General features: G+C 48.1%; 2 protein-coding genes across 3 annotated transcripts in view; both read right to left on the bottom strand.

The window, feature by feature from the left end:
* Positions 1-3,565, bottom strand: part of LOC112613614 (leukocyte immunoglobulin-like receptor subfamily A member 6) — a 17,613-nt gene extending 14,048 nt beyond the window's left edge. Inside the window, exons 1-8 of one of the 2 annotated variants that reach the window (XM_025369319.1) lie at positions 3,458-3,491; positions 3,285-3,320; positions 2,860-3,144; positions 2,411-2,710; positions 1,671-1,967; positions 1,130-1,432; positions 1,007-1,054; positions 661-857 (exon numbers count right to left, since the gene is read on the bottom strand). In XM_025369319.1, the coding sequence (XP_025225104.1) occupies positions 661-857; positions 1,007-1,054; positions 1,130-1,432; positions 1,671-1,967; positions 2,411-2,710; positions 2,860-3,144; positions 3,285-3,320; positions 3,458-3,491 (1,500 nt within the window). Of the gene's footprint in view, positions 1-660; positions 858-1,006; positions 1,055-1,129; positions 1,433-1,670; positions 1,968-2,410; positions 2,714-2,859; positions 3,145-3,284; positions 3,321-3,457 lie in introns of those variants that run through there. The other variant, XM_025369318.1, reaches the window with a different exon arrangement.
* A 21,728-nt stretch (positions 3,566-25,293) lies between these two features.
* Positions 25,294-62,111, bottom strand: LOC112611934 (leukocyte immunoglobulin-like receptor subfamily B member 2). The gene is given in 27 exon segments (XM_025365889.1): positions 25,294-25,827; positions 25,907-25,956; positions 25,959-26,064; positions 26,948-27,000; positions 27,261-27,298; positions 27,381-27,456; positions 27,763-27,879; positions 28,507-28,557; positions 28,837-28,887; positions 29,202-29,501; positions 29,649-29,933; positions 30,113-30,148; positions 30,304-30,439; positions 55,743-55,868; positions 56,988-57,040; positions 57,326-57,363; positions 57,439-57,514; positions 57,829-57,951; positions 58,559-58,606; positions 58,900-58,950; positions 59,272-59,574; positions 59,828-60,124; positions 60,350-60,652; positions 60,798-61,082; positions 61,268-61,318; positions 61,466-61,547; positions 61,965-62,111. Coding segments are annotated over 26 exon segments (3,234 nt in total). The 5' UTR covers positions 61,500-61,547; positions 61,965-62,111; the 3' UTR covers positions 25,294-25,680.
* Positions 62,112-71,288: the final 9,177 nt, after the last annotated feature.

Raw genomic sequence — 71,288 nt, 5'->3', positions numbered from 1 at the left:
AAACTCCTGACTTCAAGGGATCCACCTACCTTGGCCTCCCAAAGTGCTGGGATTACAGGCATGAGCCACTGCGCCCGGTCTAAAAAATGTGTTTTTCAGAATTAGCACACCTTTGGGTTGTGACTTAAAATGCCAGTGTGATGATTCCAAGTGGTGATATTTCAGGAGAAACTACACAGATAGCATCTGATAAGGAGGGAAGGGCTCATAGGGTCCACATAGGAGGTGAGGGCATCATGGTGCATTTATCTTTTCCTGGTGGGAATCTGATCTTCTCCCATTGAATTAGCTCCTAAACCAGGTGTGGAACTCTGAACGGAAGACATGAAGACCCAATAAAGTACACCAGGAAGTGTCGCAATGAGAAATGAAGAGGACTGTGTGACATGCCATGGACCAGAGCACGCAGGTGTGCAGAGGTGTGGACCCAAGACTGCCGTGTGGGAGGGAGCCTCATGTCTAAGGATGGGAAAAGAAGCGGATCCAACCAAGGAAAGTTAACATTAACGGAGAGGAAAGGTATCACATTTTAATGGTTCTCCATGGATCACCCCAGAAAATGTCCCTGCACTCAAACATTGATTCCTTCCTCTAGAAACGACCAGCAGACAGTCCAGATAGCATTGGCCCTAGATTTTCTTCCAGAATCTCCTGGGATCATCAGATCTGTTCCTGAGGCTTCATGACTCCGAAAGGTCCATTATCCTCTCTGTTGTTCACCTCCCGGCTGCATCTTGGGAAGCTTCTCCAGCTATGCCGAGCCTCAAATAACAGAATCCCGAGGACCACCAGGATCAAGCCGGCCACACCCATGCGGATGAGATTCTCCACTGTGTAATCCTGGGGGTGCGAGGCTGGGGATGGTGGGCAAAGAAGTCACAGAGGTCAAGGTGGATCAGAATCAGCCTAGGATCCCTGGATGTCCACCCAGGTCACCCACCTCCCCTTCACAGGACCCAATCCTCTGTGCCAGCCCCATAACTGAGAGCATCTCCTCACACATCAGTCTCAGAGTCAGACTCGTTTTGTGATGGGCTGAGCATATCAGCAGCTCCTGAGAATCAAAACAGAGGGAAACAGGCCTGAGCTGAGCCTTTGAGCTCAGAGAGGACAGGGTCAGGGCCCTCACCTGAGACCACGAGCTCCAGTGGGTCACTGGGGGGAGACAGCAGATGGGGGTTGGAGCTGCGTGAGCCGTAGCACCTGTAGGTTCCCGCGTGGGCTGACGTCACAGGACTCATGGGGAATTCAGCCTGGTACATAGGAGCTTTGTGCTTTGATCTCAGATGCAGCGGGAGATGTGCTGCCCCCTCCTTGGTCAGAAGGAAAGTGTCCATCCACTCTTGTGATTGACACAGCAGGGTCACCTTCTCTCCTGAGACCACCGTGGGCCACAACTGCACCGAGAGGGAGGGTCTGGCACGGATCTGTCCTGGAGAGAAGACAGATGGATGAGGGGCTGCCCCACCTTGTTCTGAGCTGAGACCTCCCCAGGCCTCTCTCTGGGACCCTCAGTCTCTGTCTCTGTTTTTTCTGAGTGTCCCCCTCCCCCCCATCCCCTCTCTCTATCTATCTCTCCTTCCCCTCCATTCCGGCCATCACCACCTGGGCTCCCCCAGCAGGGCCTGTGCAGAGCCTGGGTCCCTGACTGAACCCGCTGGGCTCCTCACCTGCTATCAGGATGTCCAGGGGGTCACTGGGGGCCGACCACTCGGAGGAGAGGTTGTGTGCACCGTAGCATCTGTACTGGCCCCCGTGGGAGCCCCTCACAGGGCCCAGGGTGAAGTTGGCCTGGGAGAGCCCAGCCTGGGGCTGCTGACCAGGGCGCTGGAGAAAGGTACGTTGCCCCGCCTTGTGCAGAGTGAATCTGTTATAGTCCACATCAGAGCGACACTGGAGGGTCAGATTCTCTCCAGGGGCCACGACAGGGCCCTGCAGCATCAGGAGGGAGGGCTTCCTAGACACGCCTGGAGGGAAAGAGGAGCCGGGACTCAGAGGGCTGGTTCCTCCCACGCCTGTTCCTTCTCCCGTCCTGGCCCTGCAGGTCTCACTGTCTCTCACTCTGAGTCTCTGACCCCCGGGCCTCCTTCTCACCCGGGCTGTCTTGGAGTCATTTCCGAGGAGTGGGGTCTCCCTAGCCCTGGCCCCTGTGCCTGATCTTTCCTCCTCTCCCTGAGAGCCGGGACCTCACAGCAAACACACCGGTGCCTTCCTGAGTCCTCCCCTTCCAGGTGAGAGTGGCCGAGGCCTCCTCCTCCCATGTCAGAGCCTCCCCATGGGGTCTCCCTCACGCCTGCAGTCCGTCCGTCCACACATCACTCTGGGTCCTTTCCAGAGTCAGTCACCAGCCAAACTCCCCAAGCCTGTCAGCTGCCCCGAAAGTGGATTAGAGAAGGCCGTGGTCCCTCACCTGAGGCCAGAATCTCCAGGGGGTCACTGCGGTGGGACCACACCTGGGAGGTGTTGCTGTAGTATCCATAGCATCTGAACGTCCACCTGTGGCTGGTGGTCGCGGGGCCCACAGGGAACAGGGCCTGGTACCACCCACTGTGGAGCTGCTGTGAGTCCAGGGTCTGGGAGAGCCTGTGTTCTCCTTCCTCAATCAGAACAAAATGGTGATATCCCCGCTGTGAGACACATCGGAGGGTCACGTTCCCTCCTGAGGCCACCACAGGGCTGGGCAGGACTGAGAGGGTGGGTTTGCTGTAGGCTCCTAGGAGAGAAGGAGGCACCGTGTTTAATGGGCTCCCACCTCCCACATCATCCCCAGGGCTGGGCTGTGAGAGGGAGACGCCCCTGAGAGCCGACCCCCTTCCTGAGGGCAGAGCCTGGGGCTGGGACCCCTGAGTGTCCTCTCACCTGTCACCACCAGCTCCAGGGGGTCGCTGGGCTCTGACCAGCCTGTAGGGCTGTAATAGTAACAGTGAAATCTCCCTGCATGGTGCTCTGTCATGTATGGGATGGAGTATCTGGCCTTGTTCTTGGGATCCAGTGGGTTCTGTGTGTCCCAGGGCTCTGTGCCTCCCTCTTTATACAGACGGTACTCCTGGGCCTCCAGGGTCCCCCGACACCAGATGGTCACGGGGCTCCCCCGGATGATCACAGAGCCAGGCTCAGCCCAGAGGGTGGGTTTGGGGAGGGGCCCTGGAAGGATATCAAAGCCTGGATCCCAGGACCTTCCCCACCCGTCAGGTCATCCCAGCTCCCTGCCCAGATCTGCTGTCTCCATCCCCAGCTGTCCAGGGTGAGGAGGAGGGACTTGGGAGAGCTGGGGACAGACTCACCTGCCTGCACGTGGGTCCTGGGGCCCAGACTCAGCCCTGGAAGAGAGTTCTCTGTGAGAGATTTGCCCCTGAAGCCCGAGCAGGTCCTCCCCTGCCTGGGAGCTGCCTAAAGCCCTGGGATCTCTTGATAGGCCAGGGCCTGTGGGATTTCCTCTCTCCTCTTCAGATCTCACCAAAGCAGAGCAAGGCTGTGAGGGTGGGCGTCATGGCGTCTCCTCTGTCTCCTTTCAGCTCTGCAGATGGATGAGACCTCGGTGCTGGCAGGACAGAGAGACACACAGGGTGTGGCCCCTCAGAGGCTGGGTCCTTCTTATCGGGGGGTTGTCTCATCCTCAGCCCACAGGAACAGAAACTGCCCTCCCCCAGAGCCTGGCTCTCATTTCCCCAGGGCTGAGGTGGGGGCGGGCACCAGGCTCTCTGCAGACATTTCAGAGAGAAATGGGGTCTCCTTGTCCCTGGCCCACTGTCTGCCTGATTTATCTTTATCTCACTGAGGGCTGGGACACAGCAGCAAATAGACCCGGTGACTTCCTGAGTCAGCCCCTTTCAGGCGAGGGCGACCATGGGCTCCTCTTCCCTCTCAGAGCCTCCCCATGGGGTCTCCCTCCCTCCTTCAGCCCGTCCATCGGCTCAGCGTCACGGGTTCCTTACCATGGCAATCGTCTCTCCAGCCCTGGAGATGCTTCAGGGAAGATGCAGGTCCATGCTGCAGGCAGACCCAGGTCAGCAGAGACGCACCTGACACCGGGCTGTGCAGCCCAGGCTGAGCTGTGTGTGGCAGTGAGAACACAGGAGAAACGCAGGGAATAAAGATAATAAAACGTATGTTTTTCTGTCCCTGGAGTGTGTGTTTCTTTTCTCCCAAACAGTCCCTTTCTTTTCCCTTCAAGAACAATCCCTTCCTTTCTACCAAACTTCCCTTCTCTCTTTTTTTCCTTCCCTTCTTTCTTCCCTCCTTCCCTCCTTCCTTCCTTCCCTCCTTCCTTCCTTCCCTCCTTCCTTCCTTCCTTCCCTCCTTCCTTCCTTCCTTCCCTCCTTCCTTCCTTCCTTCCCTCCTTCCTTCCTTCCTTCCCTCCTTCCTTCCTTCCCTCCTTCCTTCCTTCTTTCCCTCCTTCCTTCCCTCCTTCCCTCCTTCCTTCCTTCCCTCCTTCCTTCCCTCCTTCCTTCCCTCCTTCCCTCCTTCCTTCCCTCCTTCCCTCCTTCCTTCCCTCCTTCCCTCCTTCCTTCCCTCCTTCCCTCCTTCCCTCCTTCCTTCCCTCCTTCCCTCCTTCCTTCCTTCCCTCCTTCCTTCCTTCCTTCCCTCCTTCCCTCCTTCCTTCCTTCCCTCCTTCCCTCCTTCCTTCCTTCCCTCCTTCCTTCCCTCCTTCCCTCCTTCCTTCCTTCCTCCCCTCTTTCCTTCCTTCCCTCCTTCCTTCCTTCTTCCTCTTCCTCTCTCCCTCCCTCTCTCCCTCCCCCCTCCCTCCCTCCTTCCCTCCTTCTTTCCTTCCTTTCTTTTTGCAGCAGCCTCCACCCCCACCCATCCCTGAGAACAAACCTCTAAGTCATTCCTGCCTCCTCAGTGCCCCTCACTTCCTGGGCCATCCTCTGTGCCTTAATCTACGTTTGAGGTTTTTGGAGCAATTACATTAGGTTTAAGCTCTGATTTCGGACGCTGGGTTGGGAGATGACTTTTATTTAGTTCCTGATTATCATCCCCTGCCTGTGTGACCTTGGGCAGTAATATCCCATCCTTGAGCCTCAGTTTCCTCGTTTGGAGCCTGTTGTCATGAACCCCACTCATCACAGTGGCCGTGGAGGGCAGCGGTGCCCAGGACAAGGGAGGGGCTCAGTCTCAGCCATGGTGAATTTCCAGACCAGTTAAGACAGGAGGGTTAGGATGGGAGAGGATCCTGATGTTGGGCTCCACCGTGGAGCATTGATGCTGCCATCAAGAGCCCACATTGGCTTTGAACACCGAGAAATCTATGTACGATATTTCCGAATCATGTAGTCACGGTCTTACGTAGAAAAAGTTAAATAACAAATTCCTGAAATGGACAGGGTGCCATAAGACAGATCATAGACCAGAGCTGAGGGACCACTGATGCCTGGGACCACCCAGGGCTCATTAGCGGGGGAGATTTCCACCTCTGTGTGGCACAGAAGAGGAACCCCAGGTCCTCACAGACACGAAGGAGTCAGGGCTCTGGGTGAGGCTGGAAACTGTGGTTCCTCCTCCCCTGTGTGCATGGACAGGCGCTGGAATATCTCTGCTCATTGACCTGGGTCCAGGGTCCACACTGGATCATCTCCCTTTTTTGTGTGAAACAGATTCACTGTAACATGGTCAGATATGGGTGTCTGTCCCACGTGTGAGTGTGAGGTTCACACTAGACCCTCCCGTGCTGGGCAAGACCCTAAGCAGATGACATGTTTGGAGAAGTAGAGGTCATGCAGCAGGGACAGCTGGAACAATCCCCTCTTTTTCAGTCTGACTCTCAGGAGAGCACTAAGAACTACCTTGCATGGACAGTTAGGTGTGTAAGAAATGAACCATTCAACAAACACGGACAGCAAAGAGTAACCCCCGTAATGATGAGAAGCACCACCAACGGCAACCTATTGACTCATTAAGGTTTATTATGTATTTTCAGATAGCTAGAAAAGAGGATTTTGAATGTTTTCAACACAAAGAAACGATAAATGTTTGAAATGGCGGATATGTTAATTACCCTTATATAACCATTACATTATATACATGTGTTGCAATATCAACTCTATACCCTACAAATATATACGATTATTATGTGTCAATTAAAAGTTATAATAAAAAGCCACACTTCATCCCAGCACTCTGGGAGGCCAAGGCAAGCGGATCACTTGAGCCCAGGAGTTCTAGCTATTTGAAAATGTACAATAAACTCAAAACCACGATGTGATACCATCTCATGCCAGTTAGAATGACGATCATTAAAAAGTCAGGAAACAACAGGTGCTGGAGAGGATGTGGAGAAATAGGAACAGTTTTACACTGTTGGTGGGAGTCTAAATTAGTTCAACCATTGTGGAAGACAGTGTGGCGATTCCTCAAGGATCTGGAACTAGAAATACCATTTGACCTAGCCATCCCATTCCTGGGTATATACCCAAAGGATTATAAATCATGCTGCTATAAAGACACATGCACATGTATGTTTATTGCGGCCCTATTCACAATAGCAAAGACTTGGAATCAACCCAAATGTCCATCAATGAAAGACTGGATTAGGAAAATATGGCACATACACACCATGGAATACTATGCAGCCATAAAAAAGGATAAGTTTATGTCCTTTGCAGGGACATGGATGAAGTTGGAAACCATAATTCTCAGCAAACTATCGCAAGGACAGGAAACCAAACACTGCATGTTCTCACTAATATGTGGGAGGTGAATCATGAGAACACTTGGACACAGGGTGGGGAACATCACACACCGGGGCCTGTCGGGGGTGGGGGGCTGGGGGAGAGATAGCGTTAGGAGAAATACCTAATGTAAATCACGAGTTGATGGGTGCAGCAAACCAACATGGCACATGCATACCTATGTAACAAACCTGCACGTTCTACACATGTACCCTAGAACTTAAAGTCTAATAAAAAATAAAGTTAAAAAAAGAAAATATACAATAAGCTATTGTTAATTATAGTCACCTTACAGTGCTATAGGATACAAGAACTTATTTCCTCCATCTAGCTGTAACTCTATATCCTTTAACCAGCCTTTCCCTCCCCCTCTCCCCACCGTTCCCAGCCTCTAGTTACCACAACTCTGCTCTCTGCTTCTGAGATCGACTGTTTTAACTCCCCCAGATGAGTAAGAACATGCTACCTTTGTTTTTCTATGCTTGGCTTGTCTTACTTAATAGAATGGTCCTCCAGGCTCATCCATGTTGCCACAAAGGACAGGATTTCATTCTTTTAAATGACTGGATAATATTCCATTGTGTAGATGTCCCACATTTTCCTTGTCCACTCATCTGTACATGGACACTTAGGTTGTTTCCAAATCTTGGTTATTGTGAATAGTGCTGCAATAAACACAGGGGTGAAGCTATCCTTTCAATATACTGACTTCCTTTCCTTTTGCTCTATACCCAGAACTGGGATGGCTGGGTCGTAGGGTGGTTCTCTTTTTAGTTTTATGAGGAACCTACGTACTGTTTCCTGTAATGACCACACTCCTTCTCGTTCCCTTCAACAGTGCACGAGAGTCCCCTTTTCTCTGCGTCCTAGCCACCACTGGTTATTTTTTGTCTTTTTGATAACGGCCATTCTAAGCGGTGATAAGGAAGTGCTGGGAAGGGAAGGGTGGAGTTCCTTTAAATCATACAGAAGGGGGAAGGGAAGTGCTGGTCAGAGGAGGGAGTGGTCCCTGACTAAGGCTCCACCCTCACAGACCTAGGTGAGGACGGGCATTTCCTGCCCAAATGTTGCATTTCCCAAGACCACCCTGGGCTGCCACGCCCCCATCCTGTGCCTAGAAAACCCTACCATGCAGACACACAGACGGCTGCACGTTGACAGGAGTACCTCGGTGGAGGAACACATGGGTGGCTGGACGTGGAGAGGAAGGTGCTGGCAGGCACCGGCACACCGTCAGGCCACTGACCAGCAGAATGACAGGAGTTTGGCCAGGGCAGTGGGAGGAGAGCCAGGGTAGTGGGAGGGGAGCCAGGGCAGTGGGAGGAGAGCCTGGGCAGTGGGAGGGGAGCCAGGGCAGTGGGAGGGGAGCCTGGGCTGCTGAACAGCCTGACTCCAGGGAAAACCATCTCCCTTCTGGCTCCCCCATCTGCTGAGAGCTTCTACCGCTCAGGAAAACCTTGCACTCGTTCTCCGAGCCCACATGTGATCTGATTCTAGTACACCAAGGCAAGCAGCCTGGGATACAGAAAGCCCTCTGTGCTTGCGATAAGGTGGGGGTCTGACTGAGCCGATTAACACAAGCTGTCTGCGGACAGCTGAACTAAAAGAGCACATGGTAACACTCACCCACTGGGGCTTCAGGAGCTGCGAACACTCAGCCCTAGACACTGCCGTGGGGTCAGAGCCTCACAGCCTGCCCTTCTGTGTGCTCCCCTGGAGGTTTGAGCAGCAGGGTACTGAAGGAGCCAGTTACACTCCCATTGCATGCCCTGTGAGGGGGACAAGGGACACAAGTTAAACCAGATGAGAGGCTCTGGCCCCCTAGTCGTTCGCAGGGCAATTTTCTGACCTAATCTGAGTAGGGAAACACTTCTGACCCTATAAGTGGGGTGGAGACACCAACACGTCCCAGCCCATGGTTGACTTGGGGCTCTCTTGATGTGGGTAAGTGTGTGCTCAAGTGCACGTGCCTCTGTGAGTGTGTGCAAATGTATGCATGTGTGAGTGTGTGTATGCGTGTAGATTACTGTGTGCACGTGTGTGCATGTGTTTGTAGGTGTGATAAGTGGAGTCAGCTCTCTGCCTTCACCCAGCCACACTTTTCCCAGTCATCTCCCTCATTTATCTCAGACACACACACTCCTTCAGAAAACACTGGCACCTGTCGGGAAGCTGCTCTGCCACCCGGGCCATAGAGTCCAGCGGATCTGATGGTGCTTAAAGTGTCGACAGCAGTTAGAGATCCTGTATGGTCCCTTTGGCAGAAACCTATAGGTGGATTGCAGCAGAGGCCCTTAGGATTTTGTAGCAAACCTCTATCATTCTTCAGAGATAACTAGTCTCTTTGGAAAAGCAGCTTTTCATCTGTTACTGAGCCTTGGTAGAGAGTGAACGCTTAAGCATGGGTCACCAAGTTACCATGCAACAAGAAATGGGTATTAACTGACCCACCAAACCATGAACTTGGATGTGCACAGTGACACTCAATTATCAGCTGTATCAGGTACTGTGAGAGCTTACCTGACTTTTGATTCTTATGAGGGTGCTTTATTCATGTAGATAGCTGCTACACTGCTGTCTGTGTATGTGTGTGGTGGAGTGGGGAATAAAAACATTCTTTTTTATGTATTCATTTATTTTTTGAGACAGGGTCTCGTTCTGTCACCCGGGTTGGAGTGCAGTGGCATGATCTCAGCTCACTGCAAGCTCCACCTCCCAGGTTCAAGTGATTCTCCCTCCTCAGCCTCCTAAGGCATGCACCACGATGCCTGGCTAATTTTTTGTATTTTTAGTAGAGATGGGGTTTCCCCATGTTGACCAGACTGGTCTTGAAGTACTAGCCTTAAGTGCTCCGCCCACCTCAGCCTTCCAAAGGGTTGGGATTACAGGCATAAGCCACCTGTTACATTTCTACCCCACCTGTTGTTTAGCCATTCATCCATCCATGGATATTTGGGCAGTTTCCACTTTTAATTATTGTAAATAATGATGATATGAACATGTGTCTGTGAATATCACTTCAAGTCCATGCTTTGATTTCCCTTTTTATACATACCCGGAAATTAAATCGAAGATCATATGGTAATTCTATGCTTCAATTTTTCAGAAACCATTATACATTTGGGCAATTATTTACGGCCTGTTCATTGTTTGGTAGTTTAATAAGCAATATGGGCCGGGCACAGTGGCTCATGCCTATAATCCCAGCACTTTGGGAGGCCGAGGCAGGCGGATCTCCTGAGGTCAGGAGTTCAAGACCAGCCTGGCCAACATGGTGAAACCCCATCTCTACTAAAAATACAAAAATTAGCCAGGCGTGGTGGTGTGCACCTGTAATCCCAGCTACTCGGGAGGCTGAGGCAGGAGAATCACTTGAACCCGGCAGTCAGAGGTTGCAGTGAGCTGAGATCACACCATTGCACTCCAGCCTGGGCAACAAGAGAGAGACCTCGTCTCAAAAGAAAACAACAAAAAAAAAGCAATATGAAGCCACTGTTATTATTATTATTTTTATTAAGTAATAAATCCCAAAGTCCTGTCACGCTGACTGGCATAATGCAAGAGGCTACATACATTGAGAGAGAAAGTGATTAAATAAATGATGCAATGTTCTGGAGGAAACTTAGAACCCAGATACCATATCTGGAGCCTTTGTCTTCCTCGTCCAGTAGGCAAAGCAGAACTGTGAGACTCGAGTGTCCGTGACAATGAACACAAAGGGGCTGAATGTCAGGAATCCTCCAGATAGCAGGAAAGAGATGCTCCTTAGCCAATGGCTTGGGTTCTGAATCTGGGTTATCAAATATGATAAAATAGAAGTGAGAGCATGAAAGGAGACAAACATACTCACCCAGATCAGAATAATGTCTGTGGCTCTAGTTTCTTGAGAAGTTCTGGGAAAGAGGCTGTGGCTGCGAATATGTTGGACTCTGCTTATACTGATACAGAGCAAAAATCACAGAGCAGCTGGTCCAGATCATGAAGGCCAAAGAAATACCATCCATGAAAGAGAAAATGACTGCAATTCCTGAGAATATAAATGTCCTTGAGGTGGGTGTGAAACAGTAGCTTTATATATTTTTCATACTTATGTTTTTGCTATTTGTTGGGACAGTTACATACTTTGCAATATTGATATTTAACACGAGGTGCAAGATCCAGCAGATAAAACAACCGAAAAGAATAAACTCTGGGGATCCAATTTGGAGTTCCACCTTCCCGGAGACACTGGGATGAAGCTTCATGGTCTGGAAGCCACTGACGAGGCAGGTGGTGCTGAGGGAAACCCCTCTGGCCTCTCTGTGTAGATAGAAAACAAGTTTACATCCAGCCTCATCCAGGAAGGATGAGGGAGAGTGGCTCTTGTGGTCGCTGTCCACAGAACTGACTGGGATGTTGCCTTGAATCTAGTTTCAGCACCATGGTCAGAGTCCAGGAGGCAACACGGCTTCCCGCTGTTTTCTGGTGTTAGCTGATACATTTGTATAAGCTGGGCCCCCTTTTAGAGACTCCTAAATAGAGATTCCCCAAAGGAGTCTAATAAATATTTAGCGAATGCATCAGAATAAACTGGAAAAAGACACATCCACTCCATGAATTCTGAATAGGAAAGGAATTCAGAAGCTTAAGATATTGGCCGCTCACCCAGCAGGACAGCCACTAGCATGGCCCAGGGTGGCATCTAAAGTTGGTTCTTCCTCATCCACCTCAGGTCATCTCTTTCCAGATCAGGTTCAGAAGCCAGTTTATAGGGTATTGACTAACAAGCAACAGGCTTGGGGCCAGACATGGTGGTTCACGCCTGTAATCCCAGCACTCTGGGAGGCCGAGGTGGGAGGATCATGAGGTCAAGAGATCAAGACCATCCTGGCTAATACGGTGAAACCCCATCTCCACTAAATATAAAAAATAAAAAATAATTAGCCAGGCGTGGTGACGGGCGCCTGTAGTCCCAGCTACTTGGGAGGCTGAGGCAGGAGAATGCCGTGAACCCGGGAGACAGAGCTTGTAGTGAGCTGAGATCACGCCACTGTACTTTACATAAGTTAAACATAGACATAATTGGGCGGGGGAACGGTCCGATATGCATTTGAGTCTGATGAGCCAGGGAGACTGTACCTGGAAAGATAAGTTGTCAATATACATTGCCATGGTGAAATTTTAACAGCTCACTAGGAATCTTCTTGTGGGCAAAATGTGGGGGAGGCATGTAGCTTTTCACTTTGTAGCCATCTTATTTAGGAACCAAAATGGGGAGGCAGGTTTGTGTGACGCAGTTCCCAGCCTGACTTTCCCCCTTAGCTAAATGAGTTTGGGGTCCCCAGATTTAATTTTCTTTCACAATATCTACTAATTTCCTTTCACAATATCTACTCTCAGTCATTTTTTTAAATTGTGGTAAGAAGAGTTGGTTATCTTACCAATTTTTAACTTCATGATGCAGTATTGTTAACTAAAGATAAAATGTTGTAGGGTACATTGATAAACTTTACTCGTCTTCTAGAACCCAAACTTTTAGTCATATACCTAGAAGTGGAATTTCTAGATCATATAGTAATTCTAGATTTATCTTTTACTTTATTTTATATTCAAAAGGTACCTGTGTTTGGTAAATATATACATATATATATAATATATAATACATATATATACATATATTTTTTTCTCTCTCTTTTTTGAGATGGAGTTTCACTCTTGTTGCCCAGGCTGGAGTGCAATGGTGCGATCTTGGCTCACCGCAACCTCCACCTCCTGGGTTCAAGTGATTCTCCTGCCTCAGCCTCCCAAGTAGCTGGGATTACAGGCATGAGCCACCATGCCCGGCTAATTTTCTATTTTTAGTAGAGATGGGGTTTCTCCACGTTGGTCAGGCTGGTCTCGAACTCCTGACCTCAGGCGATCCGCCTGCCTTGGCCTCCCAAAGTGCTGGGGATTACAGGCGTGAGCCACCGCGCCCAGTGCTAATATATTTTTCTAACCTCTTGCCCTCTTCCCACCCTTCCCCCCTTTTGAATTCCCCTGTGTTTATCTCCATCTTTATGTCCATGAGTGCCCATTGCTTCGCTCCCTCTTATAAGTGAGATTATGCATTATTTGGTTTTCGGATTCTGAGTTACTTCATGTAAGATCATGGCCTCCAGCTCCATCCATGTTCCTGCAAAGGACATGATTTCACTATTTTTTATGGCTGTGTCATTTTCTGAGTTATATATTTACCACTTTTGCTTTATCCAGTCCACGATGGATGGGCATCCAGGATGGTTCCATGACTTTGCTATTGTGAATAGCACCGCAGTGAACATATGAGTGCGTGTGTCTTTTTAAATATAATGATTTCTTTTACAGTAGTGTGATTGCTGGGTCAAACGGTAGTTCTGTGTTTAGTTCTTTGCGAAACCTCCATGCTGTTTTCCATAGAAGTTGAGCTAATTTACCACCAACAGCATATAAGCCTTCCTAGATCCATCTTTTAAGGAACTGCCAAGCCGCTTTTCTTTTCTTTTTTCTTTTTTTGAGATGGAGTCTGGCTCTGTCACCCAGGCTGGAGGGCAGTGGTGTGATCTCGGCTCACTGCAGTCTCTGCTTCCGGTTTCAAGTGATTCTCCTGCCTCAGCCTCCTGACTAGCTGGGATTACAGGCACCCACCAACACACCCGGCTAATTTTTGTACTTTTGCTAAGAGAAGGGATTTTGCCATTTTGGCAAGGCCGGTCTCGAACTCCTGACCTCAGGCGATCCTCCCGCCTTGGCCTCCCAAAGTGCTGGGATTACAAGCGTGAGCCACCGTGCCTGGCCTCCAAACCACTTTTCACAGTCACCGAAAAATTTCACAATCATGCCAACAGTGTATGAAGGTTCTCTCTTCCACACACCCTTCCTGACATTTGCTATTTTTAAGAATATGGCCAATCCAGTGTTTGAAGTAGCATCTCATTGTGGGCTTATATGAGTTTTTATAATAAATAATGGTTTGGGCATCTTTTTACGTGCCCACAATTATTCCTATATCTTGGGAGGATGTCAATAGAGGGGTCCAAAATTTCAGTTTGACAGAATAACTTCCAGATCTACGGTACAGCATGGTGACGATAGTTAATAACGATATATTCCATTCTTGAAAATCAATGTGAGAGTATGTTTAAGTGTTCTCATCACAAGGAATGATAAGTATGCGAAGTAATGTGTATGTTTACTAGATCCATTTTAGCCAACCCACAAATAGGAATGTTGCAATAGCACACGTTGTATACAGTAAAAATATACAATTTAGGGAAACATTTAAAAAGCTGTGTTACTAACATGAAATTCTGCGTTCACACATGACTCATGCCAGCTTCAACAGACACGGGTTGGAGGTTTCTTACCTGAGACCGTGAGCTTCAGTGATATGGCTTTGGTGACTAGGTTTTTGGTCTCATGCTGGTTTAGATTAAACAATGAGGACACACGTGGAGTGGTTTTAAGGAGAGAAAAGTTTAATAGGCAAGAGAGAAGAAAGAAAGAAGAGCCACTCCCCAAGGGAGGGGAGTTTGGAACAAAGAGGAACCTGCTCTGTGGTGGAAAAGTGGTTGGTTACATTGGGAGGCTGGAGGAGGCAGTGTCTGGTTTGCACAGGGCCCAGGGGATTGGTTAGACCAGGTGTGTCATTTGCATAGCCCTGGAAAGACCTGTTCCTCCCACCTTAGCCCTTTAATATGCAAATGTGGACCACTATGATGTTTTGTGTTATTTGGAGGTGGCCATGGCACTTGGCATAGGTGGTGACAAGGAGAAGATGGCGGATATCGCCATATTGCATGAACCCATGTTTTAATGGCCAGTATTTGCATATAAAGCTTGCTGGTCAGGCCCTTTAAGACAGCTTCTGTGTTGGAAAAGAGATGGTTCAGGGGTTGTTTCTTATTACAGGAAAATGTCCACCAAGAACCTTTACCCTTACTATCTGCTTCAAATAATTTCTTAATAACTCCTGTATTATTCCTCCTCTTAAAGAGAGGCAAAGCTAACTGCTATTAGTGGGTGTTGGATCACGATTCTTTCTAGCTACTTCTTGCTGTAAAGGGGTGTTGCGTGGGGGAACAGCAGTCGGGCCTTTTTCTGAGGTTGATTTAAGGTTTCTCAGAAGAATGGCATGTCCATGTGTGACTTTGCTTGCAACACCGTTTGGAGTTAATTTGGAGTTAATTTAATTACTTTCAGGCAAAAAGAGATACATTTTACAAGAAGGTTTAAAATATAGGGTTAGAATATGAGTGTTAAGATTACCATCATTGGGGCTGAGTGCAGTGGCTCACGCCTGTAATCTCACCACTGTGGGAGGCCGAGGCGGGCAGATCACCTGAGGTCAGGAGTTCGAGACCAACCTGGCCAACATCTACTAAAAATATAAAAATTAGCCGGGCATGACGGTGAGTGCCTGTAATCCCAGCTACTCAGGAGGTTGAGGCAGGAGAATCACTTGAACCCGGGAGGTTACAGTGAGCTGAGATTGTGCCACTGCAGTCCAGCCTGGGCAACAGAGCAAGACTCCGTTTCAAAAAAGGAAAAATACCGTCGTTAGTGTGAGTCCTACAGACCCTAAGTGACAGTGGAATTTGACACCTGTTGGTTACATCGATGGATTGCAATACAGGTTTTCCTCCACTAGGTGTTGCTGTACATTACCAGAAACGTTACTATAAAAGCAACTTTTTCCTAGAGAAAAGCATACATTTCCCCCTTAACGTGCCATTAGAGAATAACTTTAGGCCTAGGCCATTTTTACAACTTGCAATATGATTGGGAGAAATATATTATTGGGTGGTTAAAATAACTTTAGGGTTAATTTGGACTTTTTTTAAATATTAATTTTTTTTTATGACTTTCACAGACTCTCTTACAACATACTGAAACTTTTAGACTTGTCCTAAACTTTCTTCCTTTAAACAACCAGTTATTTTCTTTTAGGACAAGTATTCACCATACAAAATCCTTTTTTATGTAAAATTTTCTAACCTTCTTATAGCTTAGAGTGCATTATATTACCAACCTTTGGTAAAAAGTTTTATTAAACTTAATGCTAGTAAAACTTGAATGTGTGCTTTTTATTCATTACTGTTACTTTTGCTATAAGCAAAACAACCTTGATTAAATTTTTCTGCAATTATTAATTTTGTTATAAGGATGGTAATCAGGCAAAATATTACCACAATTAGAATTTTACAATCAGAATTCTACATTGTGGGTGCCACAGTGTATAGTTTTGTTGCAAATAGTAGCGTGACTACACCAATTTTCACAAGTGTTTTTTAAAAATTTTCTTTTATTAATTTTATTTATTTTTTGGAGACAGAGTCTCACTCTCTTGCCCAGGCTGGAGTACAATGGTGGGGTCTTGGTTCACGGCAACCTCCACCTCCCGGGTTCAAGCAATTCTCTGCCTCAGCCTCCCGAGTAGCTGGGATTACAGGCGCCTGCCACCATGCCTGGCTAATTTTTATATATTTAATAGAGACAGGGTTTCACCATCTTCTCCAGGGTGTTCTTGAACTCCTGACTTCATGATCCACCCGCCTTGGCCTCCCAAAGTGCTGGGATTACAGGCGTGAGCCACCATGCCTGGCCAAGAATTTTTGTTTAAAACTTTAGTTGCCAAGATATAACATTTCCCTTTGGGGATTTACCAAGTTACAAATGTGATTCCATGAACACTTAAATTTCCCTGCAAATGTGCGTTAAAAAGAAGTTTTGATATTTGGCTGTGAACTTTGTGAGGAAAGGTTAGAAATAATAAAAGGTATTTGGTGAGGTAGGAGTGGGATTCAGTAAGATGTGTAGCCCTTACTCAGTTACTTCTTTTTTTATGATTTTTAGCTTAAGATTTTCTTTTTTTTTTTTTTACATTGATATTTAGATTTTTTTTTTTTTTTTGGACTGCTAAGGGTTGCCTTTTTAGCTTTTTAGGTTTTGACTTAAGTGTGACGCATTTAGAAGTTGATTCCTGTAACTTTTACTGCCGAGGGGGTTGAAAGAAGAACAGTGTAGGGCCCTTTTTAGCTTGGTTTAGGGAAGGAGACAGAGAAGAGAGTTTTTACTAATACTAAATTTCCTGGGTTAAATAAAGGTGGTTTTATTTCCTGGGTCTGGGCTTCTGCTAGTTGTGTTAATTTTTGTTGGAAGTGAGCTAGAGAGGTTACATGTTAACCATTTCAGAGGTTTCCTGTCTGAAAACAATGTTGGAGTACATTGGTAAGTCTTATCTTTTCCTAAGTGAAAAGCTTTGTGAAGGATTTTAAGGACTTTTTATTGGCTGGAGGCTGACCAATAGAGTTTGCCATCCTGATCGTAGCCATCCTGAGGGCTGAAAAGTATGCCCTTGAGAAGTGGCTTATTTTATTTTTTCAGGGAAATACTGAGTTTTAATTTCTCTTATGGAGCCTTTTTAGATTAGAAGGCGCTTGAAGTGCATTAATGCTTTGAAGCTTTTATGCCTTTGACTTAGCTGCCCGATTGGCTAATTTATTTCCTTCAGCTACCTTGTTTCCTTTTGATGTTCTTTAAAATGCATCCCTGCTATTTTTTTGTGGAAGAAAAACTGAGGATAATAACCTGCCAATTTTTTTTGGTGATATTTTTATAGGAGATTTATTAGCATAAGAAAATTTTTTTTGTTTTCAATGGCAGCATGAGCATGGAGAACCAAGAAAGCATACTTGGAGTTAGTGTAAATGTTAGCTACCTTTTCCTTGCTTAATTTAAGTGCTTTTGTAAGAGTTATTAGCTCAGCTACCTGAGTGCTTGTGCCTGGGGAGGGTGACTACTGCTTATTCTGTCTTATGTACTTTTTGCTTTACCAGCTGTTTACCAGCTAAGAGCTCCCCCTAGAGGACAGTGATTCTGCTACATTATGTGGGCTGTAAACAGTTAAATTATTTTTATTTTCTAGGGTTAACCTAGAGGCTTTTCTGACTAGTAGAGCTATCAGGACAATGGCTTGAAAGTATTTTTTTTTTTTTTTTTTCCAGACAGAGTTTCGTTCTTGTTGCCCAGGCTGGAGTGCAATAGAGCAATCTCGGCTCACTGCAATCTCTGCCTCTTGGGTTCAAGCAATTCTCTTGCCTCAGCCTCCCAAGTAGCTTGCATTACAAGCATGTGCCACCATGCCTGGCTAATTTTTTGTATTTTTAGTAGAGACAGGGTTTCTCCATGTTGGTCAGGCTGGTCTCGAACTCCCGACCTCAGGTGATCCACCCACCTCAGCTTCCCAAAGTGCTGGGATTACAGGAGTGAGCCACCACACCTGACCAAAAGCATGTGTTAACTAAGGTTGAGAAAATATTGGATTATACTTTTTCCTGAGATGCCCCTTACAGTTGTGCTATGGGAAGAAGGGAGGCCCGGATTAGAGAAGAGAAAAGAGACAGAGACTGGCTTTAGTGTTTAGAAGGAGGTCTACTTTCCTTCCTTTAATTTCCAGAATTATCCAGGGTTCTTGTGCTATAATGGCAGTTTGAGCCACTGGAGCCAAGGCAAGCACCGGGATCCATCAGTTTTGCTGGACCATCTGTGAGACTGGTTTTGAACTCAGTAACCTCCACCTCCGGGAGCAATTCCATTTTCAGTGGTTTTTGCTACAGGCAAGACAGGGTTGAGGTTGCTTCATTTTACTGACCGGACATTCCTTTTTAAAATGCCCTGGCCTGCTACACCAAGAGCAACTAGAGGATGCACCTTGGTGATCCTGGACTTTGTGAGCTTTTGTTCACAAAGCAGTTCACTGCTGCTAGAACCTTTGTCCTTCTCCTGAGCTTTATTTCTTTCTTTTGGGACTCCTCCTGGTCCCTATTATAAAAGACCGAAGTGGCCACCTTCAGGAGGTTTTCTAAGATGCTATTTGGTCCTATAGCTTGCTTTTGTAGTTTTTTTTTTTTTTTTTTTTTTTTTTAAATATTGAGAGCTGTCTGTGTAATAAATTTGTCCTTCAGAATGAGCTGTTCCTTAACCGAATTAGGGAATAAAAGATATACTTTATTAGTGCCTCTTTTAGCCTTTTAATAAAGGCTACAGGATTTTTATTTGGCTTTTGTTCCATTATAGACAGTTTAGAGTAATTGAGAGGTTTGGCCATGGTTTTCCATAGGCCTTTTAAAATGCGTATTAAAAAGTGCTTTTTCTTCCATTCGTTTTCTGAGCTATGGGATTTTAGTTAAGGTTGTTTACCTGAACTGCTTCCCTCCCTGTTGGGAATGGTGTTTCTGCTATTTCTTTGCTTTCCCTATTTGTTTTATTTTCCTTTTGGTGTATTATAGGAGATATATTGCTTATTTTTAAAATTATTTGCTGCTTGCAGAGTTACCTGCATTTTAGCTGCTATTAGGGTTTGGTTTAGGCACAACATAACGTTCCTTCCTGTGAGGTTAAACACCTGAGTTAAATTTTGGAAAGCTTATATATACTTATCAGGGGTTTTAGAAAATTGACCTAAGTTTCCCTTTATTCATCTAAGGTTCTGTAATGGAAGGGAACTTGAGGGAGCCCCAAATAAGGGGGATCATTTGATGGTTCCCCTGAAAGTTGCTTTTCTAATTTTGGAGAACTATTTTCCCTGGGCTTCCCTGATATGATTGCTAAAAGAGCTGGGTTGATTTTACAATGCTTGCAAAAGTTTAGTAAAGTTGCCATGCCCTCGTGCATAAGAAAATGAGTCACTTCTTTTTAAAGTTTTGAGGTTAAAGACGTTCCAGGGTTTAGAGTGCACTCCAGAGGGGTGCAAGCTGAGGATAATTTATTACCCATTTAGAAAAAGAATTGAGAATAAAAGCATTCTTTTAGTTTCCTTCCTGTCTGTATGACCCAGAGTGGAAGACAGGGAGACCAGAGGAGAAGACAGGGAGTGTCCTCCGACTTTTCCCCTTCCTGGTTTCTGGATCCCGAAACCATGTTAAACGTGTCTGCATTTATTGACATGGTTTCTGCAAGCTATGGAACTGGATGAACCAAGTGGTGGGACTAACCACGCTTACCCATGCAACCTTAGATTATTTGCTTTGTGTGACTTTTCTTTGACTTTGTAAACCTTTGTGATTTGCCTGGCTTCCCGAAAAATGGATTTCTGGAGAGACTGTGTTGCCTTTGGGCAAGACTCCTTTAATGGAGGCAATGAGCTAGACTTCCTGTTATTATGGACCTTGCCAAAGCATTTACCCTTAGAAAAACGGTTTTGGTTAACTTTTGGACTTAAAATTCCTTTGCTAATTAAGTATTGTCTTAATTGAAGACAGAATAGGTGCCTTAAAAGAACATAGGCACTGAATGGATGGGGCAATATTGGGACTAAAATTTAGATGTGGAAGACATTTTACTCCTAACTGTTGAAAGCAGAGCTCTCCCATTTACAGAAATAGCTTATAGCCTCGTTTTTAGTGGTGTGAAAGGAAGCTGCAGTGTAGAGCAAAGGACCAGCAATGTGTCTTATGAAGAGGATTTCTATTTCCACTAGGTACCACTTAGGAATACCATATTCCTCACCTGAGAAACCATAGAGAGAGACATTTAATGAATTACTGCCTGCTGCAATTTGCAATTTTTTTTTTAACAGACCTGTTTTCCTGAGCTGTAAAGATTCCTGCACACTAGACATAGAGAGAGAAAGAGACCATGGATAGAGAGAGAAAGTTTGGTGACAGGAGAGCTGGAAGAGAACCTTGAGAGTAAAGGACAGATTTAAGGCTGAGATTCACTTCATACTCACCAGTCTGATGAATGAATCCCTTTTCCTGGCCAACGCACCAAAATGATACAGCTTCAATGACTAGAGGAACACTAGGGTTTTTGGTCTCACACCAGTTTAGATAAAATGACACAGACACACGTGGAGCGGTTTCAAGGAGCAAAAGTTTAATAGGCAAGAAAGAAGGAAGAAAGAAAACAGCTCCCCATACAGAGAGAGAGGCAGGGGAGCTTGGAACAAAGAGGAACTCCGTGTTGGGTGGAAAAGGGGTTGCTTAGATTGGGATGCTGGAGAAGGCAGTGTCTGGTTTGCATAGGACCCAGGGGATTGGTTTGACGAGGTATGTCATTTACGTAGCCCACAAAAATCCTGTCCCTCTCACCTTAGCCCTTTAATATGCAAATGTGGGTCACCCTGATGTTTTGAACACATGGTGTTATCTGGAGGTGGCCATCACACTTGACACAGGTGGTGACAACGAGAAGACGGTGGGAATCACCATATTGAGTGAACCCAGGTTTTAATGACTGGCATTTGCACATTAAAGCTTGCTGGCCAGGCCATTTAAGCTGTCTCTTCTGTTAGAAAAAAGGTGGTTCAGGGATTGTTTCTTATTACTGGAAAATTACCCTTACTATCTGCCTAGAATAATTTCTTAGTAACTCTGGTATTACCAGGAGGCCGCTGGGGGAACAACAGGTTGGGGTAAACGCTCTGTGAGACATAGCACCTGTAGGTCCCCGCATGGGCTGAGGTCACAGGACTCACGGAGAATTCAGCCTTTACCGCTGAGTGTGGTACTTTGATATTAGATACGAGGCTGGGGTCTTGCCAGCTGCATCCTCCTCAGATGGAAGGAAAGTGTCCATCCACCCACCTTTACATCTGACACAGCAGGGTCACGTTCTCCCCTGAGGCCACCATGGGGCCTGGTTGCACCGAGAAGGAATGTCTGTCATGGATCTGTTCTAGAGATAAGAAGGATGGGTGAGGAGCCGCACCACCTTGTTCTGAGCTGAGACCTCCTCAGGCCTCTCTCTGGGACCCTCAGTCTCTCTGTCTCTGTTTTCTCTGAGTTCCCTTCTCCCTGCCCAATCCCTCCTCTCTGTCTCTGCCTCTCCTTCCCTTGAGACCCCCACCCCTCATCCCGGCCATCACCACCTGGGCTCCCCCGGCAGGGCCTGTACAGAGCCTGGGTCCCTGATTGAACCCGCTGGGCTTCTCACCTGTGATCAGGATGTCCAGGGGGTCACTAGGGGCAGACCTCCTAGAGGAGAGGTTGGGTCCACTGAGCATCTGTACTGGTCCCCATGGGAGATGCTCACAGGGCCCAAGGGGAAGTCATCCTGGGAGAACTTCTGGCCAGAACTCTGGTGAAGGTGATGTATCTTTTTCTTGGACAGAGAGAATATTTTGTAGCCAACATCAGAGCAACACAAGAGGGTCTAGCTCTCTTCATGGGCCATGACAGGGCCCTGTGGTCAAATGGGAGGGCTCCCTAGGCACACCTGGAGTGTGCGAGGAGCCGTGAGTCAGAGGGCTGGTTCCTTCCAAGACCCTTCTTTCACCAGGTCGCCTCCAGGTATGGTCAGAATCCAGTGGGCTCCTGGAGCTTTTGGTCTCAGGTGATAATGTCTGCTAAACCAGACTGGTAAACCTCCACCTGTGGCTAGAAATCATGGGGTCCACCAGGATCAGGGCTTGAAACTGTCCATTGGATTGTGTTTTGGGGTCCAGGAGACAGAATAGCTTGTGTTCACCTTCCACAGTCAGAACGGACCTGTCAAATCCCAGCCGTGAAGGACATAATGGGGTCACCTTATCTCCCGAGGTCAGGACAGGGCTAGGCTGAGCTGAGAGGGTAGGTTTGCTCTAGAATCCTAGAAGAGAAGGAAGCACCGTGTTAAATGGGACTCACACCTCCCACATCATCCCCCAGGGCTGGGCTGTGAGAGGGAGACGCCCCTGAGAGCCGACCCCCTTCCTGAGGGCAGAGCCTGGGGCTGGGACCCCTGAGTGTCCTCTCACCTGTCACCACCAGCTCCAGGGGGTCACTAGGTTCTGACAAGCCTGAAGGGCTGAGAAAGTGACAGCAATATCACTGTGTGTGGTGCAGAAATGCGGGGAAATAGGGGAAGAAAGCAGATCTCCTCCACTGACCCTGGGTTGTGAGTGTTCTTTCTACCAAACAATTCTCTGCTTGGGCTTCCCTTGTTTTGTTACTATTCTCTAACAGTCTCCTCCACATCTCCCTAGAAACGGCCCTTGTTTCATTTCTGTCTCCTCAGTGCCCCTTGTCTAGTTCTCAGAACCTTCCTCCTCCTCTTTCCATGGTCCTGCCCTCAAGCCTTAGGGACAGTGGGTGGGTTAGCACTCCAACTTTGAAAGGAAGGCTAATCTTTATTTAAATGATCATCTGTCATCCATTGCCTGGGGGCCAGGACTTAGCAGTAAATACACCTGGTGCCTTCCTCAGTTGGACCCTTTCCAATAAGGCTGACTGAGGGCTGAGCACACAGGTGCGTGAGAAGTCCTAGGAGTTCAGCCAGAGTGCCAGTTAGAACCTGTCCTTTCTGGAGGAGGAGGACGGAAGAATCCTTGCTCAAAAGTATATGCTCTTGCCCCTTCTCTTCAGCATAGTGATAGAAGTCCTAGACACAGCAATTAGGCAATAAAAATACACAAAGCACCCAAATCAGATAGAAAGTGACATTGTCTCCGTTTGCTGCCATGATTTTATATATAAAAATCCCTAAAGACTCAACCAAACAACTTTTAGAACTGATCCATGAATTTAGTAGAGCAGGATACAAAATCAACATGCAAAACTCGGTAGCATCTCTGTACACTAAAAACAAACTATCCAGAAAGAAATCAAAAGAAAAATTACACTTATAATAGCTAAAAAATTACTTAGAATTAAATTTAACCAAGGAGGTTGAATATCTCTGTACTAAAATCTTTACAACATTGATGAATGAAATTGAACAAGACCCATATAAATGGGAAGGTAGCTTATGTTCATGGTCTGCAAGAATTAACATTGTTAAAACGTTCACATTACAATAAGAACACATGGACACAGGGAGGGGAACAACACACACTGGGGCCTTTGAGGGGAGGGCAGAGGATGAAGGGAGGGAGAGCATTAGGAAAAAGAGTTATGTATGTCGGGCTTAATACCTAAGTAATGGGTTGATAGGTGTAGCAAACCACCATGGCACACGCCTACCTATGTAATAAACCTGCCTGTCCTATACATGTGCCCTGGGACTTAAAAAAAAGTTTATACCTGCAGACTCAATGCAATTCCTATCAAAATTCCAAGGTCATTTTCCACAGACATAGAAAAACAATCCTAAAATTTGAATGGGACTACAAAAGGAACCCAAATAGCCAAAACAATCTTGAGCAAAGGGAAAAAGGGAGTATCACACTTTGGAATCCCCAAATATCCTACAAAGCCACAGCAAGGAAGACAGCATGGAACTGACATAGAAACAGGTACAGTGATCAGTGCAACAAGGATAAAAGCAAAGAATGAAACACACACATTTATGGTGAATTGATGCTCAACAAAGTTTCCAAGAACAAGAGAGTGCAGTCCTTCTGAACAAATGGTCCTGGGAGAACTTAGTCTCCATGGAGTGTGGAGGTCTGGGTCCTCCCTGGGCTAGTGGATGGCCACAGCAGCGTATACGCTCAGCTCAGCTGAACTTTCCCTTTCCTGGGAGGAAGGAGGCTTCATTATTTCCTGTTTGAGGGTTAAGTTGTGCAGCTGGGCATAGGTCACATCCTGGGGATATTCATATGAAGAAGAATGAAATTGAGCCATTATCCCATGTACAAAAATGGGTGAGAGAAAAGCTTCAAGACGTTGGTCTAGGCAAAGTTTTTTGGATATGGCCCTGAAAACACAAGCAACAAAAGCAAAAGTAGACAAAGGGTGTGCCTTCTAACTAAACAGCTTCTGCACAGCAAACAACAGAATGAAGAGACAACTCAGAAACGGGAGAAAATAGTTGCAAGCTGTCTACCTGATAAAGGGTTAATATTTAAAAATATATGAGGAACTAAAACAACGCAACAGCAAGAAACCAAAAACTACTTGAAACACGGGCAAAGGAGCTGAACAGGCATTTCTCAAAAGAAGACATACAAATGGTCAGCAGGTATATGAAAAAGTGCTCAGACAAAAGCTTTGTTTGTTGAGATAATAATTTTTTGTTCATTTTGTTAAAATACTGAATTACATTGACTGAGTTTTTGAAAATTAAGCTACCCTTGCTTTTCATAAACAAAATTAAAAAATAATAAAAAACCAGTGTGGTCATGATATATTGTCTATTTTATAGAGACATGAATCTTACTTGTTAATATTTGTTAAGGGATTTATATTTCGGTGAGAGATCATCCATGACTTTCCCATTTTGTAGTTTCCTTGTCAGGTTTGGGTATCAACTTGTTCCTAGTCTGATAAAATGTATTTGTGTAAATATACACAGAATATTCTCAGGGAAAATTTATGCAAGTTTCTGTGTGTGTGTGTGTGTGTGTTTCATGAGTGCATAAGAGTTTGAGAAAACCACCAATAAATCTTCCTGAAGTGGCATTTACTTTGCGGGAACATTTTTTATTATGGGATCAATGCATTTTATATATGTTTATATATGATGATTCAGTTTTTCTATTTATCCTTATGTTCATTAAGTAAACTGTAATTTTGAATATTTCATCTATCTCATCTGCATTTTCTGTTATGTCGGCATAGAATTGCTCAGTTTTCTTTCACCTTTGTAAAGCTGTGTGTAGGGTCTGTAGTGCTGCCTCCTGTTTTGTTCCTGTATGGAAAAGGGTGCCTGCTCTTTTTTTATTCTTATTTTTCTCATTGTGGCCAAGTTCCATGTATCATTAATGTTTTCAAGAATAAACTTTTGACTTTATTAATTTTTCCTTAGTTTTTGTTTGTCCTCATTAGAAGCTCCCATTTTCCCATGTCATTGGTTTGATGTGTAATATTTACATGAGCATTCAATTTAAAATATTTTCTGACTTCTGTTTTTTTTTTTTTTTTTTAATCAGTTAACTCATTGGGAACTGAGAAGTCTGCTACTTTATTTTGATAATGCAGGGATACTATTTATCTTTGCAGAATCAGGTGAAGCCCAAAGTTCCCAGAATCTTCTAGTGGTCTCTGTTAGGGGTCTAGGCTGGCTGGGGTTCAATGATGTCCACTGGGGGCAACTTCCATGCCTTCTGGGGTCCTGAGTCTCCGTGGTTTGTGGGGTCTGGGTCCTCCCTGGATTAGTGGATGGCCAGAGTGGCGTAGACACTGGGCTCAGCTGAAGGTTCCCGTTTCTGGGGTGGAAGAGGCTCAGTTGCCTCCCGTCTGAGGGTCAAGCTCTGCAGCTGGGCATAGGTCACATCCTGGGGGACTTCAGATGTAGCAGCCTGCAGTGGGGGAGAGTGAGAGGGAAGGAATGTGATGGGGGTAGGGGAGGGCTGGGGGCCTGGAGAGGAAAGGACCAGCCTGAGTGTCCATCGGCCTGTCCTCTTCCGCCTGTGTGTCCTTTGTGTCCAGAATTCCTCGGACAGTGGGGAGGGAGGAGAGGCCATTTCTCTCCTAGGTCTGGAGTGTTTCACCCGGGCATGTGTCACTGCCTGGGAGTCTTCATCGGGTGGTCTCTGCTGGAAAGAGACACTGGTGGAGGGTGTCCTTGAGTACCCCTGACCTCCTGGAGTCAATTTTCTTCACTGTTCCCAGGGTGATCTGATTACATCCCTTTCCTGATGGAATCTCAGGGATGCCCTAAGGCCATGGAGGGTCTGGCCACTCCCTCCCTGTGGTTCTGGCCTCTCCTCCTCACTCTGACCTTGCCCATTTGACTGCAGCCTAATGGCCGCCTTCCTGAAAGAGCTCGCTGCTGCCTCGGGGCCTTTGCATGGCTGTTTCTTCTGCCTGCAGGGGCTCGTCCATTAGAGGATCCTGTGGCCCCCTCCGTCTGGGCTTCTCAGATGACAGCTGAGCAGACAGCCCTCCCCTTACCATTCAGACTGGCCCCACTGCCCCACACTGTCTGCCCTTTCCCTGGTTTATGTTTCTTACAGCACATTGCACTGCTGGACACTGAATTTATTTGCATTTTGTCTCCCATCACGAGGTGAGCTCAGGAGGCGGGGGCGGCTCTGCTCCCTGCTGTGTCTGCAGCTCCCACAGGGAGCCCGATCCACAGTGAGCTCCCTGGGAACACTCGCTGGCTGAATGAATGAAGGGAGCCCAGGGGACCCGGGTGGTTCATCTATTCCTCATCCTCCTGAGGCCTGGGGAGTGCTCTAACCACCAGACAGCCAAACAGAGGAGGAGGAGAGGGAAGGGGACCCGGGAGGAGGCCCGTGAGGTCCCAGGACAGCAGGAGAGAGTGAGGTCACAACAGGCAGGAGGCAGCGTGCTGGACAAGGAGGGGTCCACCGTGATGATGCTGAGAGCCAGGGGAAGAGGACAGAGAAGTCCTGCAGGATTAGATCTGGCACCAGGAGGTCTTTGGTGCCCGGGACAGGGGCGGGGTCTCACCCGACTGTCCAGCTCCACCCCGTCCTCAGGCTGTGTGTCCTTCACGGCAGCATCTGCTGGGGCAGAGCAAGGGATTTGTCTCCTGGGAAGGTTCCCTGGGACCGCTCATTCCTGCCGGACCCTGCCCTGTTCCCATTAGGGCCACCGTGATGCAGGGAGGGGCTGTGATGTCCCCGAGGTCCCACAGTGTGGGTTCAGACCACCTCCCCCAGAGTCCCTGACCCTTACCAGCCTGTACTCCTGCCCCCATTGCTATTGAAACTTTGGGGCCCGCATCTCCACCCCAGGTGCACCCCCTCTGCCTCTCACTTACTGGGGTTTTCTCCCTGGATGTCAGCAGCTGGGCTGGACCTGGGGGAGGATATGGGAGTGTGAGGGGCAGTGAGGTGGCTGTTGGGGTGGGTGGGAGTCTGAGGCCTTCTGGCAGAATTACCTCCTCTGTAGACCCCCATCCTTGGGCTCTGGCTCTGCACCCCCTGGAGGACGTTGGAAATCAGCCTGTCTCTGGGCTGGGGAAAGGTGCACAGAGTCTCAGCTCTTGGAATGTTAGAACCACCTGCCTTGCACATGCAACTCAAGAGGAAGATAAACCCAAAAATACACTTGCAAGGATGTTTTAAATCCTTCCTAAGTGTAGAAAAACCGCAAGAATAAAGCACTTCCGTTATGCCCTTCTTTATTTTCTTCTTTCTAGATTTTCTCACTGGGAATTTCTGGAGCAGTTCCTAAGCTGATCTCTCCTATCTGGACTCTCTTTGGCTAGCGCCCTGAGCCCACCCTGCATCGGCCCACGGGTCCCCCAATTTCCTTCTTACCTGATGTCCTGTGTTTGCCCTGACGCCAGTGTTGGAGGAGGAGAAAGAAGAGGAGGGAGAGAAGCAGGATGGAGACCACCAAGACCCCGATCAGTACCTCCCAGTGCCTTCTCAGACCTTGGGCGTGATGACATCAGGAATGGGGATGATGTCACTGATGTGAGCACCTACTGTGCGCACACCTACTGTGTGTGCTGGGTCTTTCTTTCATTACCTCCAACCCTCACAGCAGTCGTGCAACTTGAGATTGCCACCCTCTCTCCACCCATTTCACAAAGGAGGAAACTGAGGCTCAGAGAGGCGAATTGCCTGCCCTGGGCCCCCAGCCAGGAAGCAGCAGAGCTAGGAAGGGAACCCGGGACTCTGACCTGCAGCCCTTGTTCCCTGCACCAGAGCTGAGCCCCAGAGTTGCAGGGAAAGAGCCTGACTGTCCTGAACCACAGTCCTGCTCCCCTCCCCTGCCCCAGGTCACCGTCACCACTGCAGGTGGGACAGCCCCTGTGGAATCGACTCTGGGAGCCTTCCCTGGGAGGCCTCCTCTCCCAGGAGGTCACAGCTGGGAGTCAGAGCTGAAAGGAACGTTCCCACCCGCAGGCCTCTCTCCTTTATACTTGGAGAAACTGGGGTCCAGGCAGGGGAGGGGCCTGTCCACGTCACCACCTCCAGAGGAGCCTGAACCTAGGACAGAGCCCACCCCTGTCCCCCAGGGACCCCATTCACCTCCCACTCAGAGCCCCTCATCACCACTCTGGGGGTCTGACCCTGTAGGCATGAGGGGCTGGTCCTCAGAGCCTGCTGGGTTAGAACAGGGACATGAGGGCTGGGGCTGCCCTGCCGCCCACCTCAGCTCGGCTTCTCCTCCCAACATCTCCCTCTGCCTTGACCCCTCATCCCGCATTAGCCCAGCCTCAGGGCCTTGGGAGGCTGCAGTACCTCCCAAGTCACTGCCCAACTCCCACATCCTTGGAAGCAAGCCCAGCTGAGAACTGGAATGAGGACTTAGATCCACTAAGCGTGTCTTGAGACAGGCCTCGGGCTTTGGAAACTCTCTGGACAGAGGCCTCTAAGACTCACCAGCTGCTGAGATGGACCTTGTGGGTGAGGGGCTGGGACTCTCCAAGGATCCTGGGTAGAAGGACAAGAGGAGGGTGAGAGTCCGGGGTTTCCCCGGAGTCTCCATCTCAAATTGAACCTCTTCCTACATCTGCCCTGTGGCTTCCCAGGGACCTTGTCTCTTCCCTCCTGGCACCTTCTGGACCCCACAGGTAAGGGAGAAGAGCATGGGCAGGCCTGGGAGGACCCTGTTGTCCTCCTCCCCTCTGAGGGCTGAGTCTCCCCTTGGCTGAGCCCCCCTTCCTCCGTCCCTGCCCAGAGTTCTCCTGGGGGCAGGGCCTGAGCTGAGCCATTGAGCTCAGAGGGGACAGGGTCAGGAGCCTCACCTAAGACAGTGAGCTCCACGGGGTCACTGGGGTGTGACAGCAGGTAGTAGGAGAAGCTGCGTGAGCTGATGCACCTGTAGGTCCCCCCATGCACTGAGGTCACAGGACCCATGGGGAATTCAGCCCGGTGCAGCTGAGCTCCGTGCTGTGATCTCAGACGCGGCAGGGGATGGGCTGCCCCCTCCTTAAACAGAAGGAAAGTGTCCATCGGGCTCCGTGACTGACACAGCAGGGTCACGCTCTCTCCTGAGGTCACAAGAGGACTCGGCAGGACTGAGAGGATGGGTTTGCTGTAGGCTCCTAGGACAGAAGGGGGCACCATGTTAAATGGGTCTCCCACCTCCCGCATCATCCCCAGGGCTGGGCTGTAAGAGGGAGACGCCCCTGAGAGCTGACCCCTTTCCTGAGGACAGAGCCTGGGGCTGGGACTCCTGAGTGTCCTCTCACCTGTCATCACCAGGTCCAGGGGGTCACTGTCCTCTGACCAGTCTGGATGGCTGTGATAGTAACAGCGGTATCTCCCTGCGTAGTGCTGTGTCATGGATGGGATGGAGAACTTGGCCTTGTTCCTGGGCTCCAGTGGGTTCTGTATGTCCCAGGGTGCTGGGCTTCCTTCTTTATCCAGACGGTACTCCTGAGCGTCCAGGGTCCCCTGACACCAGATGGTCACGGGGCTCCCCCAGCTGATCACAGAGCCAGGCTCAGCCCAGACGGTGGGTTTGGGGAGGGGCCCTGGAAGGAAATCAGAGGCTGCATCCCAAGACGTCCCTCAGCCCTCAGATCCCAGCTCTCAGTCCCAGGACCCTTCAGATGTCGCCATCAGTCACCCAGAACTGCTGTCTCCTCTCCCAGCTGCCCATGGGTGTCCCCAGGGAGGAGGAGGGACCTGGGACAGCTGGGGACAGACTCACCTGCCTGCACACAGGTCCTGGAGCCCAGACTCAGTCCTGGAAGAGAGTTCCCTGTGAGAGATTTGCCCCTGAAGCCTGAGCAGGTCCTCTCTTTACCCTGAGATTTTTGAGTCTCCTAAAGAACCAGGGCCTGGCTGTGAGGCAAAGTTCTTCCAAGACTCGGGTATCCCCTCCCCCTTTTTAAATCTCACCTAAGCAGAACAGGACCATGAGGGTGGGAGTCATGGCGTCTCCTCCCAGTGGCCCCAGCTGTGCAGATGGATGAGTCCTCAGTGCCGGCGGGACAGAGAGACACACGGTGTGTGGCCGCTCGGAGGCTGGGTCCTTCTAGTCATGAGGTTGTTCCATCAGCAGCCCGCAGGAAGGGAAACTGCCCTCATTTGAACCCCAGCCTGGCTTTCATTTCCCCAGGGCTAGGGCTGGGGCAGGCACCAGGTTCTCTGCAGACATTTCAGACAGAAATGGGGCCTCTGATCCCAGCCTGCTGTCTCCCTGATCTTAATTCCTCTCTTGCCCAAACATCAACCCGTATGTATTGTGTATTTGCAATAAGCCTGATGCTGGGGGTACATCATTGAACAAGTGAAACAAACAAACAAACAAACAAACAAACAAAAACCTGTGTTTTCAGAGCACAGGTGAACCATAAACCTTCCTATTGCTGCCATAACAAATCACCACAAACTTAGTGGCTTAACATAATGTAGGTTTCTTGACTTACCATTCCAGAGGTCACAAGTCCAAAATGGGTCTCCTTGGGCTAAAACACAGTTGCCATCAGAGCCGTGTCTTCCTGGAGTCTCCAGGGAGGATCCGTTCCCCGGCCTGTTCAAGCTTCTGCAGGCTCCCACATTCCGGCCTCACCATTCCTTCCATCCTCAAAGCCACCAGTCCCGTTATCCGGCCCCTGCTTCCATCCACTCACCTCCTTCTCTCACTCTGACCCTGCTGCCTCCCCCGTTTCATTTACTCAGCCCCTTGCGATTACATTAGGCCCACCTGGATAATCTCCCCAACCCAAGATCCTTAACTTAATCACATCTGCAAAGTTTGTTTTGCCACATAAGCTCCCCCTATTCACAGGGTCTGAGGCTCAGGACGTGGACATCTCTGGAAGGTCACTATTCTGCCTCCCACAGGCCTTCAGGGACTCCTTTAGCCAAATCTCTCAGAAACCACTTCTCTGTGATGACGCAGAGCAGCTGGGCACCCCAGTTGAACGCTTGGTGGGCCAGTGTGCAGCCAGGTCATGGTCGGCTACTGATGTCCCACGGGGCCCCGCCTACGTGAGGCCAAACGTTCCATCTCTACCAGAGCCCAGTAGCCACCTAAAAACTGTGCTGCAAAACAAAACTCATTCTCTTCAGCGCCGGCACGATGTAGCTCCAAAATCTTTTTTTTTCTTTCTTTCTTTTCTGAGACGAAGTCTTGCTCTGTCACCCAGGCTAGAGTGCAGTGGTGTGATCTCAGCTCACTGCAACCTCCGCCTCCCAGGTTCAAGCGACTCTCCTGCTTTAGCCTCCTGTGTAGCTGGGATTGCAGGCACCCACCACCACTCCTGGCTAATTTTTGTGTTTTTAATAGAGATGGGGTTTCACCATGTTTGCCAGGCTGGTCTCGAACTCCTGACCTCAGTTGATCCACCCGCCTGGGCCTCCCAAACTTACTGGGATTATAGGCATGAGCCACCGTGCCCAGCCAAGCATAGATTTTAAATGTCTTCGCTGCAGATAGATGTTAGTATGCGGAGTGATGGACATGTTAATTGGCTTGATTCCATCATTCCGCAATGTATACATTTATAACACATTGTACTCCATAAATATATATAGTTGGTGAATTCAATATTTGGTAAAATTATTTTGAAAAGAAAAATAACCATAAATAGATAACAAGCACGCAAAAAGGCCAGATAGCTTCAACCCTCAGACCACTGCCTGCGTTAGCTTCCACCCTCAGGCTGCTGCCTGTGTAAAACACTGCAGGTGGTCAGCTCTCAATAATCATCCATTCGAATGGGCATGTCCTGCAATGATCTGGAATTGTGGTCTGTCCTAGATGGTGACTAATCATTTTCTGCCTCTGATCTCCTTAAAAGGATAGAGAGGGCAGGGCGCGGTGGCTCACATCTGTCATCCCAGCACTTTGGGAGGCCGAGACGGGCGGATCACGAGGTCAGGAGATCGAGAACATCCTGGCGAACACACTGAAACCCTGTCTCTACTAAAAAAAAAAAAAATTAGCCGGGCGTGGTGGCGGGCACCTGTAGTCCCAGCTTCTAGGGAGGCTGAGGCAGGAGAATGGCGTGAACCCGGGAGGCGGAGCTTGCAGTGAGCGGAGATCGCCCCACTGCACTCCAGCCTGAGCGACAGAGCAAGACTCAGTCCCAAAAAAAAAAAAAAAAAAAAAAAGATGAGAGGACCTTCTAATTTTAGAACTGAAACATAGGGTGGGAGGGGAAGGAGGAAGTAGAGGTTAAAACAAACCCAAAATAAATCATGTCTAATGGTCAGGAAGGCAAAGAAGGAGAGGCTTACAGGAGGCTGAAAGTCAAAGTGCTGGGAACTGCATGAATACCGCTGCATTCAGGTTTCCAAGCACCTGCGTTTAGTACCTCATTCCGTATCCTTTGGGATCACTCTCAGAATCACGGGGCAGTATCTCTTTTCGAGGATTTCCATGTGTGTCTCCACACTGGTGTGTAAGGAGCTGATGGGCAGCTATTTCAGCCAAAGCCTGATGCATCGGACAATCTCTGGGGAAAAACAAACTCCCAGAAATGGGGACTGGAAAGTCATATACGTATTGCCGAGTGTCTCCTGTTTTGTAGGGAAGTTCTGTATCATGGTCTGCAACTATCAGAGATCCTGGTGTGGACCTGTCCTTGTTACCTGCTGCAGTGGTGTCCGCGATGCGTGCTGATCTCAGAAATTCCTTCCCTTCTCTCTTTCTCTACCCTATTCCCTTAACCCTGGTACCCAAATCAGTTACCTGCGCTCATAACCTTACGTCCTGCTTTCAGAGTAACCTGTGCTAGGGAAGGAGTGGGAAATATGCCAGGAAGTTTTTCGATGTCCTCACCCCTTTTCTAACCGCTCAATATGACTTGCTGTTACCAGTCCTGGACTTCTTGTATTTTGCTGCTTTTTTTTGAGACAGGATCACGCTCTGTCACCCAGGCTAGAGTGCAGTGGTGCAATCTCTGCTCACTGCAACCTCAGCCTCCTGGGTTCAAGCACTTCTCCTGCCTCAGCCTCCCGAGTAGCTGAGATTACAGGCAGCTGCCACCACACCAGGCTAATTTTCGTATTTTTAGTAGAGATGGGGTTTCACTATGTTAGCCAGGCTGGTTTTGAACTCCTGATCTCAGCTGATCTGCCTGCCTTGGCCTCTCAAAGTGCTGGGATTACAGGCATGAGCCACCACGCTCAGCTAATTTTTGTATTTTTAGTAGAGATGGGGTTTCACCATGTTAGCCAGGCTGGTTTTGAACTCCTGACCTCAGGTGATCTGCCCGCCTTGGCCTCCCAAAGTGCTGGGATTACAGGCATCGGCCACATCACCCAGCCTCATTTTGTTTTTGTAGTCATGCACTCACCGTTCAGTAAATCTTATCCATCCTTACTTAAGAAACATTTAAACATGTCAACCTGTGGCCATCCCAGGACACAAGAGATAAAGGTGAGCAAAGCAGATATATTGGATTCACAGTAACCCAGACTTCATTTCCAGTTACCTCCCCTTCTGGAAAATCTAGCATCCTAGCAAAAACTAAGTTGATAAAATCACTACACAAAAAGTTTAGAAATAGGACCAGTCCCGGGAAGGAAAGATTTAAAGCAATAGGACAGGATGAAAGAAATACTCACTGGGTACTGCACTCACCTCCTGGGTGCAATAGTCTCATGTAGCAAACCTGAGCATATATCCCCATATCTAAAATAAAAGTCAAAGTTCAAAAAATAAAGAAAAAAAAGAGAAAGCAATCACATATTTTGTGGATTTGAGATGGAGGGTGGTGAGGAAGCTGAATGAGAGGTCAGATGGTGATGATGAGTTGGCATTATCTGAATGAAGGGATGCCTGGGGGTGGAAAGAGAAGCATTGCAGGTGGTCCTGGGCAAAGGTATTTGAACGGGTGGATCCTAACGCCTTACAAGAAGTAAAAAGACCACAAGAATCTTTTCATTCTTTTCAAAGTATGTTTCACTGTAGAATCAAACTTTTGTGAGATACTAAAAACGACTTAATTGGAATGATTCATAAATTTCCAACTTAATTTGGGGGCACGGGTGTTCTGTGATTCATAAGAACTCATGTTTTATTGTTTCGTTTTCTTTTTTTTTATGATTATACTTCAAGTTCTGGGATACATGTGTAGAATGTGCAGGTTTGTTACAGATGCACACACGTGCCACGGTGGTTTGTTGCACCCATCAACCCATCATGTACATTAGGTATTTCTCCTAATGCTATCCCTCTCCTAGACCCCCAACTCCCTGACAGGCCCCAGTGTGTGATGTTCCTCTCCCTGTGTCCATGTGTTCTCAGGATTCAACTCCCACATATTAGTGAGAACATGCCGTCTTTGGTTTTCTGTTCTTGTGTTAGTTTGCTGAGAATGATGGTTTCCAGCTTCATCCATGTCCCTGCAAAGGACATGAACTCATCCCTTTTTTCATGGCTGCATAGTATCCCATGGTGTATATGTGCCACATTTTCTTTATCCATTCTATCATTGATGGGCATTTGGGTTCGTTCCAAGTCTTTGCTATTGTGCATAGTGCCATAACAAACATACGTGTGTATGAGTCTTTATAGTAGAACGATTTAGGATCCTTTGGGTATATACCCAGTAATGGGATTGTTTCATGTTCAACTGATATCACGTGACACCGAGAAAGATGATTCTTAGCTCCTACCCCACGTTGCATCTCCTGGGCAAGGGTCAAGTTATGACTGGGTTTAGTGAAGTTTGATCAGTTGGGGGTTGACTGGCCCATGGGGGGATCCCCAAAATGTCAGCATGTGGAAAACTCTATGGTTGCTCAACTCTCCCTTTGGCTGAGTCATTCCTAGCTCATGCTAGACTCTGCCTTTCTCTATTTTGAATATAGCTCCCTTGTTTCCTGTCTCTGTGCTGTCAGTCTAGTGAGATTGATAAGATAGTTGTCCCAGAATAGAATAAATTCTTTCCCTGATCTCCAACCACTGATTCACTGCACTGAACTGCCTGGACAATGAACTAAACCCTAACCTCTACATTAATCAACTTAATCTCAATTTTCAAGCATAAGAATACATTTAGCCTTAGATTGCAATAATCTGGACTTCATCTGAAATTACTTCAAATGAATACTATTGGCCCTTGGACAGGAACATTTTCTGCCTTAAAATGATTTTTCTTGTTTTTAAGGTGCCCATTATATATATATATGTCCAGTTGTAGTCTAGGGTGACAAGATGATCAACCAGGTGTTACCCTAAGATTACTTAAACAAAAGTACCTGGAAGAATTTGCTCGGGAGTTTTTCCATGGTTTCAAAGAAAGACACTCCAAGTGTTCTGATAGTCTTTTGGGTGTGGGAGAGCAATGGAGTTCAAGTTGCTATGAAAACACTTGCCATCAGTTTGTCTGCTCTTACCCTGTGTCATTCCTATAATCCACAGACCCAGGGTCTCCCAAGCACGGAGCATCTCCAGGTTTCTGGAGGACAGACTGCATTCCATGCTCTCCATTTCACTGTTGTACATTTCAGGTTGTGGCTATTTCCTTAAGTTTATCACCACCACACCTGCCTTCTGCTTTTAGTTGCCAGGAAATACAGTCCCACACCACTAGAATGTCTGGAGTAGTACTTGGCAAACCAGATACAAGCCTTCAAAGAGTAAAATTTCTCCCACTCCTAGGCAGGTGTCTGGGAAGGAACATTGCTGCTGTTCATCTCTTGGATGGGATCCAGAATCCTCCCAAGACTTGGTTCCTGGGTCGTATAGGCAAGAAGAGGGGAGAGGGAGGATCCGTTTTATGGATTTTATGGTAGTTTGCCAGGATGTGGATGATAGAAGCTCAGTCCACACTTGGTTAATAAGTCTCTCTCTCTCTCTCCCATCATGTCTTGCAGATGTACATGTAGCTAATACATTTCCATATCTCCATTACAGATATGCTTCTCTTGCTCCAATGCCTCCCTCACTATCCCCACTTCTGTGATATCACAATCCAACAGCAGAAGCCACTGGAAAACCCCAAGGGTCCTTAAGTACATCTCTGAGACTTTTATATCAGGGTTAGATTTCTCTGTTGGATTCAGGGACTTTGCTCACATTTTAAGGGTTAAGTGTGAAGATTTTCCAATTCCCAGCATGGCTTCAAAGACAGTGGGGACTACCGTGACTGGCTTTACCTCAGACACTACCCCCAGTCTCTCTGTCTCTTGGCCTGGCCGCCTCCCCCATGGACCCTGAAATCACACAAGATTCTGGACCTTTGGCAGCACATAAGCTGAGAATCATCCACCATGTGGGAAGCATCAAAGGCTCCCTTATGCTCAGCTTTGAATTTGAGGCTGTGAACAATGTTCTTATCTTTCAGTTTTGGGTTTCTCCATTTGAGCCTGGCCTACCACCTGTGGACAGGCTTATCTGAGCATCTCAGTGTGCTACTAAGGGCCCTCATTTTCAGGCTTCTTTTGCCATCTCTACCTCAATTCTCATCACACTTCGTTTGTCCCATCTACTGGGACCATGGAAATGTTTGCGTTCGTCTTACCCATGAGGTTACCTATTAATCTGAATATCTGCTTCCAATGCCTTTCAGCATTTTCCTCACCTCCATCTACTGGAAATTTCTTACTTATTTTTCCAAGTCCTAGCTTAGGTGCCACTCCCTCCAAGAGGCTCTCTGAGCACCCACACCCCCAGCAATGAGGTCTCTCTCTGGTCCTGGAGCTTCCTGTGCTGCCTCTAACAGGACTGGCTCTGCTTAATTGTCAAAAATGCAAAAAGAGCAGGAAACACTCAGAACCCCTGTGGGGTCCCTTCTTGTCCTACCCCCACAGAACATTACAAATAGATATAAATGTATTTCTTTAGTAGTGTTTTATTGCAGCCTTTTCAATAGGTTACAATATCTAAAGATTCTGTCTGCATTTTTATCTCCCATTTTAATAAATACTTCCAGAACGTGGAAGGTAGAAGAGAGGATTTTCCTCTCCCTTCAGGACATTTCTGTGTTGGAATTTACTCTCATTATGGAGAGAAGAAAATATGGTAGACTCATATTTTCCAGTTGGAGGAAAGATGCATTGTGCCATATCATAGTGAAGACACAATGATGGTTTTGATGAAGACAGTAATGATGATGAGGAGCAGGCCAATGTTGGGGATGATAATAAGAATAACGATGGTGATGATAATGATGATGATGATGGTGGTGACAAAAATAATTGCACGATGGTGCTAATGTTAGGTAAGTCATGTATCTTGAACACAAAAAACGATGCCAGGCTCAGATCTTTTAAGTCAGGAGTCAGCATACTGTGACCCTACTGTCAAAACTGGTTCCTCACCCATTTCCGTAAATAAAATGTTATTGGGCCATACCAATGTTCATTCATTTACAAATCGTCAGTGGTTGCTTTCACCCTACTGCGCTAGAGTTCAGTAGCTGCAACAGAGCTCCTATTGCCTTCAAAGCATACACTACTTACTATCCTGTCCTTTGCAGAAAATGTTACTGAGCCCCGTGGTTAGTGAGGTAGGTACACTACCCACTAGTACCTGGCAGCAACATTTGAAGATGAGCACTCCTACCATTCCAGTGCTATGGGCGTTGAATGTGAGACGCACAGTTTAAGGACCTTTCTTAGAGTTCCACAGGGAGTAACCAATGGATATTGCATTTAACGCACAGCCTCAGAATACAGAGATGAAGTGCGTCACCATTGAGCGGTACTGACGATTCCTAGGAGGATTTAAAGTCAGGAGTCCACCTCATGCAAGCCCACACCATGTGGTGTCAAGAGTCCAACCAGGCCGGGTATGGTGGCTCACGCCTGTAATCCCAACACTTTGGGAGGCCAAGGTGGGTGGATGACCTGAGGTCAGGAGTTCAAGACCAGCCTGGTCAACATGGTGTGAAACCCCATCTTTACTAAAAGTATAAAAATTAGCCAAGTGTGGTGGCCCATGTCTGTAATGCTAGCTACTCAGGAGGCTGAGGCAGGAGAGTCACTTCAACCCAGGAGGCGGAGGTTGCAGTGAGCTGAGATTGAGCCATTGCACTCCAGCCTGGGCAACAAGAGCAAAACTCCATCTGAAAAACAAAACAAAACAAAAACAAAAAACAAACAACAACAGCCAAAAAACAAACAAACAAAAAACAGTCCAGCCAGGGCACTTGTTCCCTCTCTGAACCAGCCTGGGTTGAGGTTTCAGAAAACCGGCTATTTCCCATATGGTTTCCAATGGATCCAACTGTTATCACCTGAGGTTCTTCCAAAACCTTTCTATTTTTTCATTGTTAGTTGCGAAGCTCAAAACCTAAAGAATAAACATTAAACAAAATGACCCATTAATAATAATCAAAACAGAAGATAGGTAGAACCAAAGGAAAGTTAGAAGGGACATGGCTGTTGTTCCAGAAGCTTCTTGATTCCTTTCATAATCTGTGTGTGCGACAACCACCATTATTTTTAAGTGAGTCATTTTGTTTCTTTATTCATAATTTTCGCATCTTTCTATTACTTCCTAAATGAAATATGCTGTCTCTTTCCAAAAAACGCAGTCATTTCACATGCATTCTTTTCGGCCTCCTTCTTTCGCGCGCCATTCTATTCCCAAGATTCATCTCTATTTTTATTGGTAGACCTAGTTTATGCATTTTTCACTACTGTACAATGATCTGTTTTATAAATGCAACACAAAGTATGTATTCATTTTGTCCGGGAGTGGCGGCTCACGCCTGTAATCCCAGAATTTTGTGAGGCCGAGGCAGGTGGATCATCTGAGTTCAGGAGTTCAAGACCTGCCTGGCCAACATGTTGAAACCCCATCGCTACTAAAATACAAATATTTGCCAGTGTGGTGGTGGGCACCTGTAGTCTTAGCAACTCAGGAGGCTGAGGCAGGAGAATTGCTTGTACCCAGGGCACAGAGATTGCAGTGAACTGAGATCGCGCCACTGCACTCCAGCCTGGGTGACAAAGTGGGACTCCGTCTCAAAAAACAAAGACAAAAAACAAAAATTAGTCAGGTGTGGTGGCAGATGCCTGTAGTTCCAGCCACTTGGGAGGCTGAGGCAGGAGAACCATTTCAACTCAGGAGGTGGAGGCTGCAGTGAGCTGAGATTGTGCCATTGCACTCCAGCCTGGATGACAGAGTGAAGCCTCTTAAAAAAAAATGTATTCATTTATCAGAGGATGAATGTTTGTATTTGACAGTATGTGGCCGAGGGGAACAATGCTTCTCTCCCAATTCGTTTGCCTGTGTCATGGGGCAGATGTGCTCTGTTTTTTGAGTAATCTCTGTGGTAAGGCTGCCTGGTCATAACTGCCCATCACTTCCCCTTAAAATTCCAAACTCCTCCCCAAATTGGTTGAAGCAATTTGTGAAACTCTCCACAGTGTATGATATTCTACTTGTTGTATCCTGTCTTCAACAACTGGCATTAAAATGGAAACAAACCAATAATAACAACAAACTCGTGCCTCTTGTCTTGGAATTCACAATCTCGTATAATTTGCACCACCACCCTGAAGGAGCCATAATTGCCACCAGTTACGCAGGAAGACACAGAGGCTGGCAGAGGAGCTGTCACTTGCAGGAGGATGTGCAGAGAGTGTTTGTTCAAGTGCTGGTGCTCTGGAAGGAGCTACAACAGCAAACACCAAGGGAAGAGAGAGGAAACTACAGAATCCAGACAGCCTGTTGGGATATCATCCTGGATTTGCATTTCCCAGTCTAGACATAAATTTCAGTCAGTCCCTTGATTCGGTTACTCAATCACACTGCCTGAGTCTCTTCGCTGAGAGCTGCAGTCTCAAGGCTCAGCAACGTGCATCAGGCTAGGTGGACATGCTACAGGAGAAGTTTGCAGGACACCGTGTTGAATAGATCTGGAGGTTGAGTGGAGTTGTGCGTAGACATCCTTCATGTGGGATGTGGCATCACAACATGGGGGCCAGGGAAGGAGAGAAGCCAGAGACGGAGGAGACAGCAAGGCAAGAAGAAAGCATGGCAGGCTCATGGGGGAGGTGGCTCCTCCAAGGGTTTTTCCAGCCCCTGTCATTACTTCCTGCACCAACAACATTGCTTCATCATCATCCTCAGCACAGATCTCACATAGCTCATGCCCCGAAATCCGTACAACCTTTCTCATGATCATAACTGTGTATTTGTTTTTTTAAAACTATAAGTTCTGGGGTACATGTGCAGAAGGTGCAGGTTTGTAACACAGGTATACACGTGCCATAGTGGTTTGCTGCATCCATCAACCCATCATCTACATTAGGTATTTCTCCTAATGGTATCCCTCAACAGACCCTAGTGTGTGATGTTCCCCTCCCTGTGTCCATGTGTTCTCATTGTTCAACTCCCACTTATGAGTGAGAACAGGCAGTGTTTGGTTTTCTGTTCTTGTGTTAGTTTGCTAAGAATGATGGTTTCTAGCGTCATCCATGTCCCTGCAAAGGATATGAACTCATCCTTTTTTTTTTTTTTTTTGAGATGCAGTCTCACTCTGTCACCCAGGCTGGAGTGCAGTGGCGCGATCTCGGCTCACTGCAACCTCTGCCTCCTCCCGGGTTCATGCCATTTGCCTGCCTCAGCCTCCTGAGTAGCTGGGACTACAGGTGCACACCACCACGCCCAGCTAATTTTTGTATTTTTAGTAGAGACAGGATTTCACCATGTTGGCCAGGATGGTCTCGATCTCTTGATCTCATGATCTGCCCACCTTGGCCTCCCAAAGTGCTGGCATTACAGGCGTGAGCCACCGCGCCAGGCTGAACTCATCTTTTTTTATGGTTGCATAGTATTCCAGGGCATATATATGCCACATTTTCTTTATCCAGTCTATCATTGATGGACATTTGGGTTGGCATATTTGATTTTATCCAGGGTTCTACAGATGCCAAAGATGGGGCACAGCTCTACTTAAATTTACCTCTTTGTCTCTCCTTGGGAGCTTCTCTGAGTGTGCCATGCCTGAAACACCACCCACCAGTCACCACCAGGATCGATTGCAGCTGCTCCATGCACAAGAGACTACTGTGTAGTCTGGGAGCAGTTGGCCTGGGGACAGTGGGATTGGAAGGCCATGGAGGGTAGAGAGGTCACACTCCACACAGCAGCCAGAAGGGAGGATATTTCAATATTCTCAAATCAATAGATATGGTACTTCATGTCGACAGAAGGGAAGACAAAAAACACATGATCATGGCCAGGTTCAGTGGCTCACTCCTGCAATCCCAGCACTTTAGGGGGCTGCGGCGGGTGGGTCACCTTAGGGCAGGAGTTGGAGACCAGCCTGGCCAACATGGTGAAACCCCGCTCTCTTAAAAATACAAAATATTGGCCGGGTGCGGTGGCTCACGCCTGTAACGCTAGCACTTTGGGAGGCCGAGGAGGGCGGATCACGAGGTCAGGAGATCAAGACCATTCTGGCTAACATGGTAAAACCCCATCTCTACTAAAAATACAAAAAATTAGCCGGGTGTGGTGGCGGGCGCCTGTAGCTACTGGGGAGGCTGAGGCAGGAGAATGGCGTGAATCTGGGAGGCGGAGCTTGCAGTGAGCCGAGATGGCACCACTGCACTCCAGCCTGGGTGACAGAGTAAGACGCCGTCTCAAAAAAAAAAAAAAAAAAATATATATATATATATATATAATATATGTATATATAAATATATGTATATATATGTGTACATATATATGTGTGTGTGTGTGTGTGTGTGTGTATATATATACACTAACTGGGTGTGGTGGAGGGCACCCTCAGTTACCAGGAGGCTGAGGTAGCAGAATCACTTGAACCCGGGAGGCAGAGTTTGTGGTGAGCCGAGATTGCACCACCGCACTTCAGCCTCAGTGAGAGAGTGACAATCTGCCTCAAAAAAAAAAAAAAAAAAAGTCATATGGTCATCACAAAAGATTTGTTCAAAATTCAACATCCCTTCATCATAAAAACATCAACAAATTAGGCCTAGAAGAAACTCACCTCAACAAAACTTCCCAAATAATTCCATTAACAAGTGTGTAAAGGATCTGAACAGTCATTTCTCAAAAGAAACCGTACAGATGGCCAACAGCTATATAAAAAGTGTTCAAAACACTAATCGTCGGCCAGGCATGGTTGCTCGTGCCTATAATCCAGCACTTCGGGAGGCCAACACCAGCGAATCACTTGAACCCAGGAGTTTGAGACCAGCCTGGGCAACATGATGAAACCTCATCTCTACCAAAAAAAAAAAAAAAAAAAAAAAAAAAAGCTGGACCTGGCGGCACACACCTGTAGTCCCATCTACTGAGGAGGCTGAGTCAGGAGGCTCACTTGGACCCAGTAGGCAGAGGTTGCAGTGAGCCAAGATCGCACTACAGCATTCCAGTCTGGGTAACAGAGTGAGACTTCACCTCAAAACACAAACAAACAAACAAACAAAAACCCACAATCATCACTGGCATACAAATCGAAATCACAATGAGTATCATCTTGTTTCAGTTAAAGTGTCTATTATCAAATAAACATATAAAAACATGCTGGGCTGGGCACGGTGGTTCACACCTTGTAATCCCAGCACTTTGGGAGGCCGAGGTGGGCGGATCACGAGGTCAGGAGTTTGAGACCAGCCTGGCCAACATGGTGAAACCCTGTCTCGACTAAAAAGACAAAGATTAGCCGGGCGTGGTGGTGCTCACCTGTAATCAGGAGGCTCCTTGCTACTCGGGAGGCTGAGGGAGGAGAATTGCTTGCACTCAGGAGATGGAGGTTGCAGTGAGCCGAGACAGCACCACTGCACTCCAGCCTGGGCGACACAGTGAGACTCCATCTAAATAAATAAATAAATAAATAAAAATAAAAACATGCTGCTGAGAATGTGGTGACAAAGTAACTCTCACACACTGCTGGTGGGAATATAAATTAGTACAGCCATTACGAAAAACATGGAGATTCCTCAAGATACTGAAACTGCAATTGTAAAACCCGTGATTTCACTACTGGATAGCCATGCAAAGGAAAAAGTCTCAGGACATCACGAGAGTCCCTGCACCCCTGTGTTTATTGTGGCACTCTTCACAAGCCAGCGTACAGAATCAACCAAAGTGTCCATCAGTGGATAAAAGGGTAAGGAAAATGTGGTGTAGATACACAATGGAAGAGGGGTCATCCTTAAAAAAGAATGAAATCCTGACATTTACAGCAACATGGTTGGAACTGGAGGTCATTATGGTCAGTGAAATAAGTCAGAAACAGAAAGACAAGTCTCGAATGTTCTCACTCATACGTGGGAGCTAAAGAAGTGGATTCCTGGCCGGGCGCGGTGGCTCAAGCCTGTAATCCCAGCACTTTGGGAGGCTGAGACAGGCGGATCACGAGGTCAAGAGATCGAGACCATCCTGGCTAACACGGTGAAACCCCGTCTCTACTAAAAAAATACAAAAAAACTAGGCGAGCGCCTGTAGTCCCAGCTACTCGGGAGGCTGAGGCAGGAGAATGGCGCAAACCCGGGAGGCGGAGCTTGCAGTGAGCCGAGATCCGGCCACTGCACTCCAGCCTGGGTGAAAGAGTGAGACTCCGTCTCAAAAAAAATAAGCACAAAAAAAAAAAAAGAAGGGGATTCCTAAACAGAGAGAGTAGACTGGTTGACCGGGTGTGATGGCTCATGCCTGTAATCCCAGTGATTTGGGAGGCCAAGGCAGGTGGGTCACTTGAGGTCAAGAGTTTGAGACCAGCCTGGCCAATGTGGCAAACCCCTACTCTACAAAACATACAAAAATCAGTCAGGCGTGGTGGTGTGCACTGTGGTCCCAGCTACTCGTGAGTCTGAGGCAGGAGGATCGCTTGAAGCCTGGAGGGTCGAAGCTGCAGTGAGCCATGATTGTGTCACTGCATTCCAGCTTGGGCAACAGAGCAATACCTTGTCTCAAAAGAAAAAAAAAAAAGGCCAGGCGCGGTGATTCACGCCTGTAATCCCAGCACTTTGAGAGGCTGAGGCAGATGGATCACTTGAGGTCAGGAGTTCGAGACCATCCTGGCCAACATGGTGAAACCCTGTCTTTAGCCAGTCATGGTGGCACGTACCTGTAATCCCATCTACTCAGGAGGCTGAGGCAGGCAAATTGCTCGAATCAGGGAGGCAAAGGTTGCAGGGAGGCAAGATCGCGCCACTGCACTCCATCCTGGGTGACACAGCAAGACTCTGTCTCAAAAAAAATAAAATAAAATAAAAAGATGTAGACTAGTGGTTACTAGAGCTGGAAAGGGTGGGGGATAAGGAGATGTTAGTTATGGAGTACAAAACTATAGTTGGATAGGAGAAATAACTTTGAGTATTTGACAGTACAGTAGGGAAAGTATAGTTAACAATAATATATTGCATATTTCAAAACAACTAGAAGAAAAGAATTGTAATGCTCTCCAACACAAAGAAAAGATAAATATTTGAGGTAATGGATACCCTAATTGCCCTGATTTTATTGTTACCTATTGTATACAAGTACCGAAACACCATAAGTACCCCAAACCTATATACAACTGTCATATATGGATAAAAATAAATAAAGAGAACTCTGGCACCAACTTCAAGGCATAACATGTACAAATCCAGGGGATCTATTTATGGCATTGGTTGTGCTGAGTGTGCTAACTAATTTGATTGTGGAAATCATTACACAATGTATACATATATCAAATCATCACGTTGTACACCTCAGTATATACAATCTTGGTTGATTAAATCATTTTAAGAATAAAAGAACGATTTTTTAAAAGGATAAAAAGGAAAACACTGAACTTATCTGTGGCTCTTCTTTTTCCCTGCTCAGCTTTGAGCAACTGTGAAGGTAAAAACTGGATGCAGGTGACCTGTGCACCCTACGACCTGGCATGGGGTTCCCAGACGTTAGGTCTTTAGGATTATTTGTTGAGGTACAAAGGAAAGCATTGCCCAGAGAACTGGGCCCTGCTTTCAGTTGCATAAATACGGCCCATTCTTAAGGTCAGCAATTAAGTTCCAGGAAGATCCCTAGAGTCAGCTGAGCAGAAAATTACAACAAAGTCTCTGGGGCAATTGGGGATTTCCACGAGACATAGGAGCAGCTGGGGACTGCGTCAATGATAATGAAATCAGTTGGGTGGATGTAGCCGGGTCTCTAGAAACAGCCAGGTGGATGTAGCCGGGTCTCTGGAAACAGCCAGGTGGATCTCTGCAAACAGCCAGGCAGCTATGGGGGGGTTGGAGGTGGTCACTGGAAACAGCTAGATGACTGTAGCTGACTCTTGAGTAACAGCCAAATGTAACTGGGTCTCTGGAAAGTCACCCTGAGGACAGAGCTGGGAGATGAGAAGTGCTTCGTGGAAGCTGATGTCATGGGTAGAGGAGCACAGTGTTTTGCCTGGCAGGGTGTATGTGTGGGAATAGATTCCCCAGCCTCGCTCTCTTCTCACTCTCTGCTTTCTTGACGGTGCCTCCCATGGCTGAACTCAACCAGAAACTAGACGCAAGAAGATGTTGGTGATGCAATCCATAGAGTCAGCCTCCAGGGTACAGACAAGACGGGAAAGGACAGAGGGTGTATTAAGAGTGGCCAGAACTTTCAGTGGGAACTGCTGCCACTGAACTGAGAACCTAAATGTAAGGGGTGTAGTTGGATCCCAGAGTGGCAGGACTCAGTGTCAGAAGTCAGTGGACAAAGGCGAGAATCTGGTGTGTTGAATTGGGTGTGGTTATCACAGAACTGGGTGTGGTGATAATAATGGACAGCAGAGTCAAAGCAGTAATCCGAATAGACTGTCTCATGCAGCCGTTTAGTGTTGTCCAGTTGACCGCTGCGTTCTAAGACGTGACATAGATAGGAAACTTACTTAATTCTTACTTGATTTGTATCAGCAGAACATTTCTTGGCGAAGAGTAAGAATCTAATTAGAATCATAAAATAGAGAGTCACAGTTTCTTAATCAATTACTGGAATTTGGCCAGTTTATAGACCCAGAACCCCTTGAATTAAAGGGAAGACCAGGTACCCTTGAAAGCACTGCTCCAGTATATACTACAAAAAGTTATACAATTATATTTCTCTCAACTTTCCTTAAATGTACCTATGGCCTTTATCATGGTAACTGTGCACTGGGTAAAGGAAATAATCAGATATTTTGGGTACAGCTAGACACTGGCTCTGAGCTAACACTAACTTCAGAGGACCCAGAACACCATGGTGACCCTCCAGTCAGATTAGAAGCTTATAGAGGTCAGGTAGTCAATGAAGCTTTAGCTCAGATCTGTCTCCTATTGAATTTTCTTGGCCACCAAAGGCATCCTGTGGCTTTATTCCTAGCTCTGGAATGTATATTTGGATTAGACATCCTCAACAACTATCGAAATCCCCACAAGTGGGGAAAAAGATAGGACAAGCTATGGGGCATATGTAAGACTACTGAATGTGTTGATGTTTGGGTAGTATTCAACTAGTAATTGCTGCATAGGATGAGCTGATTGAGTTATTGTTGAGTTTTTTTTTTTTTAATATTCTTTTTCTTGTATGAAACAACATTTAAAAATCCACCCTGTTACCAGTATGCAGGTTTCTTTTCTGTTATTTTATTATGGTATTTTAATTGAAAAAAATAATTGTATATAATCATACGTATTTACTGGGTATCATGAGATGCTTTGATATATGTTTACCGTTGCAATTCGGCCAAAGGCATGCCCATGGTAAGTGTGCTATTTTTTATTTAAAATGTGCACAAAAATTAAGTCAGATGAGACACTGTCTCCCCCTAGTGGTTCTCAAGTCATTTTCCATTTTAATCTGAGTAGGGAGAGCATCTAACTTTATAAGAGGAGTGGAGAAAACCAACAAGTCCCAGCGCACAGAGGACTCAGAGGTCTCCTGACATGTGAGAATGTGTTCATGCTTGCGCATGCGTGTGCGTGCGTGAATGTGTGAGTACATGCGCATGCGTGTTATGTGCGTAAGTGGGATGAGCTGTCTGTCTTCACCCACCCATGCCTCCCCTCAGACACCTCAGTTCATCCCGGATACATACGCTCCATCCTGGAGGCCTAAGATGAGCAAGTTCAGGGGATCTTATGTACAGCATGGGTGGGGATGGATGTGCTGATTAATTTGACCGTGGCTATTATTTCACAATGTAGATGTATATCAGATTATCACCTTGTGCATCTCGAATATATGCAATCACTGCCAATGAAATACTCACAAAAAATACTAACACCTCCTTTGTAGTTCTTGTTAATCCCATGCAGCCTTGAACGACACGAAGGCAGAGACTGGGTCCGAGTGATCTGTACACCCCAGAGCATGACACAGGACTGCCAGAGGTGAGGTCTTTAAAGTATTTATTGGTGCAGGAAGTAAAGCATGACCCAGTGGACTGGTCTCAGCTCTCAGATCCATATGTACGGCTCGTTCTCAAGATCAACAGCTAAACTCTAGGAGGACGTTCAGGATCAGCCGAGTAGATGATTGCCGGGGCAGCTCGCGGGATTTACAGAAGACATTTGGAAACTGCAGGAGGATGCGACGTTGTTGATGGAATCAGCTGGGATGACTACAGCTGAGACTCAACAGCCAGGACACTGGAGCTGGGTGTCTTGAAACAGACAAGTGACAGCAGCTGGGTCACTGGAAACAACCGGGTGACTGGTGTGATGGTGCACACCTGTAATTCCAGCTACTTGGGAAGCTGAGGCATGATAATTGCTTGAATCCAGGAGGCAGAGGTTGCAGTGAGCCAAGATCACACCACTGCACTCCAGCCTGGGAGACAGAGTGAGACTCTGTCTCCGACAAATAAAATAAAATAAATGATTGTAATTTTTAAAAAATAAAAAATAAAAAAAATAATAAAAATAATAAAAAATAAAAAACCCCAAAATAGATGACCTTTTGTGTCATTATTCATAATAGCTAAATAGTGAAAACAACTCAAATGTCCATCAATTGGTGGATGCATAAACAAAATGTGATACAGCGGTAGAATGGAATGTTCTTCAATCACATAAGGGAACAAAGGCCAATGACATGTTACAACGTGCATAGACCATGAAAACATTACGCTAAGTGGAATTGGATTTCTGCCGTTGTCGTTGTTAATGAGGTGAATTTATTTTTACTTTTCTCTTTTAAGTTTCAATAGTTTTGGGGGAACAGGTGGTGTTTTGTTGCATGCGTAAGTTCTTTAGCGGTGGTTTTTGAGATTTTGGTGCACCCATCACCTGAGCGGTGTACACTGTACCCAATGTGTGGTCTTTTATCCCTCATCCCCTCCCATTGGTCCTCCTGGGTCCCCAGAGACCATTATATCATTCTCGTGCCTTTACATCCTCACAGCTTAGCTCCCACTTACGAGAACATACGATGATGGTTTTCCATTCCTGAGTTATTTCACTTAGAATAATGGTCTCCAAGCGCCTCCAGGTTGCTGGGAATGCCATTGTTTTGTTCCTTTTTATGGCCAAAGTATTCCATGGTGTGTGTGTATGTGTATGTGTGTGTGTGTGTGTAATATACATATTTTTCATTTGTTTGTTGGCCATTTGTATGTCTTCTTTAGAGAACTGTCAAAAGTCAAAAGGAGAATTGGATTTGGAGGGAACAATTTTATGGCTATTTTTCAGTATAATCATCAGGTGAATATAGAATCTTTCCGGCCAGGGTTACTTTAATCTGTTACCTGTAGCCAGGAAGGGAGACGTTTATCACAGAGACAGGCACCAACCTGGAATGTTTTTCCCCAAAGGTGAGTAACTGTAGTGTGAGCCCTAAATTTCAGTGCAGTTTGGTCCTGATTTGGCACAAGATATGCTTTATCCACTGACGTGAAATGTCCAGGTGTTTTTCGTATGGTTTTGTTGCTGAAAGACACAACACCCTCTAATCTAAGGCATCCTCTCCAAATCCCACTGAGGCACAGGAGCGGCACTAGGGAGGGGGTCCCAGAACTTCCTGTGAGAGATTCGCCTCCTGAACCCCGGGCGGATCCTCCCCACCCTGGGATCTCTGCGAACCTCTGGGGTCTCCTATTCAATCAGGACCAAGCTGTGAGGTGGGATTCCTCCCAGGCTACGGTCTCCCCGCTCCCTCTTTCAATTTCATCAAGACAGATCAGGAGCATGAGCGTGGGAGTCATGGCGTCTCCTCCCACAGCCACTGGCTGTGCAGATGGAGGAGGCCACAGTTCCTGGATGGAGTAAATCTACTGGGAGCCTGGGCTCTCCATCATGAGGCTGTCCCGTCAGCAGCCCCACAGGAAGGGGAACTGCCCCCTCCGGGAGCCTGACTTCCATTTCCCCAAGGCTGGGGCTGGGGCAGGCACCAGGCTCTCTTCAGATACTTCATACAGAAGTTGTATCTCCCTGACCCTTTTCTGCTATTTGCCCCATCTGTCCTCATCTCACCAAGGGTCAGGACATAGGAGCCAATAGACCCAGCACCTTTCTGAGTCTGTCCTGTCCAAGTGAGGGTCACTGGGGGCTTGTTCTTCTTCTCAGAGCCTTCCCATGGGGTCTCCTTCCTTCCTTCAGCCCGTCCATCAACACAGCATTGTGGGATCCTTACCACGGCGGCCCAGCCCTGGGGATGCTTCAGGGAAGCTGCAGGTCCCTGCTGCAGGGCAGACTCAGATCAGCAGAGACACGTCGCACATCTGGCTGTGAACTTCAAGTTGAGCTGCAAATGGCAATGAGAAAAAAGGAGAAAGAAAGAAAGAAAGAAAGAAAGAAAGAAAGAAAGAAAGAAAGGAAGGAAGAAAGAAAGAAAGAAAGAGGAATAAAGAAATAAAGAAAGAGACTCTTCTTTTGTCGTTGGAATATGGGTTTTATTTCTTCCCAACAGTTTCCTTCTTAGACTTTCCTCTCCCTTTATTCTATTTTTTAATAGTGTTCACCTCCCCCTCCCTTAAAAGTAACCTCTGAGTCATTCCTGCCTCCTCGGTGTCCCTCCCATCCCCAGCCCCGCTTCCTTGGGCATTCCCCTGCATCTCAGTCTGCCTTCAAGGGTTTGGAAACAAGTACTTAGTCTTGAGTTCTGATTTCGGGGTGGGATAGGGAGTTAATTTTTTCTGAATTGCTGACCTTCACCCCTGCCTGCATGACCTTGGGCAGTAAGTCCCATCTCTGAGCCTCGGTTTCCTCATTTGGGGCCTGTTGTCATGAACCCCCCTCCTGAGCGGTTCGGGGGCCAGTTGTGCCTGGGTCATGGGAGGGCCTCGGTCATGCACATTTCCAGACCAGGTTAAGACTTGAGGGGTGGACACATGTGTGGATCCTGGTGTTGGACTGCACAGTCACGGTGAGCGACTGACGTGCTCAACAGCCCACGTCTGCTCCCAGCACTGGGAAAACCTGCTTATAATGTGTCTGAAATATGCAGCCACAGTCCTACAAAGAAAATGAGAAATGAAACTTCTTGTTATAGGCAGGAAACATTAAGAAGCAGAAGAGGTCAGAGCCGAGTGGCTGCTGGTAACTTGCGATGTCAGGCGGTCACTAAGGGGGAGGTTTCCACCTCTGTATGAGACAGAGGAGAACCCCTGGGCCCTCACACTCAGGGAGGGGTCATGGTTTTGGACGGAAGTGGGGAGTTGTGGCTCCTCCTCCCCTGTGTTTGTGGATGGCACTGGGGTATCTCTGCCCATTGACTCAGGTCCATGGTCACCCCTGAGCCGCCGCCTCCATGTGTGCGAAACAGATTCACTGCAGCGTTATCACACATGGGCGTCTGTCCTGCATGCGAGCCTGAGGCTCACATTGTACCCTCCCCTGCTGGTGACAGCCCTGAGCAGACTCGTGTGACACTGGCGGGTGGCACCATCTCCCCTTTTCCAGCCTTAGCTCCCAGCACAGCCCTGGTAGAAACCCTCTCTGGAAGGTGAGGCATGTGGGAAGCATGTGTCCGAGAATGACAAGAAGGAGGAATTATCCTCATGATCAAAAGTGCTATGACGGGCCGGGCACCGTGGCTCATGCCTGCAGTCCCAGCACTTTGGGAGGTCAAGGCAAGCAGGTCATTTGGGCCCAGGAGTTCAAGACCAGCCTGGGCCACACAGCAAAACCTCATCTCTACAAAAAATACAAAAATTAGCTGGATGTGGTGTCATGAATAATGGCCTCCAGCTCATCCAAGTTGCTGCAGAACTGAATCCCTTGTACATCAGTTGCAAATAATTAAAAATACCTAAGAAGATACGTAACCAAGAAGGTGAAAGATCTCTACAAGAAGAACAGTAAAACACTGCTGAAAGAAATCGTAGATGGCACAGCAAAACAGAAATAAATCCCATGCTCATGGATTGGAAGAACCAGTATTGTGAAATGATCATACTGCCCAAAACAATCTTCAGATTCAATGCAATTCCCATCAAAATACCAGTATCATTTTGCACAGGATTAGAAAAAGCAATCCTAAATGTCAGGCCTCTGAGCCCAAGCTAAGCCATCACATCCCCTGTGACCTGCACGTACACATCCAGATGGCCTGAAGCAACTGAAGAGCCACAGAAGTGAAAATAGCTTAACTGATGACATTCTACCGTTGTGATTTGTTTCTGCCCCACCCTAACAGATGGATGTACTTTGTAATCTTCCCCACCCTTAAGAAGGTTCTTTATAATCTCCCCCACCCTTAAGAAGGTTCTTTGTAATTCTCCCCACCCTTGAGAATGTACTTTGTGAGATCCACCCGCTGCCTACAAAACATTACTCCTACCTCCACTGCCTATCCCAAAACCTATAGGAGCCAATGATAATCCCATCACCCTTTGCTGACTCTTTCGGACTCAGCCCGCCTGCACCCAGGTGAAATAAACAGCCTTGTTGCTCACACAGAGCCTGTTTAGTGATCTCTTCACACGGACACGTGAGACACTAAAATTCATATGGAACCAAAAAAGAGGATGAATACCAAAGCAATCCTAAGAAAAAGATCAAATGTCAATCGAACACACGTATCCTAGGCGGAATTGTGGGGTCTTGTTTTTGTTTTTGTGAGACAGAGACTCGCTCTGTCACCCAGGCTGGAGAAACGAAACCTTATTCAAAAATAAGGAATTGTTTGTGAAACCTGGCAATTGTGAATAGTGCTGCAATGAACTTAGGAGTGTGGACATCTCTTCTGTGTGTCAATATCATTTCCTCTGGGTATACACCCAGCAGTGGGCTTGCTGGATTATACGGTGGTTGCTCGTTTAGTTTTTTGAGGAGCTTCCATACTGTTTTCTAAAATGGCTGTATTAATTTACACATCCACCAATGGTGTGTAAGGATTTTCTTTTCTCCCCATGCTCACCAACACTGATCTTTCACCATTTTGATAATAGGCAATCTAACAGCTGTGAAGTGATAGCTTACTGCAAAATTTCACTTTTTACACATATATGTGTATACATATGTATACATATATACATACACACACATGCATATATATGTACATACGTATCTGCACATGTGTACATATGTATGTGTGGATGTATATGTATGAATACATACATTTGTATATACACATATATGTACATACCTACATACATATAAACTTCAAGAAGCTATAACCTCACATCTGTTAGGATGGTTACTATGAAAAAGAATAGAGTAGCAAGTGTTGGCGAGAAAGTGGAAAAACGGAACCCTGCACTCTGCTAGTGGTAATGTAAATGAGTACAATGACTGCAAAAATACTATAGATGTTTTTCAGAAGTTAACGATCAGAACTGCCCTATGTTGCAACAATTTCCCTGCTGGGTACGTATCTAAAGGAAACGACATCAGTACGTTGAAGAGACGCCCGCCCTCCCATATTCATGACAGCTTTAGTCACCATAACCAAGACGTGGAACCCGCCCAAGTGTCCACCAGCAGGCGAGTGGACACAGAAAAGGAAGTGCTCAGAGTATCCACAGCGAAAAACTAGTCAGCCTTCTAGAAGAAGGAAATCGTTTCATTTGTGACATGGATGAGCCTAGAGGACATCACGCTATGTGGAGTAAGGAAGGCACAGGAAGACCCCGGCTGCCTGACCTCACTTACGTGTGGATTGCCCCAGTTCAGCTCATGGAATTAGAGAGTCGAAGGTGGTTCCTGGGAGCTGAGGGGCGGGGGTGGAATCAGAGAGCTGCATCGAAGGATACCGCGTTTCAGTTAGACAGGAGGAGTGAGTTTAGCAGATCTGTTGTACAATACGGTGACTACAGTTGCTCACAATGGATTGTATACCCAAACATTGGTAAGAAAGTAGATTTTAGGCCCGGCGCGGTGGCTCATGCCTGTAATCCCAGCACTTTGGGAGGCCGAGACGGGCGGATCACGAGGTCAGGAGATCGAAACCATCCTGGCTAACACAGTGAAACCCCGCCTCTACTAAAAAATACAAAAAACTAGCCGGGCGAGGTGGTGGGCGCCTGTAGTCCCAGCTACTCAGGAGGCTGAGGCAGGAGAATGGTGTAAACCCGGGAGGCGGAGGTTGCAGTGAGCTGAGATCCGGCCCCTGCACTCCAGCCTGGGCGACAGAGCGAGACTCCGTCTCAAAAAAAGAAAAAAAAAAGCAAAGAAAGTAGATTTTAAGTGTTCTCTTAACAGAAAGGAAACTATGTGATGTTACAGATGTTAATTAGCTTGACCTAGAGGTTTCACAGGGGATATTAAAATTTCACAGGATATATTAAAATAAAACACCCTAAGTATGTAGAATTTTAAGTTGCCAAATAAAATAAAGTAAAACATTAAAGTAAAATAAAAAAATTATTATTTTGAAACAAAAAAAAGTAGTTTAAAACATGCCTTTTATAGAATGGAAAATTCCATTTTACATGTGATGACTTTTTTTTTTTTTTTTAATTTTTTGAGACAGAGTCTGGCTCTGTTGCCCAGGCTGGAGTGCAGGGGCGTGATCTCAGCTCACTGCAACCTCCACCTCCCGGGATCAAATGATTCTCCTGCCTCTGCTTCCCCAGTAGCTGGGATTGCAGCATGCGCCACCATGTCCAGCTAATTTTTTTTTTTTTAGTAGAGATGCGTTTGCCATGTTGGACAGGCTGGTCTCGAACTCCCGGCCTCAAGTAATCTGCCACTTCTGCCTCCCAATGTGTTGAGATTACAGGTGTGAGCCACCGCACCTGGGCACATTGCCTCTTTTTCTTTTCTCAAGAAACATTTGTGACGCTCTGGGTGTGTTTGTGTTTCATTAGTGTGTCAGTATTTGTAATAAATCACCAATGAAGCTTCGTGAACTGGAGTTTATACCATGGGAACATTTTTATTGCAGTCTTTTTCACACACACACACATATATACACACACACAAACACACACATCTAAAATGGGTCAGATTCTCTGATTACTCTTATGTTCATTACGTAAACTCCAGTTTGCAATACTTCATCTATTTAATCTGCATTTTCTGGTGTATTGGCATAGGTTTGCCGCCTGTTCTGTTCTTAGTTTTTGAAAACATATGTGGGATCGCTAGGGCTGTCTGCTCGCTCACTCCTGTGTGGAAATGCGTGCCTGCTCTTTCTTTCTCTTGCTCATTGTAGTTAGGATTCGTGAGTGCAATTAATGTTTTCAAGAATGAGCTTCACTGGCTTTGTTGAATTTTCAAGCTTTGGTTTTTCCTCATGAACTACTCCTCTTATTATTATTATTATTCCCTTTCTTACGCCTTCATTTGGAATAATTTGCTATTCTTCTTCTAGATTTCTTTTCTTTTTTCTTTTTTTTTTCTTTTTTTTTTTTTTTGAGACAGAGTCTCCTTCTGTCGCCAGGCAGGAGTGCAGTGGTGCGATCTCGGCTCACTGCAACCTCTGACTCCCTGGTTCAAGCGATTCTCCTGCCTCAGCCTCCCGAATAGCTGGGATTACAGGCACGCGCACCACCACACCCATATTTTTAGGACAGACAGGGTTTCACCATGTTGGTCAAGATGGTCTCAGTCTTCTGACCTCGTTATCTGCCCGCCTCGGCCTCCCAAAGTGCTGGAATGACAGGCGTGACTCACCACGCCCGGCCCTAAATTTCTAATAGGAAAACCATGATCATTCATTTCCTACTTTTTTTTTCTTTTCTAATTCATTCATTCGTGGCTTGTAGTTTTCCAGTTTCATCGTTTGATGTGTAATATTTACATTGTGATTCAGTTGAATGTACTTTCTGACTTTTAGTTTTCTCAGTGACTTCAATGATTATTGACAAGTCTGTTGCTTTATTTCAAAAATGTATAGATGTTAGTTATTTATACTGCAGAACTGAGTGACCCCTAAAAGTTCCCAGCGTCTCCTGGTGTAGGTCCAGGCTGGCTGGTGTTCAATGGTGTCCACTGGGGGGCAACTCCCATGCGTTCCAGACTCCCTGGAATGTGGGGTCTGGGTCCCCTCTGGGCTAGTGGATGGTCAGGGTGGCGTAGATGCTGGACTCAGCTGGAGGCGCCCTTTCCTGGGTTGGAGGAGGCTCAGTTGCCTCCCGTCTGAGGGTCAAGCTCTGCAGCTGGGCATAGGTCACATCCTGGGGGTCTTCAGATGTAGCAGCCTGCAGTGGGGGAGAGTGAGAGGAAAGGAATGTGATAGGGGTGGGGGAGGCCTGGGGGCCTGGAGAGGAAAGGACCAGCCTGAGTGTCCATCGGCCTGTCCTCTTCCGCCTGTGTGTCCTTTGTGTCCAGGAATTCCTCGGACAGTGGGGAGGGAGGAGAGGCCATTTCTCTCCTAGGTCCGGAGTGTTTCACCCGGGCATATGTCACTGCCTGGGGGTCTTCATCGTGTGGGCTCTGCTGGAGAAAGACAGTGGTGGGGGGTGTCCTTGAATCCCCCTGACCCCCTGGAGTCAATTTTCCCCACTGTTCCCAGGGTGATCCGATTACATCCCTTTCCTGATGGAATCTCAGGGATGCCCTAAGGCCGTGGAGGGTCTGGCCGCTCCCTCCCTGTGGTTCTGGCCTCTCCTCCTCACTCTGACCTTGCCCATTTGGCTGAAGCCTCACGCCCACCTTCCTGCAAGAGCTCGCTGCTGCCTCAGGACCTTTGCACGGCTGTTTCCTCTGCCTGCAGGGGCTCGTCCATTAGAGGATCCTGTGGCCCCCTCCGTCCAGGCTTCTCAGATGACAGCTGAGCAGACAGCCCTCCCCTTACATTCAGACTGGCCCCACTGCCCCACACTCTCTGCCCTTTCCCTGGTTTATGTTTCTTACAGCACGTTGCACTGCTGGACACCGCATTTATTTGCATTTTGTCTCCCACCATGAGGTGAGCTCCGGAGGTGGGGGCGGCTCTGCTCCCTGCTGTGTCTGCAGCTCCCACAGGGAGCCCGATCCACAGTGAGCTCCTGGGAACACTCGCTGGATGAATGAATGAAGGGAGCCCAGGGGACTGGGGTGGTTCATCTATTCCTCATCCTCCTGAGGCCTGGGGAGCACTCTAACCACCAGACGGCCAAACAGAGGAGGAGGAGCGGGAAGGGGACCCAGGAGGAGGCCCGCGAGGTCCCAGGACAGCAGGAGAGAGTGAGGTCACAGCAGGCGGGAGGCAGCGTGCTGGACAAGGAGGGGTCCACCGTGACGATGCTGAGAACCGGGGGAAGAGGACAGAGAAGTCCTGCAGGATTAGATCTGGCACCAGGAGGCCTTTGGTGCCCGGGATAGGGGTGGGGTCTCACCCGACTGTCCAGCTCCACCCCGTCCTCAGGCTGTGTGTCCTTCACAGCAGCATCTGCTGGGCCAGAGCAAGGGGTTTGTCTCCTGGGAAGGTTCCCTGAGACCTCTGAGTCCTGCCGGCCCCTGCCCAGCTCCCAGACGGGGCCACTGCGATGAGGGAGGGGCTGCGATGTTCCTGAGGTCCCACAGTGTGGGGTGAGATCATCTCACCCTGAGCCCCAGACCCTTTCCAGCCTGTGCCCCTTTCCCCATTGCTACGGAAACTTTGGGGCCCCCATCTCCTCCTGGCTGGTCGCCTCCCCCATCTCCTCCTGGCTGGTCGCCTCTTCCTGTCACTCACAGAGGTTTTCTTCCTGGGTGTCGGCAGCTGGACTGGACCTGGGGGAGGAACCGGAGCTTTAGGGGCAGTGTACGGGGGCCCAGTGGGAGTCTGGGGTCTTCGGGCAGAATTACCTCCTCTGAAGGCCTCTGTCTCTGGGCTCTGGCTCCACAGCCCCTGCAGGATGTTGGAAATCAGCCTTTCTCTGGGCTGGGGGAAGAAGGACAGAGCCTCAGCCCTGGGAACATCGGAGCCCCCTGCCCCCCACACACAGCTCGAAGGTAAGGAAGGAAACCGGAAAACACTCCTGCCTCCGTGTTCCAAACGCCCCATGAGATGGACAGAGCCCGAAGGACACTTTACATTTGTAGACGGGACTGACATTAAGCGCTTTTTCCATTCGCCTGGTGAGAAATGCTGGAACAGTTCCTCAAAGCTGCATTTGCCCAGTGGTTTGGATTCCCTTTGGCTGCACCCTGAGCCCACCCTCAGTCAGCCCACAGGGTCTCCCCTTCCCTACTCACCCGTTGTCCAACGTTTGCCCTGACGTCGATATCGGAGGATGAGGAGGAGGAGGAGGAGGAGGAAGAGCAGCAGGACGAAGGCCACCAAGACACCGGTCACAACCCCCAGGTGCCTTCCCAGACCTTGAGCATGATGACATCAGAAATGGGGGTGATGTCATTGAAATGAGCGCCTACTGTGTGCAGGTGACTGCTGGACCTTCTGTTCACCACCTCCAACCCCTACAACAGAAACATCCACCCCACCCACTTTATAGATGAAAAACTGACCCTCAGAGAAGTGAATCGCCTGCCCCAGGACCCCCAGCCAGGAAGCGGCAGAGCTGGGAAGGGAATCCGGGAGTCTGACCCACAGCCCCTGTTCCCTGCACCAGAGCTGAGCCCTGGAGCTGCAGGGAAAGAGCCTGACCATCCTGAACCACAGCCCTGCTCCCCTCCCCTGCCCCAGGTCACCGTCACTGCTGCAGGTGGGACAGGACAGGCCCCTGTGGAATCGGGTCTGGGAGGCTTCCCTGGGAGGCCTCCTCTCCCAGGAGGTCACAGCTGGGAGTCAGAGCTGAAAGGAACGTTCCCACCCGCAGGCCTCTCTCCTTTACACCTGGAGAAACTGAGGCCCAGGCAGGGGAGGGGCCTGTCCACGTCACCATCTTCAGAGCAGCCTGAACCTAGGACAGAATCCACCCCTGCCTCCCTGGACCCCGCCCACCTTCCTCTCAGAGCCCCCACTCACCACTCTGGGGATCCGACCCCGTGGGGGTGAGGGGCTGGTCCTCAGGGCCTGCTGGGTCAGGATGGGAAGGTGAGGGCTCGGGCTGCCCTGCCCCCCATGTCAGCCCGGCTGCTCCTCCCCCAGGCTGGGCCCCAACACCTCCCTCTGCCTCGCCCCCCCCGCCCCTCACTGGCCCAGCCTCAGAGCCCCTGAGAGCCTGTGGCCCCTCCTCTGGCTCTGCCCAGTTCCCTGGAGGGAAGGCCATGCCTGAGTCCTTGAGGGGAATGGGATTCTCTGGGAGACTCAGGGCTGCCCTGGGGGAGGCCGTTCTCCCTCTGAGTCCAGAAGCCGCAGTGACTTACCACATGTGGAGGTGGGGCCTGTTGTGGGGGAGCTGGGGCCTCCGGAGGGTCCTGGGTTAAAGAATGAGAGAAGGCTGAGGAGCTGGGGCTTCCCTGAAGTCTCCACCTCAAACCAAATTTCTCTACATGGGGGCTGTGGTCTTCCCAGCCTCTCCCTCCACCCACCTCCCCAGTTCATGATGCTGGCGATGCCGCTGAGGGTGGGCATGCCTTCGGGGGAGCCGTCGTCCTCCTCCCCTCTGATGGGTGAGTCTCCCTCTAGCAGACACCCCCGTCGCATCCCCACTCACTTCATCCCAGCCCAGAGCTCTCGTGGGGGCAAGGCCTGAGCTGAGCCTTTGGGCTCAGAGAGGACAGGGTCAGAGCCCTCACCTGAGACCACGAGCTCCAGGGGGTCACTGGGGACAGACAGCAGGTAGGGGTTGGAGCTGCGTGAGCCGTAGCACCTGTAGGTCCCCGCGTGGGCTGAGGTCACGGGACCCATGGGAAATTCAGCCTGGTACTTGGGATATTTGTACATTGATCTTAGATGGAGGTGGGCATCAGCTGCTCCCGCCTGGGTCAGAAGGAAAGCGTGGAACTGCCACGAAGACTCACAGAGCAGGGTCACGTTCTCTCCTGAGACCACCTTGGGGCCCGGCTGCACTGAGAGGAAGGGTCTGCCACGGATCTGTCCTGGAGAGGAGAAGGATGGGTGAGGGGCTGCCCCACCTTGTTCTGAGCTGACGCCTCTCCAGGCTTCTATCTGGGACCCTCAGTCTCTGTCTCTGTTTTCTCTGAGTCTCCCCCTCCCCACCCATCCCCTGTCTCTGTCTGTCTCTCTCTCCCTTGGTGCCCCCACCCCTCATCCCGGCCATCACCACCTGGGATCCCCCGGCAGGGCCTGAGCAGAGCCTGGGTCCCTGACTGAACCCACTGGGCTCCTCACCTGAGATCAGGATGTCCAGGGGGTCACTGGGGGCCGACCACTCGGAGGAGAGGTTGTGTGCACCGGAGCATCTGTACTGGCCCCCGTGGGAGCGGCTCACAGGGCCCAGGAGGAAGTTGGCCTGGGAGAGCCCAGCCTGGCGCTGCCAACCAGGGCGCTGGAAGAAGTCACCTTCTCCCTCCTTATACAGAGCAAATCTGTTGTAGCCGGCATCAGAGCCACACTGGAGGGTCAGCTTATCCCCACGGGCCACGACAGGACCCGGCTGCACTGACAGTGACGGCTTCTTAGAAACGCCTGGGAAAAGGTGGTCACGGTTTCCAGGAGCGACCCTCAGGCTTCCCCACAAACCCTCCCTCTCCCCCTGGGCCTCACCACTGCTGATCTTCCTGTGTCTCTGGCCCCAGGAGCCCTGAGCCCTCTCGTCCCAACATCATCCCACCTGGCGCTGCCCTGAGACGCGGCTCCTCCCCACCTGCCCGGAGACTCAGGGAACTCCAGACAATGCTGTGAATTTCTCACCGGGGACCAGAAGCTCCAGGAGATCACTGGGTAAAGACCACACATAGGGAGCGCTCGAGATATAACCATAGCACCGGTACGACCACCTGCGACTTGGGCTCACGGGGACCACAGAGAAGACGGCCCAGGACCAGCCATGGACATGGGACTGGGAGTTGAGACGTCGTGGGTGTTCATCTTCTCCTTCCTTACACAGAATGAAGCCATCAAATGCCACCTGTGAGTCACACTGGAGGGTCACGTTCCCTCCTGAGGCCACCACAGGGCTGGGCAGGGCTGAGAGGGTGGGTTTGCTGTAGGCTCCTGGGAGAGAAGGCGGCACTGTGTTAAATGGGCTCACACCTCCCACATCATCCCCAGGGCTGGCTGTGAGACGGAGACGCCCCTGAGAGCCGACCCCCTTCCTGAGGACAGAGCCTGGGGCTGGGACTCTTGAGTGTCCTCTCACCTATCACCACCAGCTCCAGGGGGTCACTGGGCTCTGACCACCAACTGCGGCTGTAATACTGACAGCGATACTGCCCTGTGTGTTCCCAGGTGATGGATGCAATGGCGAAATAGCCCTTCTTGACAAGCTCTTGTTGTATCCGTCTAACCCAGGATGCTGGTTTTTTTTCCCTTTGTAGACGGTAGTCCTGAACCTGAAGGCTCCCCTGACACCTGAGGGTCACGGGACTCCCCTCGCTGATCATAGACCCTGGCTCAGCCCGGAGAGTGGGCTTGGGAAGGGTCTCTGGAAGGAAATCAGAGATCGGATTCTAAGTCATTTCCCACCCAACAGATCTCAGCTCTTGGCTGCAGGACCCGCCAGATGCCCCCATCAGCCCAGATCTGCTATTCCCTGTCCCCAGCTGCACAGAGGTGGCCCCTTGTCCCCAGTGAGGAGGAGGGACCTGGGACAGCCAGGGACAGACTCACCTGCCTGCATGCGGGTCCTGGAGCCCAGACTCAGCCCTGGAAGAGAGTTCCCTGTGAGAGATTTGCCCCTGAAGCCTGAGCAGGTCCTCCCCTCCCTGGGATCTTTGTGAGCCCCTGGGGTCTCCTTATGGACGAGAGTTTGGCTGTGGGGTGAGGCCCCTCCTAGGTTAGAATCTCCCCTCCCTCTTCAAATCTCACCGAGACAGATCAGGAGCGTGAGGATGGGGGTCATGGCGTCTCCTCCCACTGCCCTGCTCTGTGGATGGATGAGCCCTCGGTGCTGGCAGGACAGAGACACACAGGGTCTCTTGGTGCTGGCGGGACAGAGACACACAGGTGTGGCCACTCAGAGGCTGGGTCCTTCTTGTCATGGGGTGTTGTCATCTGCAGCCACACAGGAAGTGGAACTGCCCTCCCCAGGAGCCTGGCTCTCATTCCTTTAGGGCTGAGGTTGGGGCAGGCACCGGGCCCTCTGCAGACATTTCAGACAGAAATGGGGTCTTTCCTGACCCCCAGACACTGTCTGTCTGGTTTATCCTCGTCTCACTGAGAGCTGGGACGTAGCGGCAAATAGAACTGGTGCTTCCTGTGTCTGCCCTTCCAGATGAGGGTAGCGGAGGCTTCCCCTTCACAGTCTCCCACAAAGTCTCCCTCCCTCCTTCAGCCATCCATCAGCACAAGGTTGTGTGGTCCTTACCTTGCCAGTTGTCTCTCCAGCCCTGGAGATGCTTCAGGGAAGGCGCAGGTCCATGCTGCAGGCAGACTCAGGTCAGGAGAGACGCATCTCACATCTGGCTGTGCCGTCCAGGCTGAGCTGCGTGTGGCAGTGAGCACAGAGGAGAAATGCAGGGAAATAGGGGAAGAAAAGTTGACTTCTTTCTTGGCACTGGATTGTGAATTTTCTCTCAACCAAATAGTCCCCTTCTCAACTTCCCCTTTTTAAAACATTTTTGCTACAGCGTCCAGCCCCACCCAGCTGGGAACAAACCTCTGAGTCTTTCCTTCCTCTTTAGTGCCCCTGTGCCCTTGGCCGTCCCTCTGCACCTCAATTCCTGCTCAGCATTTCTGGAACAATGACTTATGTTTGAGCTTTGATTTGGGGAGTGGGGGAGGGAGTTGATATTTATTCAATGACCGGTTATCATCCACTGCCTGTGTGACCTTGGGCGGTAATGAACCATCTCTGAGCCTCAGTCTTTTCCTTTGTAGACTGTTGTCACAAATCCCACTCGCCACCATGGTTGTGGGGTCAGTGGTGCCTGGGACATTGGGAGGGGCTCATTTGTGCTTCATTTCCAGACCAAGGTAAGATCTGAGGTGTCTGGGACATGAGAGGATCTTGGTGTTGGATGGTTGATGCGTCCACTCATGATGTCGCCCCTGACCCTAATGGAGAAGTATACATCAGGCATTTCTGAAATACCCAGAGAATCAAGGTCATGAGCAGAAAAAGAGGTATGGAAGTTCCCAAGGGTAGACGGATCCACAAGAAAGAACAGAGGCCAGAGGTGAGATGCCACAGGGTGGCGGGACCATCGAGGGGTCATTGGAGTGGAGGTTTCCGCCACTGAGTGGAGCCGGGAGAGGAACCTCAGGATCTGCAATGACAGAGAGGGGCTCAGGGCTCCAGATGAAGTTGGGAGGCTGTGTCTTCCAGCCACACCTGAGGCTGGAGTGGACCCCAAGCAACCCAGGGGAGTCACCTCAAGGGAGTGCACCCAACCGTCCAGTGATAGAGCTGCTGGGATTCCAAAGAAAGAAGCACTAAACACCAGGGTATGCATAGAGCATTTATTAGGGAAACTTCCATATAGTGAGGCATTTTTGTCTCCTTGCCCAGTGTCTGCTTGTGCATCTCAAGGATGTGCTTCCACATAGAAGCATGTTCCTGAGATGGACAAGGAGGCACTGGGTGTTCACACAAAGCTTTAACCAACCAACCAACCAACCAACCAACCAAAAAACCCTAGAGAATATGATCTCTCAGTACAGTTGTTTTTTGGGATACACAGGCAATTCGTTTCAGTACCCTCTACATGTACCCAAATCTGCCCGTACTCCAGCCTCGATGTTGTCTCTGCTTGACCTGCATATAGGAAAAGTTTGCTGTTCATACACGCAGGTCTTGCTTCTCACAAATGCCATAGTTTGATCCCTGTTTGGTTGAAAAAGTGTGTATATAAGAGACCCCAGGAACTCAAGGTTGCCTTGCTCCAGGGTCGCCTGGATTTTGAGTGTATTTGGGAATGAGAAGCAAGGATTACAATCTGGAGTGTATGGCATGGCAAGACACAGTGCGTCCAGAGAGGGAAGTGTGATATTGGGATATATACCGGTTTTCACCCGCGGTTCCTTGCTTGTAACTCCCATAGCCCTTGTTGCACTCTTTTGTTATAACATTGGCTGTGTTGGGCCTCAGGGGAGGCCTCTGACCTCCTCCTGCCCTTCCTTCACCTGCTCAAGGCAAGAATCTAATGTTCCCTGCCTTTCTTTTCTTTTTTTTTTTTTTTTTTTGAGACAGAGTTTCACTCTTTTTTGCCCAGGCTGGAGTGCAGTGGCGCGATCTCAGCTCACCGCAACCTCCGCCTCCCAGGTTCAAGCGATTCTCGTGCCTCAGCCTCCCGAGTAGCTGGGATTACAGGCATGTGCCACCATGCCTGGCTAATTTTGTATTTTTAGTAGAGACGGGGTTTCTCCATGTTGGTCAGGCTGGTCTTGAACTGCCGACCTCAGGTGATCCACCCTTCTCGGCCTCCCAAAGTTCTGGGATTACAGGCGTGAGCCACCGCGCCCGGCCTGTTCCCTGCCTTTCTAATGGTGGCTCATAAGACCCTCCCAGAAGACGGTCTCACCCTGTTCCTTGTGGGAGGAAATGCTGACATCATGAAGCTTCCATAAAAGCCCAAGAGGACTGGGTTTCATGAGTTTCTGGATGGTTGAGCATGCAGTGGTTCCTGGAGGGTGGCACCCAGGGAGGGCATGGAAGTCCCGTGCCCCTTCCCCCTTGCCTCCTCCTATGTGTCTCTTTATCTGTGTCCTCTGGAGTGTGCTTTGTATTCAACCAGGAAATGTCCATGTCTCCCTGAGTTCTGTGAGCTGCTACAGCAAATTAAACCCAAAGAGGGGGTCATGGGATCCCCAACTTGAAGTCGGTTGGAAGTCTGGACTTGGCAATGGTATGGAGGGCAGTCTTGGGGACTGAGCCTTCAATCTGTGGGATCTAGGACTGTCTCTGGGTAGACAGCATCAGAACTGACTTAGACATCCCAGCTGATGTCTAAGCTACTGGGTTTGGGGAAAAAAACCCACACATGGCCGGGCGCGGTGGCTCACGCCTGTAATCCCAGCACTTTGGGAAGCCGAGACGGGCAGATCACGAGGTCAGGAGATCGAGACCATCTTGGCTAACACAGTGAAACCCCGTCTCTACTAAAAATACAAAAAACTAGCCGGGCGAGGTGGCAGGCACCTGTAGTCCCAGCTACTTGGGAGACTGAGGCAGGAGAATGGCGTAAACTTGAGAGGCGGAGCTTGCAGTGAGCTGAGATCCGGCCACTGCACTCCAGCCTGGGCGACAGAGGAAGACTCCGTCTCAAAAAAAAAAAAAAAAAAAAAACCCCACACATCTGATCCTACAAGTCTTCTGTGTTGATGATTGTTGGTGATTGGTGTAAGAGTAGAGGAAAAACACCTTAGAGAGAGCTCTCTGTACATAGACAGGTAAAGGAGGTTCTTATCAGCAACAAAGGAGAGGCTGACAGAGCTGCTTAGAAACAGAGTTCCCTGATTCCAGAGGTTCAAAGCCAGAGCTGCTGTCAGTCCACTGCAGGAGATGTTGTTGCTGGGAAAATGTTCTCTCGAGAGCATCTTACCTGAATTCCTGACATCCTAAAGAATAGCTAGTGATACACCTTGTCAAAGCAGGAGATGGGTGAAGGACATGAAAGAGTTTCTTGTGGGGTTTTTTAAAAGTCCTTAGAAACAGTTCTCATCTGAGACCTGGAAGCATAAGCCTTCCCTCCTTCAGGCCTTTCTGGCCCTATGGGGTATGAGTTTGACCAAAGTCATCTCATCCTTGCATCTGTGACTTTCCTATTGGGTGTCTGCAGTGAAGGGATTGGGTTACAAAGTTTAACTTGAGAGTTTCAGGAATTTGGTTGAGGAGAGGGCTTGTTTCTACATCATTAGCAAAAGGGTTAATTTTTCAGTGTTTTCTAGAAACAACCTAAAGTGCTTTATCAGTACCTGGGAATATTCAAGACCTCAGCTTGGGTTCCAACCTGCAGGTGGAAACAGGCATCTGTCCAACCCACAGAGCAGTCATGGCACTTTGTCTCTCTCTCAGAACAAAGCAAAAAGTATAGGAAACCGTGGGACCCTAGAGAGACTGTGGTTCCCCCTTTTCTGTGTCTGTGGACAGACCCTGGGATAGCTCTGCTCAGTGACCCCAGCCACACTCAGCACTAAGCCACTTTCCCGGATAGGCATGACACAGACTCACTTTATCATTGCTGGACCGGGCATCTCTCGCACATGAGTGTGAGACTCACATGGGCCCCACCATGCGGGGCACAACACAGAGCTGATACTAAGCTTGGAAGCATGGACACTGCAGGGTAGAAGCGGCTACAGCAATGCTCCTCATCAGCTTTCATTCCTGAGTGAGCCCTGGGAGAAACTGAATAGAAGATCACGTGTATAGGAGAAAACCCCACCCAAGAGAAATAAAAATCAAAGCGCCCATTACAGAAAAAACAGGCAACTATAGAAACGAATTAGGAAGCTATTGTGATGTGAAAAATAGTGAATCATATAAACACATTAAGAAATAATTGCATCAAGGACAAGACACAGCTGAAATGATGAACATTGTATTGGTGTGGAATATCAATTAAATTTTTCATCAGTCATCAGAGAAAACTAGAAATGAATAAAATAGAAAACATAATTAATGCGCACAAGAAACAGAATGGAGAGGAAACAGATATCTCTCTGTGTGTCACACTTTCAGAATGAAGGAAATGAGTATGTTAGTCAGTAAATACTTGCAAAGAAAATGGTTGACATTTTTACAGAAATGAAGAAAGAACATGAGTTTAACGCAAACAAATTAATAAATAAAATTAATGTCTTAACTATGATAGAGTAAAAGCTACCTAGAATAGATTAAAAGTAATTTTAAAATTACTGGAGAAAATAAAAACTATTCTCAAAGGAAAGACGAGCACATTGGGACTGGATTTCCCAAGAGTAAAAAGTGACAAGAAAATGACTGGGGGTTGAGGTTCCAGCTGGCTGAATGGAAAGGGCTGGAGTCTGCCTACTCACCAAGAGGACCCAAAATGGCGAGTAAATGCCAACAGGTCAAATGGATCTTCCAACAGGATGCTGGGGTTCACCTGAGAACCATGAGGACACGTAGAGAAGAGAAGAGAAAAGGTGGGAGCCAGGAGAGGCTCTTAACATGGGGAAGGGGTGAGTGAGTGAGAGGCTCCTTAACAGAGGGAAAGGGTGAATGGTGTGAGGCCCCTGGGATCCATACCCCTGCCTTGGCCCTTTACAATTCTGGTCACAGGAGAGCCCCTGACCCCGCTTGGCCTGCAGAGGCACACAGGGAGTTCCTGGAGATGGTGCAGAGGCGCCTCTGGAGCCCACGTGGAATCCCACAGGCTTCTGATCCCTGAGCAGCCTGGGTCCAGCTGCCACTGCCTTAGCAGGGAGGGAGGAGGCCAGGCACCTCTGTGGGCCCCAGAATCAATATGACAGCTGGAGCACAGGAACAGCCAAGCTGAGCACCACACAGCTCCCCACCTCTGTTGCTTTCTGCTAAATGGGGCTTCCTTCCTGCTAATAGGGCTTGCCAGCTGCACGGCCCCAGTGCACCCGTCCTGCCCCCACCTGAACACTGTGGCCCTGGCTTGGTGCCCTCTGAAAGCCCAATGCTCAGAGGCCCCTGACAAGCCCTTTGCAGTCACTGCCACCTCTGCCTCTGCCCCTAGGCTGCCCCAGGCCTAGGAAGGGTGTGGGGAGGCCTGGCACTTTCGCATGTCCCCAACAGCAAAACCGAGTGCCACTTCTTCAGGAGGGCAGTGTGAGCAGACCCTGTGCCCCACAGCTGCCAGTCTCCAGTGCCCCAGCCAAGGGGCCCTGCCCTCCCTAGTGACAGGCCCACAGCACGGCCGCCCTGCCCCCACCTGGCCATTTTGGCTGCAGCCCTCAGCCCTTCTGAGAGCCCAGTCCCCACAGGCCTGTGATCTGCCCCCAAGTTCCAACACCCGAGCCTTCTGCCTGCCCCGCCTGAGAATTCTGCCTGTGACCTGGGGACCAGCTCAGCCCTCCCCATCACAGCCAGCACCTGAAGCCTGGAACAGCCGAAACCCAGTCAAGCCCCTTCAGGACTCACACACGCTGTCCAGCTGGCCACCTAGGGCTCTGCGATCCGGGAACTGCCTGCCCTTTCCTACTCTGCCGGCACCTGACCAGTCACCCCAGGGCCTGAGGTTGGGCCCACCCAGCCAGCAACACTACCACAACTGACGTCCACTTTCCCATCCAGAGACGCAGAACCCCCCACATCCCACCTACATGAAGCAGCTGCCACGTCGGACAACGGACGGCCACTCAGGGTCTGCACTGGGCTGAGGGAGGAGGCTCTGCCTTGGAACCATGTCTGCAGAGAATGGCAAGGCAGGTGTTTCCCACGGCTCCCAGCCACACCGTGGCCTGGGGAGAGACAACAGTGTGTGTCTGAACTGAGACTCATGAGCCCTGGAGCAGGGGTGTGACAGGGAAACAGACAATGTTCCTCCCTATGGGACTGGAAGCGGATGTAGCTCCTTCATCCCCCACAGAGACCTCAGAGCATTTCACCAGGTGCTGCCCCAGCCACGTCCATCAGGACTGGTGCCTGCACTCATCATTAGGATATTTGTGGGCAAGCCAGGGGTTCCAGCTCTGCCCTGCTGTGTTCCCTCACCCCGTTAGAACAGGAAGCTCCGGGCTCCAGACACTCCATGGTCCAGCCCCTCCCCTGAAATGACAGACAGCACCTCACAGGAAACACGCCAGGTCCATATGCACCTGCTTGTGCTGAGGGTGGCTCTTACCCTTAGGCACCAGCTCCCGGCCTGCGATTTGAACTGAACAGCCCAACACAAACCTTGAAGCGCCCAAGGCTATGGGAAAAAACCAAAAGACCCTTCCCAACATGCTCTGCAGTCACGCTCCCCGCGGGGCCGGAGGGAAAATGTGCAAAAGAAATCCCATCCAAATGAAAATAAATTCAAAGACAGTAAGTGGCAGCCTCTCCAGATGAGAAGGAATCCGTGCAAGGATTCTGACGCCATGAAAAATCTGAATATTGTGGCACCACCAAAGGATCGCACTAGCTCTCCAGCGATGGACGCTGAAAACAACAGAAACTCAGAAAGGACAGGTAAAGAATGAGACAGAGACAAAAACATTACAAAGAATCAATGAAATAAAAAGTTGGTTTTTTGAAAGTATAAATAAAATTGACAGAGGCTAACTACACTAACCAAAAGAAGGAGAAGATTTAAATAAGCACAATCAGAAATGATCAAGTTGACAGTACAACCAACACCACAGAAATACAAACGATCATCAGAGACTACTTCGAACAGCTTTATGCACATAAACTAGAAAACCTAGAGAAGTGGATGAATTCCTAGACATATACAACTTCCCAAGATCGCACAGGCAAAAAATAGAAACCCTAAACAGACCAGTAACAAGTAACAGAAAAGAATCAGTATAAACATCTTCCAGCAAAAAAGCGCAGGAACAGATGGATTCACAGTTGAAATTTGCCATATATACAAGGAAGAGCTTGTGCCAATCATACTGAAAGTTTCCAAAAAAATCAAGGTGGTGGGATTCTTTCCTAGCTCATTCTATGAAACCAATATCACCCTGACAGCAAAATCAGACAAGGACCCAACAGAAAAATAAAACTACAGGCCAAGAAACCTGAAGAACATAGGTACAAAAATCCTCAAGAAAATACTAGCAAATGGAATCTAACAGTGTAAAAAAAACATAATACATCATGATCAAGTTGACTTGATTCCAGAGATGAAAGGATGGTTCAATATATGCAAAGTCAATAAAGGTGACTCATGACATAAACGTGAACTAAGAACAAAAAGCATACGATCATCTCAATAGATGCAGACAAAGCATTCAGTAAAGTCCAATATCCCTTCATGATAAAATCCCTCAACAGACTAGGCATGAAAGAAACATACCCCAAAATAATAAGAGCCTTATATGACAAACCCACAGTCAATATCAAATTGAATGGGGAGAAACGAAAGCATTTTCCCAAGAAATGGAACAAGACAAGGATGTCCACTCTCACCACTCCTATTCAACACAGTACTGGAAGTCCTAGCCAGAGCAATCAGGCAACAGAAAGAAAGAAAGTGCATCCACATTGGAAAAGAGAAAGTGAAATTATCTGTGTGTGCTGATGACACGATCATATACCAAGAAAACCCTGAAGATTCTTCCAGAAGACTCGTAGACTTGATAAGTGACTTCAGTAAAGTCTCTGGATACAAAATCAAGCTACAAAAATCAGTAGCCTTTCTATACATCAATATCATTCAAGCTGAGAACCAAATTAAGAACACACAAACACAAACACACACTGAGGAGTATATTTAACCAAGGAGGTGAAACACCTCTACACAGAGAATGACAAAGTGCTGATGAAAAGAACTGTAGGCAACACTAACAAACAGAAAAGTATTCCTTGCTCACAAATGGGAAGAATCAATATTGTTAAAATGACCATATTGCCCAAAGCATGCTACAGATTCAACACAATTCCTATCAGATTACAAATCTCATTTCTTTAACAGAATTAGAGAGAAAGCAATTTTTAAATTCGTTTGGAACCAAAAACCAGCCTAAAGAGCTAAAACAATTCTCTGTAAAAAGAACAAACCAGGAGGCATCACATTACCTGATTTCAATTATACTGTAAGGCCATAGTAACTAAAACAGCATTTACTAGTACGAAAATATATACAGATGCCACATGGCTCGCATACAAAGCACATTCACTGCTTCATCTGGGTGTTGCACTTGGTGTTTTATAGGGAGAGTTGGCTAGTCCCCTTCTCAGGGCCAACAGACCTTTTAGTGGCACTGTCTGGTCCACTAAGCTGGTTGTTCTCTCCAGAATAACCTCCTGTGCATTTGGATCACATATACTCATTAGTGATTGCTTAATAGAGATCTACGGGTCCTGCATCAACCCAAACAAGCTCTTAAATTCTGAAACATTTAAAATTAAGAATTTGGTTCTTAAAGTGGTTATTTTTTACAATCTACTACGTAGTTTTTTTTTTCTTTTTTAAGAAACTGTTAACAATCTAAAAAGTGGAACAATTCCTTTGCATTATACCCTCTGGTTTTAATAGTTACTTGTTTTTGCCCTTCCTCCATATCAAGTATCTTCTCGGTAATCACAGGTCTCAGAGTTAACTTTTGTTGTCCTGGCTAAATTGTTCTTTTTATTTACTTTTATCTGTGTAATTTTTCCTTCATTTTAAAGCAACTCTTAAATAGTTTCCTAACTAGAAAAAACCTACTTTTTTGGCAAAATCCATATCCTTGTGTTTTATAAACTTCACCAAAAACATTTTATGCTCCTACTATTTTAATTTAGTAACCCAAATTTCAAGTGAAAAAAAAATGAGATTTAACATAACATAGTTGTAAGATTGCAAATTACTTGAGAGTTTTAAGATTAAATTCACCAAATTAATTTTAGTAAATATTAAAGTTATGTGAATTCAAAGGCATCTGAGTTAGCCTCTGCCAATCTGGTAAGCACTTACTTTTTTTAAAAAAAAGACAATTGATGAGTTTTTTCATGTAGTTTGGTAGTGAAATATCACATCCAGATAACACATCTGAAGATAGAGATATAACAGGCATACAGAATAAAAAGAGCAGGTCTAAAAGATATTTCATTTTTCTGTTTTTAAAC

This window comes from Theropithecus gelada, chromosome 19 (genome assembly GCF_003255815.1).
Source record: "Theropithecus gelada isolate Dixy chromosome 19, Tgel_1.0, whole genome shotgun sequence".
Taxonomy (NCBI): domain Eukaryota; kingdom Metazoa; phylum Chordata; class Mammalia; order Primates; family Cercopithecidae; genus Theropithecus; species Theropithecus gelada.
The sequence above is the reverse complement of the archived record's forward strand: the minus strand, read 5'-3'. Positions and strand labels throughout refer to the sequence as shown.